The 72,089-nt window shown below is 47.6% G+C and overlaps 3 protein-coding genes across 3 annotated transcripts; all 3 read left to right on the top strand.

Moving 5' to 3' along the window:
- Positions 1–48,724: 48,724 nt before the first annotated feature.
- LOC109772487 (protein AUXIN RESPONSE 4) lies at positions 48,725–52,438 on the top strand. Its single transcript, XM_040389732.2, has 2 exons — positions 48,725–49,843; positions 51,881–52,438. The coding sequence occupies exons 1-2, from the start codon at positions 48,743–48,745 to the stop codon at positions 52,022–52,024; spliced, it is 1,245 nt and encodes a 414-aa protein (XP_040245666.2). The 5' UTR covers positions 48,725–48,742; the 3' UTR covers positions 52,025–52,438.
- A 5,581-nt stretch (positions 52,439–58,019) lies between these two features.
- Positions 58,020–63,607, top strand: LOC109772453 (glutamate receptor 2.9). The gene is made up of 4 exons (XM_020331137.4): positions 58,020–58,524; positions 59,250–60,547; positions 61,398–62,105; positions 62,748–63,607. The coding sequence occupies exons 1-4, from the start codon at positions 58,197–58,199 to the stop codon at positions 63,360–63,362; spliced, it is 2,949 nt and encodes a 982-aa protein (XP_020186726.1). The 5' UTR covers positions 58,020–58,196; the 3' UTR covers positions 63,363–63,607.
- Positions 63,608–63,922: 315 nt separating this feature from the next.
- On the top strand, positions 63,923–67,811 carry LOC109772452 (glutamate receptor 2.7). The gene is made up of 3 exons (XM_020331136.4): positions 63,923–64,275; positions 64,372–65,681; positions 66,376–67,811. Exons 1-3 carry the CDS (start codon positions 64,011–64,013, stop codon positions 67,600–67,602), a joined length of 2,802 nt encoding a protein of 933 aa, XP_020186725.1. The 5' UTR covers positions 63,923–64,010; the 3' UTR covers positions 67,603–67,811.
- The last annotated feature ends 4,278 nt before the right edge of the window (positions 67,812–72,089 follow it).

The raw sequence follows: 72,089 nt of genomic DNA, 5'->3' as shown, positions 1-72,089 counted from the left end.
TGAGCAAGATGATGAGACTGCGCTTGTTCAACACTTATATCTTCCTCACTCTGAAAGATAAACAAGCAGACAGATGACAGGTTTTGCACATAAAAGTATCAGTGCTGACAATTCATCACATTTCTTACTGACGAATAAAGTGACACAGTTTAAAATTGCATTAACACAATATGGTATTGTTCAGGTCAAGACATGGCAGGAAATGACATTGTGAAGGAGTTGGCAGCTTCACGACACCACTGGATTACAGATCAAGAACTCATAAGTATCAATGGTTAGTGTGCTGTCAATTTATACCATTTCAGATTGGCAAATAAAGAGACGGTTTAAATAATAGTAGAAGGATATGACATTGTTCATAGTTAAGACATTGCAGAATATGACATTGTGCTGTAGTGGGTAGGTTCACCACACCACTGGATTACGGATGAAGAACAGAAGCATACATGCAGTGCAAAAGAAGATCACTTGCTTTGTATAGTTTAATTTACATGGTATGAAGAAGGAACTTGGTTGTACAACTGAAAACTTAAATTGAGAAAGGACAAACTTTTGTTTATGAACTACATAATAAACTTTAAACAAGCAATTTGATGCAAACACCAAAAATAAACAGTTGTTGCAGTCATGCCTAACCAAATATATACAACAAAGTTTGAAGGCTTGAGATGTACAAACTTACATTATTGGTGAAGACATGCTCTATAAAGGCCTGGTCCATGCTGATGGGGGGGGCAATTCAAGAAGTTTACCACAGAATCTTCTTCAAAAGCATTGCCTTTATTCTACATTTTGTTAAGAGTAAATATAGATGTGATAATATACAAAAAATGGAGAATAATTAAGATAAGATGAAGAGTGATGCTACATAACCAAGTAGCTATAAATGTAAGTGCAGCGATACAGGCAAAAGGTACAGCCAAGAGCAATGCACAGCTAAACTTCTTCAGTACCAACCTTATGGTAAGAGCAAATATAGATCTGATGTGTAGAAAATGGAGGGCAAAGGAAAATAAGTTGCGGAGTGATGGTACATGAACAACTACCTGTCATTATAAGTACACTGATAAAGGACAGCATGTACTTACAAGAACAATGCAGAGCTAAAAAAACATTGGCATTGGATATATTCTACACTAATGTAACCATTCATACAGATCAGATAATTTGGAGCGAACAATTGATAAGCAAGCTATCATGCATACTGCTATCACATAATGAACCAGGTATGTATGCAAGTACAGTGATACAGGACAACAGGTACTAACAAGAACAAAGCAGCGGGCAGCATATTTGCGATATCCTGTCGTTCTTGTCAAACTGGAATTCTTCTTCGAGCAGATTTCCTGCAAAAAAGATCCGTAGGGCACATGCGGAAAAGTAGAAGTTCAAATTGTCATGTGATTTCATAGACAGTACCTCATCCTGGGAACGAGACCAGTGCATAACAAGGTTTTTCCATTCAATGTCTTCTAAATTTAGCATAGGAGACTTCACCGGAAATTCGTTTATAGACTTGCCATCAAAGTGTGATTTCCTCAGGTAACACCGATACTGCTGCAATGCTTCCTTGAAAAGCACAAGCAAGCTTTGCTCGTCATGACTATCCAGATTGACCCTCGCCTAGTTACGACAATATAATGTAAATCATTGATGTGTCCAATCAGCAGAAAAAAGGAAAATAATAACCATGAATAATAGCACTTACACGTAAGTTGGACGTGAAAATGGTGTTTGTCTTCACAATAATCTTCCCATGATGGGAATATATGCACGTAGTCCCTAACCATTGAAAGCATTGTCTTTTAAACTGGGAATAAATGGAATGGGGTTCCAATCTGCAGGAATTGGCCATCTCTGCAGTTGGGATAGGTCTTCGGCCGGTGGACTTGCTGTACTTTTTACTGGAGTGGGATTTTTCTGTGGTACAGCTGGTGCTATGGCAAATGAAATCGGTATACCTTTTGCTGGAGTGCAGGTCCTGTGTGGTGGGGCTAGTGGTGTGGCTAGTGAAGTATGGGTACAGTCTGCTGGAGTCGGTCCTATGTTTTGTGTCACTGGTTGTACAGCCAATATAAGTGGGGTGTTGTCTGATTTCTCCGGCACCACCACGTTTTTCAAGGACTTTGCTGGTGCTCCTTCAGGTTCGGCAATCACCCTCTTCCTTTTTGATGTCTGATGCACAAGAACAGCATTTGAGTGGAAATACATGGTATGATGACAGATGGAATATGTATTGATAATGGATGGGCATGGCATCTCGACATATATGATGAGTAAACTAAGCAGATGGCGGTGCAACAAAGTAGAAGAAATGCAAGACAACATATGCAAGATACCCGCAATCAATAAAACATTGCCAAATTAGAACATGCACCTTGATGGGTGAACAGGACAGGCCATCTGCCTTTGACTCCTCGAGGTTAGAATAGTCATTAGGATCATATTCTGAACAAGAATCAACAGGTGGGGAGCGTATGAGTTTCATTGCATCCAGAATGGCACTCAATGCCTTGGTGCCAATTTTGTAAGTCATTACAGTGTTTAGCTTCAAGAGTGGACTGCTGCTAGTGCGACACAAAGCAGCTACACAGATCATAGTGTAGATATAATGGGAAAACCTTAAGCATCAGAGTAAAATCAGCAAAGTGGAACTTGCTGGAATATATGTGCTAGTATTGCCGGTACGGCTAGAAAGGCTTCGGATACCAGCTCTCTTCAAGTGAAGGTGCGGTACTGTTAATATAAGTGTAACTCTCAAAGGCGACACAGCTCCCCGCATTTCCTTGCTATTCTTATAGGATTCAAGTGGGCAGGCCACTACAAATCCTATTCCTATGTTTACAAGATCCTACGAATCAAAGAGGCTCAAAGTGTCCATCACAACCGACCGTATAGACCTCTACACTGCAAATGTCCCTGCTCATCTTCAGTACAAGGAACATACTGTACTACTATCATACTCCCTCCGTTCCAAAATATAAGTCTTGGTAGAGATTTCCACTATGGATCACATACAGATGTATCTAGATACATTTTAGAGTGTAGATTCACTCATTTTGCTCCATATGTAGTCCATGGTGGAATCTATACAAAGACTTGTATTTAGGAACGGAGAGAGTACATATTAAAGAAGAACGGAAGAGGAACATGGTAAAGAAGAGCAAGCAGATTTTGGATAATAAAATGTTGGTTGCGCAGTGCCCACACATGATGAACCAGAGCGGATTAAGAATGCAACTCCCAGCTGTCTCTCGACCATTTCAGGCGGTTGGATGAAGATCCTACGTCTCCTAACCCTTCTTCTTCCTCATCTTTGATTCTTCCCATACAGAACACCGCACGGGCCGCCGGCCGGACCACCGCTTGTGTTCCTCCGCCACCCCCACCCCCACCCCCGCCCCAACCCCCACCCGCGTCGAGTTTTTTTCATTCGGCGAGGCCCCACAACCACCCGAGCCCCTTCGATCGCACCGGCGAACTCCGGCGAGCTCTGAAAAATCGACTGACCCAATTTTGAAATTTAGTCTACTGTGATTTAACTAGTGTGGAATATAAAAGGGGAAAACCATAAGCATTGGGAGTATAGTGTTGAGCGTGCCATGGCGGATCTGAAGGTGCAAACCGGACAAAGGCAACTTCGCAACCAAGACAAGAAATCAGAGTAAAGCAGTGGCGATCTATTTTCTTGCTGCGATAAATAAGTTGAGCAGATACGAAAGAGTACCGCCTCTGGTGCGGTGCCGTGTATGCATCTGCTGAGAATTTGACGGTTCTGCGGTAGCGATGGCTATCGGCGGTGTGGAAGCAGATCTAGGAGGGTAGACGGTGGCGGCGGGGCGCGGTGGATGAGACGGTCCTAGGAGCGGCGCCGGCAAGGTGGACGACGGCGGGGATGAAGCGAGAGGACGGGATGCAAGGATCCCGGCCGAAGCCGTGGATGAGAGAGGTCGATCTCTTGTAATGGACGGCGGCGTCGGGGTATCAGCTCCGGCATGGTGGAGGAGGACGGCGGTGGATGGGGTGGCAGACGGCGGCGGACGGAGGAGGGTGGGGTGGAGAGGGTGTTTTGGTGCCCACGGAGTACGAATGGGGAAAAGGGAGGTAGAGAGGAAGGGGGGAACCATGTACTCAGGGCGCGCTTGTCTCAAATGCGAGGAAATTTACAAATTTAGTCCCCGTTTCAAATTTCTACTACATCACAGCAACATTAGTCGGTTGGGGATAGGACGGTAATCTCGCATACACCGAATATTTGCCGACGAGAGTTTGTTTTTGGCGCCCACCGTGTATGAATATGAATCGGGGAGGGAGTCGATTTCGGCCGAGGACACACTGTGTTTTGGCGCCCACCGTGTATGAATCCGGGTGAGAGGCGGTTACGTCACGTTTGGGTGAAATTACAAACCTACCCCTATCGAAACCTATAGAAATCCAGCAGATAGGCTTTGCGTGGCAGGGATAGGCAGTAGTGATTTCCATCTCGCAGATTTTGGTTTCGAGCGGTTACTGCGACTTTACCCGCTTTGTTCAAATTTTGCAGAATGCACGTTTACCGTGCCAACTCAATTCGAATCCCGTTTGTATTCTATTTTTTCGGGCGGGATCCATTTTCAATTGGAATTACATTCTATATACATCATTTTTATACATACTTTCAAAAGCACAATAAAGAATTCTGCTCCTTTATATGTATAATATGATTTACAAATACAACGATCTCGAAATCTTAAGGTTGAATTCAAAAAAATTTTAACCAAATTATGTTCTACTAAAATGTATGGATCAGTAATATCTACATATTAAATAACATAGATGTGCGTGAATTCATATGAGTATGCATGTTTGATAGATCAATTTTGGTTCGAGTATGGATTACATGTATCATCATCTCGAATTCAAATATTTGAATCCCTTTTTTGTTCACTCATTTCACGCCCATCTCTCTCGCATGCATGCTCCTTCAGGTAGCTATCACTCTCTTTTCTCCAGCTCACCCGCACGCTCACTTCATGTTTCTCCTATCCTCGCAAACATGGTCTCTCGACGTCTCCCTTGAGAAGTGTCACACTCTCCCTATCATTATACATTACACGGTTATCATTATCTCTCACGTCTCTACTGTTCTCTGGTATCACTCGGTACCTAAGCTTTCTTTTTCACCGCCACACACACAGTCTCCACTCGTCTTTCACTTTGTCTTTATCTCTATGGGATTCTCTCACACACCCTATATGTCTCTACATATGACTCATACCACTAAAATTACTCTCTCTCTCTCTCCTGTAGACACAACATTTGTTGCGGTCTCCTTTTCGTCTCCATCCCAGACTAACATTATTCATTTGTTTACCGATCAGACAACCCCGACTACCGTCTCCTCTCTCTCTCACAGACACACACACACACACAACTCCTGCTTCCACTCCCCTTCTCGACTACCGTCTCTCTCTCTCACACACACAAAACTCTCGCTTTCGCACCCCGACTCGTATTTCTCTCACAAACATTTATCGACTAGCTAGCCTCTAGATAGGTTTATACACCCACACACTCGTGCTTCCACCATCGCATACATGTCTCTCTCCCGCTCCTTGTATCTATGTAGATTTTCCTTCCCTTCTTGAGACACGCCCTCTCGATCATGCACACACACACTATCGCCTCATTTTAAGCTGATACCTATCGCACACACACTCCTTGTGTCTTTGTCACACATGCACTCCGTCCTCCTCCACTCTCCCTCTCTCTCACACACACATGGGCTTTCTGCAACAACTAGCAAGATGCCCATGCGTTGCACGGAACATCAAGATGCATTGTATGAGTAGTTTATCTTGTGGGGGAAAAGGATGAACGAGGGAAGGCCTTATTTGCAAATGTGGAGAGGGGTGTGGGTATCTTTTTGCAAAATTGCCATAGTTTCCTTCCTATCCGTCAGATATAGATCGGACGGCCTATATTGCAGGATGGCAGGCACACGATCATCACCAACAATGCTTTTTATAAGAGTAGGGATAAAAATAGAGTTGGTGATGATGGTGGGCCTGCCATCCTGCAATGTAGGTTGTCCGATTTATATCTGACGGATAGGAAGGAAAATATGGCAATTTACCCGCACTCTTCACCACATTTGCAGATAAGGCCTTCCCTCGTTCATCCTTTTCTCCCACAAGATCTTGATGTTCCATGCAACGCACGGGCATCTTGCTAGTAAGAGTAGAAATTAGACATATACCACTTCTCGAATCTTGAAACCAACAACATTCCTCCCTTATCTCGTCAAAACCGCCAAAGGAATATATTTTGAGTGAAACATAACATATTTTTAGTGATATATGTATTTCAAAACTAGACTTTTTTTTCTATCAAATCGATGAATATGTATTAATCTACTTTGATCGTGTGGCAACGCATTGGCACAATTCTAGTAGTTATTATAATTTTTTGGACACCAAACAAACGGTGGAGTACATATACGAAGAGAAGAGGCGCACGCACGCAGTCGGCCTCTCGCTGTCTCGCACACATGAGTGTTACGTAAAGGCGACATTAACAAATAAACCCTAAAACCCTAGGTGCACGATTGCTGCATTCGCGGGTACCGGGTACGTGGTGGAGCACCTTTGTAGGAATAGTCAGCTCGCGTGATAATTTGATCCGTAGGAGTTGATGGTCGGGACCACAGGTGAACGACTTGGAGCGCGGTGGCTCGCCAGTTGCCACAGATCGAGTAGCCACGTTTAAAATATCGTTTTTAGCGGGGTTAAGAGTTCCGATTTTCAATGGCGCGTTATAAGTAGTAAGTAGTTTTTAGAACGATTGGTATGGAGCGAAAATGGAATTCATAGTACTACGTACCTCCTTGGTGTATGGTTGTATGGTTTTTTTTGCGATGGAGGTTGTATGGGTTTATGTTGCGAGATGTTGAACCTGGTAGTTCTAGGGCAAATACTATGGTTTAGATTTAGATGCTGGTTTTCAGTAATGAAAATCGGAAGGGGAAACCCTTCTTTGATTAAAAAAACTACTACCTCCATTCCGGTTTACTAGTCCCCATCGTACTTTGGGTCAAAGTTTGTCCACGAATTTTACTTGTAAAATGTGAATGGAAAACGAGATTTTGTTATACCCAAACAAAAAAGGACTGGAGGGAGTGATTGCTCTGACACGGACGCGACCTCTCATAGCGCAGGCACTGAACCGGTGCGCCGGCCAAGAGGGCCGCATTCGCTGCAGGCCCGGCTGAGCACGCCTCCTCGCCGCGTGCAACCAGCGTAAGACAGCCCCGCCTGCCTTCATTGAATCCGCGCGTGTGCCGGCAACACGTCCTTCCGCGAGCCGGCAGGCATTTTAGAACACAAAAAATGACTAAAATATAATTAATTTACGCATGGTCTTGACTTGTTGTGCTCACACTGGTAGCAGGAACTAGTAGAGGATTTTCTTTATTTATAACTCTCCTCACATTTTTTGGCTTTGAAGTGAATCATGGTTGTGGACATTATGTATGAATGTGCAGATATCTGTGAACATGAGTTTGATGTGGAAGTTGAACTTGGAATGTCGGGCTTGCGCGTGAACTATACCATGTCCAATGCTTCGTCTGTTATTGTTTGGAAAGTAATTGTTGTTATTACATGACCCGAAAAAAACATTTTGTGCCACATCAGTGGATGCACGGACATCACAACAGGCATGCTGACTGGATAAACATTTGAACCTAGCTATTATGAAGGAAAATTTGTATTGACAACAGTTTTAGATAGCAGGAGACGCCTAGCCTGCTCTGCCTCTGCTAGCTTATTTCTGGCTTCTTCCATCTCTTCTTTGGCTTGGGTGAAGCGAGCATCTGATTGCTCTTTTCGCTTCTTCAGGAACTCAGCTACATTCTCAAGGGCTGCTGCACGCTTTCTTTCAGCCTTTACTAATGCCACGAGGACACGCACAGCTGACGACTCCACCTGGCTTGTGTGTAATCCAGCATCATCTGGGAATTTGCACCTTGTGTCTAATCCAGCATCATTAGGGAACTGGCACCTTGTGTGTAATCCAGCCTCATTTTGGAAACATGATCTCGAGGTTGACCATACTTCCCTCCTCGCAGGAACTGCATCCTGACATGAAGTTACTTCTTTTTTAGATCAATACTCAGAGCAACCTAGATCCATTTAGTAGAAGCCAGATAACAGAACTCGGAGAAGTGAATTCAAAAGAAAAAAATAAAAACAGACTACAAGGTGAGAACACCCACTTCCTACATCAAGCTAAAAACGAAAGCATTAGGACGATTAAGACTCTTCTTATTACACATCGAAGAACACCACGCTTAAGAGAAACAGAAACTACAACATATACACATCGAAGAACACGAGGCTACACGAAAGTAATTGAAAGGGTGTTACTTACCAAAGCTCGTTTTACAGGTTCGATGCAGCTCCTCTTTAACTTGCCACGCTCCTTGAAGATGTCCCGAATATCCCGTGTTTGGTCTTCATTGCTCCTCTGCATGTCCGCACTCGTGGTTTTAAAATCTCAACATGGCAAGAAAAATATACTACTAGTAATACTCGCGCATCTTGTGGGCAACATTAAAGCACTCGTCTGCCATGTTAGAGCATCTCCAACAGAATCGCAATGCGCGGCGCTTTAAAAAAGCGTTTACAGTGCTGAGATCGAGAAGTAGATACTAGAGAGTAGAGGATAGTTCTCAGCATAGATAGATAAAAAAAGATAATTCAACTACTCCTCATCGTCCGACTCCTCCTCGGTGATGTCCTCCTCCGACGTCTGACTGTAGGCGTGAAGATATCGATCGTCGTCGGATTCCAAGGGCGACACTGCTCCTAGCCTCATGTTGAATTGAGCGTCCACTTTTCGCCTACGCTTGTCCTCGCAATAGGCGGCTCGCTCCGCCCTCCTCTTATCCCTCTCTGCCCTCCTTTGCGCGTAGAACTCGCGCTCGTTGATGATGTCCTGCGGGAAGTGTTGGCGCCACAGCGCCCTAAGCCGCGGCAGAGGCGCGAGCTCCTGCGCCCGCTCCCGCGTCGGCACGTTGGGGAAGTTCAATGTTCTATGAGGCCACCGGAGGCGCCACACCGCCGCGTCGTACGCGCGGGTGGCCTCGTTGGCGGTGTCGAAATTGCAGAGGCCGAGGCGCATCCCGCGGAACCGGATCTCGGCAGAGAAGCCGCCGGAGGGGCGCGCGCGGACGCCGCGGTATCCCCAAGTTTCCCGGCGACGCGGCGGCATGGTGGCGTGGCGGCTGCAAGGCGAAAAGAGCGGGGAGAGAGCGGTGGCGAGGCACAGAGCGGGGAGAGAGCGGTGGCAAGGCACAGAGCGGTGGGAGGGCGTTGGATTTTATAAAGCGCACCGGACGCCGCGCGCCAAAACTAGCGCACGCCCGGCCACTTTTTCCCGCACGTGCGCGATCCTTTCCCGACGTCTCTGCTATCTCTACTCTCTTCTCTACTAGCACGATACAGGAGCGACGCACAATTACAAGTTGATATTCTGTTGGACAATGGAGGCTATAACCAATTACTTTTACGGGAACAATAGCACCCAAGAAATTTGAAGGGTAGGTATGAACAAAATTGGAACTGCACATGTACTGCTAAGTGATTCAATACACACATTACCAATCGAGGAGGAGAACGATGGTCGCGCCGGCCTCTGTGAGTCATGGTCGGCAACGGGAGTCAGTTCATTGTCCACGACGGTGGTACTTCTGCGCTTGGCGTCGGCTTCCGGGAAGCAGATCCGAGACTGTGGAAGACGATGCCGGGGAAGAGGCTCCGTGTACGACGACGACGGTGGACCGGCTCCAGTGCGGCGTAAGAGGTCATCGATGAGGCAGATGCGCTGCAGTGGACGAGTGCGCCGATGTAAAGGGGAGGAGCACAAAGGCTGCGGTGCCGTGGAGAAGTCTATTTTGCAGTGGGGATAGAAAATGGGGAGTATTCAGGTGTACTACTCTGGGTGCCGGGGTGGGGTTGGCTGGGTAGGGTGAACCTGAAGTTACAAAAACAGCCCCCTACCAAGCGTCATCCGTAGGCCTGTTCCGAAGGCTATGATGGTAACTTCCCACTGCTCGAATCAGGGTCGCGGGAGATTTTCCCGCCGACCTCAATATTTTGTGACACTGGACTCCCCGTGTGGCGTGTTGAATGATTCGGCTAAGCAACTAGCGAGTAGTAGTAGTAAACTCTGCATATTAGGTTTGACCGAAGTCAAACTTCCTAAAGTTTGACCAAGTTTATAGAAAAATATAAAAATTTACCATAACAAATATGTATGATGTGAAAGTACATTCAATAATGAATCTAATGGTATTTATTTGTTATTGTATATGTTAATATTTTTTGTTATAAGCTTTCTGAGAGTTTACAAAACTTGACTTTGACCAATGCTAATGCGCGGACTTAAATAAAAACGGAGGCAGTACACATTTGTTTTCTTAGTTTGTAGTGAACTAATCATTTGTTGAAATTGTGAAATAAATATATTAGGCTATTGACTTCGAATGTAATGGTCTATACAATTCAATAATTACAATCATTGTCGAATCCCAAGATGTATACAAGGTCTATAGTACTTCACAACATGCTCAAACTCACATAATCCCAGTCAAATGAGAATCTAAATGCATTTCATAGTTATTACTTTGTAGGATGCAACAAAAACAACCATAACTCTACATCAGCCATTATAGAAGCAACATTTTGACATATCCCAATGTGTGAATGAAACGTGCAGAGAGAGCTTTTGAAAATGGAGCAGATAGGGCGGGAAAGATTGTATGTATGTGGACGAGAGAGTAGGAGACAAACCTAACGAGACAGAGAGAGAGAGATAGAGAGAGGAAGAAGTTAGGTCTGTGAGAAAGATGGATACATGTAATATACATGAGATGCGTGTGCATCTGGATTCTGTATACGTGGAAGGAGAAGAGACAGCATGTTTGATGAGAGAGCTGGAAAAACATGGATGAGATGGGAAGGATCTCGTGGGTTGAGGGATTGACAATTTTGTGCGGGGGAGAGAGGGATTGGTAATTTTGTGCAAGAGAGAGACAGAGGGTGGGGGGAGGAGTCAGTCAGCCGTCGTCACATCACCCTGCTTCCAAATGACCCCGCATTCTCTAGCGCGGTGTGGTCGCCGTCTTCGATCTGCTCGATGCCCTCTTTGAAGATTGAGGTGTTGTGCATGTTGGGGTGCAAAGAAGCACAAGCGAGAGTGGTCGCCGTATAACCTTGGATGGGGATGAATTGTGTGCTCGGGGGAGTGTGTGTGGGTGTGTTGTGCTGCGTGTGTCTCTGTGTGTGTGTGTGTGTCAGATATTGAGAGAAAACAAATCTAAGGAGAGAAATGGGTATTCACGAAGAGATTGTGCGGGCCTTGAGGTGGGCAGGGGCTGGGTGAGGGTGTCAAAATGTGCGCGTTGATGCATGTGTTGCATGCGACCGTGCGAGGGACGGACGAATCGAGAGAGATGGTTGTTGTGTTACGGATGCTCCTCTCTCTGTCTCTCTCTCTCACACACACACAGACACAAGTAAACTAGAAGACCGTTCTCTCATGTATACACAACGTATCGGCATCTATCTATGTCTCACTCATGCATGATCATTTGCACATTCACACCTCTCTATGTCTGTATCACACGCACACCGTCTCCACATTGCCCTTCCGCCACAACACACATATGGACACATACACACGTTCTCTCTCAGTCAGACACACAAAATCAGTATTAAAAAAACTAGGGCGCACATAAAACGTCCAAATCCAAATAAACACGAACTGGAGCTAAATTCAAATATATGGAAATATTGCAGCGTCAAGAACTTTCACAGGAAAAAAAAGTTGAGTAATATTCGAGGATTGTTTTCACACACACAAAAAGGTTCGGTGGATGTCCTTCGAGCGCGACACGGTGACGCACCGTTCGATCGACCGCGGCCGCGGTTCGCGCGCTTGCACAGGATTCCGTATCGTGGCTGTGGTACTAACTAATAAAAGTGCTGCCTAAGTCTAATGTTTACGTGTACTAGTACGGTTTTCTTTTAAGTTTGACCAACCTTATATATAAAACTAAAGTAAGCTCCCACACGCGCACTCATCAATATGTCGCCGCCGCCGTTGCGCATGCCGGCGCCCGCCTGCTCCGGCCAACAATTTCTCGCCCATCACCGCCGTGTCGCCGCCATCCCTGTGCCATGAAGCCGAAGGCTCGCCCGCTCACGTCGTCTGCAGTCCCTCCTCGCGATGCCACCGCGCTGCCAAGCACGCGAGCAGCTGGTGGAGCCGCGTCTATGCACGCAGCGTACGAAGAGAAGGACGAGCGCGTGCTCCAGCACGCCGGTGAGGAGGAACTAGCGTGTCATTGTCGTCTCCGCCCGCGCGGAGGAGGTGCGCATGGTGGCTGTTGCGGTGGAAGCCGGTCGCGCGCGCGTCGAGCCCGCAAACCGGGTGCGGACGCGGAATCTACCTTCGAGACCTTGAATGCCACGTGGATCCTGCAATCTGAAGGAGCAATTTGGGTCAGTCGACTCATGTGAGCTGTTTGATGCAACATGGATGGCTAGAAGGGCTTCTTCCACCTCTTCTACCGTCTTCTTCCTTCGCTCCGTCGAACTTCTTTCACAAATCGACTGACCCAAATTATACTACTAGTACGAACGTATTAAGTACAGTAGGAACACGAAGATACAAGCAGTAGTACCAACTGCAAGAAGAACAGTAGTAAGACATAGTACTAGTACTACTATATGTACTAAAGAGTTCAAATAACGAGAAAGAACATAAACATAGTTCTGTTGGGGCCTCAGCACAACACACCCTTGAAAATAAACTAAGCAACTAGTCTGCTTGACACTGCAGTAGAACTAGCATGAGCGACGGCACTGCCACCTACTCGGAGTCCGAGTCCACGTCCTTGACTTCGTCCTCGTCCCTCTTCCTCTTCCTGTTCGCCGACGCTTCTTTGCTTGAACTGGACATTGGGCTCTGCTTCTTCATCCAACCCTTGTAGATATTTAAACAAAGGTAGGCATCCATTGCTGCGTACAGGATGTGATCTTCATCTAATGTCTTCGACTCCCATGCATGATGAAACTCGTGATGAGGTTTCTTCAGTTTAGCGTACGAAGGATCAATCATGGCTACTGCCAGGGTCAGCATTGAAGGTTGAGAGGAGGACACCAGGCTTGCCTTCTGGAGATCAAAGGGCTGGCCTACAATGAGACCTATCCGACGCAGGACATCCCTGTCGTTCTTAAAGCCTACAGTAATGAATTTCACTCTTTTGTCCTTGAGGAAGTTCTTAAAATCCTGGCACTCAACGTCGGCATGGCAATTGTGGTAGACCAAGCAAACGTTATGTACGCAAAACTGGATCACGGCGGGCTTCTTCCTCTCTTCGTCCTTTAGATCCTTCTCTCGTCCCAGGACTGTGGTGTACTCAACATCTAGCCCAGCGACCCACTCATCCGTTGAACTGTTGAACATGCGTAGGAAGCGAGCAAGCCATGCTTTCACCGTCTCGGATCCACGTGTGTAGATGACGATGAACTGATCGCCGGTGATGGCTCTAACCTGGTACTCAGCGGCGACCATGGAGATTTGGGAGGCCATGGATTTTGGAGGAGGGTTAGGAGAAGTTGAACTGTTGTACCCCGCAAAAAAACTGGGAGCGAACTAATGTGAAAGGACGGGACGACTGGGAGCGAACTGTTGTAAGGTAGAAGACGGGGACGAGTAGGGCGTGCGAACGGCGTGGGGTTGCTGGCTTGCCCGGTGGATAAACGGCTGCAAGCCCCCAAAGAGTTCTCAAGAACTATGCGGGACCCACTACATGTCATGTCTACTAGACCCATATCGTAGGCCTGACGGTATAGCTTCTGCATGTTCGCACGCCATGCCGGCGCGTGGATGTAACTTCACATAATTCCATCAAACGTCGCGCCTCCCACGACCTTCGCCTCCCTCGCGCGGTCACGCCCTTTGAGACTTCGACCGGCTATAAATGAGCAATTTTTTTGCTTTTTTTTAGACAAGCAATTTTTTTGCCTACTCCACATGCATGATACTCCCTCTGGTCCTTTTTACTCCCGTCAACCGTTTGCAAAGTGTTTGACCAAATTTATACTTTTTTAACACCACTTATATTAATTAACCAGCCACACCAGTACACTCATTCGATACAATATTCACCACACAGGGCGGTATGTTATTTACAAGAATACCATCTAATCTATTGTCAAAGCTATACTTAGCGATTAAGTGTGCCACCTTATTGGCCGAACGGCTAATCTTTGACAATTGAAGATTGTTGATCAACTTCGAGATGCTCAACGCTTTCATCTTCAGGTCACGCATAGCAGACCTGTCATAGTCCCCCGATGCAAGAGACGCTACCACAAAAGCGCAATCAGTCTCTAAAATTACAGGATTATGAAGAGAAATACCTATGTAGAGACCGGCAATGCAAGCCCTAAGCTCCGCTTCCTCCACGCTTTGACAGGCATCAATGAAATCCCACGACCAAATTTATACTAAAAATATCAATATCTACAATACTGATTATAATGAGTATAAGAACTACATTTTATAATGAGTGTAAAAATATTGATTTGACATTGTGAATGTTGACACATTTTTCTATAAGTCTGGTGAAAGTAGAGGTACATTGACTTCAGACAAAACTTAAATGCACAATGCAGACTAGTTCCTCCGTCCAGGTGCGTGCCATGTCCTATCTTGTCATCATAACAAGGTTAGCTATTAGGCTGGCCATAGTGGGGGTAACATAAGTAGTATCATGCACTTGGGACTCGCAAACATACTAATGTGGTAGGCAATTAAAGAAGAGAGAGATGGTTCTAGTAACATAGGTAGATACCGTAACATAATAAATGTGATGCTACTATGTGTCATGCATGGCAATAAATGAGACCACCTATGATACTAATCTATGATACTATGCACTATAGAGGTAGTAACATAGACTAGTAACATATGCATGTTACTAGTCTAAGTTACTCCCCACTATGACCAGCCTTAGAGTACCACTACCTCCCTTCTAGTTTAAAGGGCTCGATTCAAAAAATTCATCTACTCTTAGCAAGATAGTAGAGGCGGTGGAATAGTTTTTGAAGTCTGCAAAAGTACTCAACTAGTGTTGTCGTTCTTCACAAAAAAATGTGTTTACCAATGCATGCATGAACACTAGTTACTCTAACCCCCCCCCCTCTCTTCTTTAATTCTTTGCCACATCAGCATGTTTGCTATTCTCGTGTGCATGATACCAGCTAAGATACCACCATTATGGTCGGCCTTAATCATCGCATGCAATAATTTAGTGCACCTTGAAATATGAACATGTGTGGGGCGTGTATGTTTTTAATGACTTGAGACTATACCTAGCCCGGCATGCAAGACGACTTATTATGCACCGTTCCCCATACCTGCAAGAAGCCCGTTCGTCTCCAAATCTTTTCCTCTCCATGTGTGGAAACAATATGCCTGCCAAACTCTCCTTCTCCCTCCGGCGGTCCCACCACTCCACCCCGTGTGAAAAATCTGCATGCATGACTCTCCTCCCCCCACGCTCGTCCAATCTGTTGTGACCAGCAATATTTCCACCCCTTCGCTCCCCCGTAATTTACTCCAACAAATATGCCCACGTAGTTGTTACTTAACTGCAGGTGCATTGGGTCACTGACATATGGGCCCAACAGGGGTCTGGCCCACATGTCAGTGACGCAACTGGACCTACAGTTAAGTCAGTGCAGCTCAGTCCATATCTTACGTAGGTGTGCCATTGCTCGCTATAAATATTGCGCCTCCCACGACATCGCTATCTCCTCCCCCTCACGTTCACATTCATCGCTATCTCCTCCCCCTCCCTCTCACGTCGACCACCATGGCATCGCCCCTCCCAAGCCCTAGGAGCCCCTCGCTGCACCGCACGGACGGTCACGCGTCGCCGTTCCGTTCCTCGCCGCCACTAATCGAGGAGGACGCGTCGGTGTTCCGCTCCTCGCCGCTACGCGACGCGTCGCTGTTCCGTTCCTCGCCGCCACTAGTCGAGGAGGACGCGTCGGCGTTCCGCTCCTCGCCGCGACGCGTCGCTGTTCTGTTCCTCGCCGCCACTAGTCAAGGAGGACGCGTCAATGTTCCGCTCCTCGCCGTGACGCGTCGGCGTTTCGCTCCTCGCCGCGGCGCGTCGAGGTGGACGCGTCGGCGTTCCCAATCTCGCCAGCACGCGCGTCGGAGGACGCGTCGGCTCCCCGCTACGAGGAGAATGCTGCGCCGCCCGCCGAGCCCCCCAGCCTTGAGGAGCTTTGGAAAGAAATGGATGTCGCCTTGTGGGAGGCTTTGCCTCCAGCAGAGCGCGCCAAAATAGAGGCGGTGAAGAAGGCCAAGGAAGAGAAGCGCACCGCAGAACAAGCTGCCTGGGAGGCCTATGTCGCGTCCGAGAGAGTCAGGCAATTGGCTCTTTGTCAGAAGGCTCGTGCGAGGGCCGTGAGGGTGGCGGAGGACGCCCGTGCCGACGCCCTGAGTGCAGTCAGGCCCAAGCGCCTCATCTACGCTTGGCGGTACGTGGACCGGGTGCACGCTTCTAGCAAGGAGGAGTACCTGTTGGCGCCGGATCACCACACCGGTGAGATCGCGCTCGCCCGCCGGCAAGCCGCCAATCAGCACCTCGCGAGTTGCGAGGCTGAGGAAGAGGCGTTGTGTCGGCGCGCTGGGAAACGTCCGCGCACCAGGGCACTCGTGGCGCGCCGCAAGCGCTCCTGCGAGCGTCGTGGCTTTTAGGAGGAGTATAATTTTTGTTTCGTAAGGCGATCTCATTAGTTTTGGGACGCAAATGATAAATCTCGAACGTTCAGGAATTTTTAGCGTCCTTAATTAAGTATGTAAAAGGGAAAGTTTGGAAACCTTGTGTATTCGTACGCATTTTGCAAGTACGTGCATATAGCACAAACTTTACTATATACTATCGCACTACACGTCTCTCTCGATATATGCTTGCAGACTGTGCTACTCCCTCCGTCCAGGTCAATAAGTCATCTTTGGTTGTGCACCGTGACCAAGAAGGAGGGAAGACTTATACACCTAGACGGAGGGAGTACTACTATTACTTATGTATGTGCAAATGCATGTTTTAACATTACGATGCGGTTTTTGTAAAAGTAGAAAAACAGCACTAGTCAAGCTTGTGAAACGATTCAATGCAAAACAAATGCAAAAATGCTCGTTTGATTGTTTACTTTTAGCTTCCTTCTCTGTGGTTATTTCTCTGTCATACTTTGTATGGAGTATCTCACTGGTTGGAAAGGCATGCAAATTCCCAAACCGCTTCCTACACCCTATATCGAATTTTTTGCCTAACAAGTTGTGCCGTGCAATTGGAATTCCAACTTGAGTACTACTAGTAGTAGGAGTACCAGGGGCCAGTTCTTTTAGGCTTCTAGATTAGTAATCCCATAACTACTACCTCCGTCCTGGTTTATTGGTCCCCATTGTAATCTGTGTCAAATTTTGATCATAAATTTAACTAATGAAATGTTAGTGCATGTCACATGCACTACTCCATCCGTCTAGGTGAGTAAGTCATCTTAGGCTGTGCACCGTGACCAAGGAGGAGGAGAAAACGAGAAACGTTAATGTTTATTTGCTAATTAATAATATTGCATGCAATGAACTAACCACTGCATGTCGTGTTTGATATCTCAAGTCATTAAAAGCTTGCACACTCTTTATCTCTTATTGGTTGATATGTCAAGAAACAAGAAACGAGGTACGGAGTAGAAGTCAATGCACCGCGCCTAAGTGTTTTGGGATTATTTGGTTTTCGTAAGATGACTTACACACCTAGACGGAGGGATTACAATGGTGAGGAATAAACCAGTTAAATCTTTGGTCAAAATTTAGCACAAATTACAATGGTGAGGAATAAACCAGGACGGAGTAGTAGTTTAGAAGCCCAAATAAATGAGTGAGGCGCCTTATTGTTACTCTTGTTGGGGAACGTAGTAATTTCAAAAAAAAATTCCTACGCACACGCAAGATCATGGTGATGCATAGCAACGGGAAGGGAGAGTGTTGTCCACGTACCCTCGTAGACCGACAGCGGAAGCGTTATCACAACGCGGTTGATGTAGTCGTACGTCTTCACGATCCGACCGATCAAGTACCGAACGCACGGCACCTCCGAAGTTCTACACACGTTCAGCTCGATGACGTCCCTCGAACTCCGATCCAGCCGAGTGTTGAGGGAGAGTTTCGTCAGCACGACGGCGTGGTGACGATGATGATGTTCCACCGACGCAGGGCTTCGCCTAAGCTCCGCGACGGTATTATCGAGGTGTAATCTGGTGGAGGGGGCACCGCACACGGCTAAAATATCGTATATCAAGTGTGTTTAGAGGTGCCCCCCTGCCCCCGTATATAAAGGAGCAAGGGGGAGGCCGGCTGCCTATGGGCGCACCAAGGAGAAGGGGGGAGTCCTCCTCCTAGTAGGAGTAGGACTCCCCTTTCCTAGTCCTACTAGGAAAAGAAGGGGGGAAGGAAAGAGAGGGAGAGGGAGAGGGAAAGGGGGCTGCGCCCCCCTCTCCTAGTCCAACTAGGACTCCTCCTGGGAGGGGGCGCACCACCTCCTGGTTGCTGCCCTCTCTCCCCCCTCAAGGCCCACTAAGGCCCAATACTTCCCCCGGGGGGTTCCGGTAACCCTCCGGCACTCCGGTTTAATCCGAAACTTCTCCGGAACATTTCCGGTGTCCGAATATAGTCGTCCAATATATCAATCTTTACGTCTCGACCATTTCGAGACTCCTCATCATGTCCGTGATCACATCCGGGACTCCGAACAACCTTCGGTACATCAATACATATAAACTCATAATAAAACTGTCATCGTAACCTTAAGCGTGCAGACCCTTTGGGTTCGAGAACTATGTAGACATGACCGAGACACCTCTCTGGTCAATAACCAATAGCGGAACCTGGATGCCCATATTGGCTCCCACATATTCTACGAAGATCTTTATCGGTCAGACCGCATAACAACATACGTTGTTCCCTTTGTCATCGGTATGTTACTTGCCCGAGATTCGATCGTCGGTATCTCGATACCTAGTTCAATCTCGTTACCGGCAAGTCTCTTTACTCGTTTCGTAATACATCATCCCGCAACTAACTCATTAGTCACAATGCTTGCAAGGCTTATAGTGATGTGCATTACCGAGTGGGCCCAGAGATACCTCTCCGACAATCGGAGTGAAAAATCCTAGTCTCGAAATACGCCAACCCAACAAGTACCTTTGGAGACACCTGTAGAGCACCTTTATAATCACCCAGTTACGTTGTGATGTTTGGTAGCACACAAAGTGTTCCTTCGGTAAACGGGAGTTGCATAATCTCATAGTCATAGGAACATGTATAAGTCATGAAGAAAGCAATAGCAACATACTAAACGATCGGGTGCTAAGCTAACGTAATGGGTCATGTCAATCACGTCATTCTCCTAATGAGGTGATCCCGTTAATCAAATGACAACTCATGTCTATGGCTAGGAAACATAACCATCTTTGATTAACGAGCTAGTTAAGCAGAGGCATACTAGTGACACTCTGTTTGTCTATGTATTCACACATGTATTATGTTTCCGGTTAATACAATTCTAGCATGAATAATAAACATTTATCATGATATAAGGAAATATATAATACTTTATTATTGCCTCTAGGGCATATTTCCTTCAGTCTCCCACTTGCACTAGAGTCAATAATCTAGATTACATAGTAATGATTCTTACACCCATGGAGTCTTGGTGCTGATCATGTTTTGCTCGTGGAAGAGGCTTAGTTAACGGATCTGCTACATTCAGATCCGTATGTATCTTGCAAATTTCTATGTCTCCCACCTGGACTAAATCCCGGATGGAATTGAAGCATCTTCTGATGTGCTTGGTTCTCTTGTGAAATCTGGATTCCTTTGCTAAGGCAATTGCACCAGTATTATCACAAAAGATTTTCATTGGTCCCGATGTACTAGGTATGACACCTAGATCGGATATGAACTCCTTCATCCAGACTCCTTCATTCGCTGCTTCCGAAGCAGCTATGTATTCCGCTTCACACGTAGATCCCGCCACGACACTTTGCTTGGAACTGCACCAACTAACAGCTCCACCGTTCAATGTAAATACGTATCCGGTTTGCGATTTCGAATCGTCCGGATCAGTGTCAAAGCTTGCATCAACGTAACCCCTTACGATGAGCTCTTTGTCACCTCCATATACGAGAAACATATCCTTAGTCCTTTTCAGGTATTTCAGGATGTTCTTGACCGCTGTCCAGTGATCCACTCCTGGATTACTTTGGTACCTCCCTGCTAAACTTATAGCTAGGGACACATCAGGTCTGGTACACAGCATTGCATACATGATAGAGCCTATGGCTGAAGCATAGGGAACATCTTTCATTTTCTCTCTATCTTCTGCAGTGGTCGGGCATTGAGTCTTACTCAATCTCACACCTTGTAGTACAGGCAAGAACCCTTTCTTTGCTTGATCCATTTTGAACTTCTTCAAAACTTTGTCAAGGTATGTGCTTTGTGAAAGTCCAATTAAGCGTTTTGATCTATCTCTATAGATCTTAATGCCTAATATATATGCAGCTTCACCGAGGTCTTTCATTGAAAAACTCTTATTCAAGTATCCCTTTATGCTATCCAGAAATTCTATATCATTTCCAATCAGTAATATGTCATCCACATATAATATCAGAAATGCTATCGAGCTCCCACTCACTTTCTTGTAAATACAGGCTTCTCCAAAAGTCTGTATAAAACCAAATGCTTTGATCACACTATCAAAGCGTTTATTCCAACTCCGAGAGGCTTGCACCAGTCCATAAATGGATCGCTGGAGCTTGCACACTTTGTTAGCTCCCTTTGGATCGACAAAACCTTCCGATTGCATCATATACAACTCTTCTTCCAGAAATCCATTCAGGAACGCAGTTTTGACATCCATTTGCCAAATTTCATAATCATAAAATGCGGCAATTGCTAACATGATTCAGACAGACTTAAGCATCGCTACGGGTGAGAAGGTCTCATCATAGTCAATTCCTTGAACTTGTCGAAAACCTTTCGCAACAAGTCGAGCTTTATAGACAGTAACATTACCATCAGCGTCAGTCTTCTTCTTGAAGATCCATTTATTTTCAATGGCTTGCCGACCATCGGGCAAGTCAACCAAAGTCCATACTTTGTTCTCATACATGGATCCCATCTCGGATTTCATGGCTTCAAGCCATTTTGCGGAATCTGGGCTCACCATCGCTTCTTCATAGTTCGTAGGTTCGCCATGGTCTAGTAACATGACCTCCAGAACAGGATTACCGTACCACTCTGGTGCGGATCTTGATCTAGTTGACCTACGAAGTTCAGTAATAACTTGATCTGAAGTTTCATGATCATTATCATTAACTTCCTCACTACTTGGTGTAGATGTCGCGGAAACTGATCTCTGCGATGATCTACTTTCCAATAAGGGAGCAGGTACGGTTACCTCATCAAGTTCTACTTTCCTCCCACTCACATCTTTTGAGAGAAACTCCTTCTCTAGAAAGGATCCATTTCTAGCAACAAATATCTTGCCTTCGGATCTGTGATAGAAGGTGTACCCAACGGTCTCCTTTGGGTATCCTATGAAGACACATTTCTCCGATTTAGGCTCGAGCTTATCAGGTTGAAGTTTCTTCACATAAGCATCGCAACCCCAAACTTTAAGATACGACAACTTTGGTTTCTTGCCAAACCATAGTTCAAAAGGCGTCGTCTCAACGGATTTCGATGGTGTCCTATTTAGAGTGAATGCAGCTGTCTCTAAAGCATAACCCCAAAATGATAGCGGTAATTCAGTAAGAGACATCATAGTTCGCACCATATCTAATAAAGTACGATTACGACGTTCAGACACACCATTACGCTGTGGTGTTCCGGGTGGCGTGAGTTGCGAAACTATTCCGCATTGTTTCAAATGTAGACCAAACTCGTAACTCAAATATTCCCCTCCACGATCAGATCGTAGGAATTTTATTTTCTTGTTACGATGATTTTCAACTTCACTCTGAAATTCTTTGAACTTTTCAAATGTTTCAGACTTATGTTTCATTAAGTAGATATACCCATATCTGCTCAAATCATCTGTGAAGGTGAGAAAATAACGATATCCGCCACGAGCTTCAATATTCATCGGGCCACATACATCTGTATGTATGATTTCCAACAAATCTGTTGCTCTCTCCATAGTTCCGGAGAACGGTGTTTTTGTCATCTTGCCCATAAGGCATGGTTCGCAAGTACCAAGTGATTCAAAATCAAGTGATTCCAAAATTCCATCAGTATGGAGTTTCTTCATGCGCTTTACACCGATATGACCCAAACGGCAGTGCCACAAATAAGTTGCACTGTCATTATTAACTCTGCATCTTTTGGCTTCAACATTATGAATATGTGTATCACTACTATCGAGATTCATTAAAAATAGACCACTCTTCAAGGGTGCATGACCATAAAAGATATTATTCATATAAATAGAACAACCATTATTCTCTGATTTAAATGAATAACCGTCTCGCATTAAACAAGATCCAGATATAATGTTCATGCTCAACGCTGGCACCAAATAACAATTATTTAGGTCTAAAACTAATCCCGAAGGTAGATGTAGAGGTAGCGTGCCGACGGCGATCACATCGACTTTGGAACCATTTCCCACGCGCATCGTCACCTCGTCCTTAGCCAAACTTCGCTTAATCCGTAGCCCCTATTTCGAGTTGCAAATATTAGCAACAGAACCAGTATCAAATACCCAGGTGCTACTGCGAGTATTAGTAAGGTACACATCAATAACATGTATATCACATATACCTTTGTTAACCTTGCCATCCTTCTTATCCGCCAAATACTTGGGGCAGTTCCGCTTCCAGTGGCCAGTCTGCTTACAGTAGAAGCACTCAGTTTCAGGCTTAGGTCCAGACTTGGGTTTCTTCTCCTGAACAGCAACTTGCTTGCTATTCTTCTTGAAGTTCCCTTTCTTCTTCCCTTTGCCCTTTTTCTTGAAACTAGTGGTTTTACTGACCATCAACACTTGATGCTCCTTTTTGATTTCTACCTCCGCTGCCTTTAGCATTGCGAAGAGCTCGGGAATCGTCTTATTCATCCCTTGCATGTTATAGTTCATCACGAAGCTCTTGTAGCTTGGTGGCAGTGATTGAAGAATTCTGTCAATGACGCAATCATCCGGAAGTTGAACTCCCAGTTGAATTAAGTGATTATTATACCCAGACATTCTGAGTATATGCTCACTGACAGAACTATTCTCTTCCATCTTGCAGCTATAGAACTTATTGGAGACTTCATATCTCTCAATCCGGGCATTTGCTTGAAATATTAACTTCAACTCCTGGAACATCTCATATGCTCCATGACGTTCAAAACGTCGTTGAAGTCCCGGTTCTAAGCCGTAAAGCATGGCACACTGAACTATTGAGTAGTCATCAGCTTTGCTTTGCCAGACGTTCATAACTTCTGGCGTAGCTCTTGCAGGAGGCCTGGCACCTAGCGGTGCTTCCAGGACGTAATTCTTCTGTGCAGCAATGAGGATAATCCTCAAGTTACGGACCCAGTCCGTGTAATTGCTACCATCATCTTTCAACTTAGCTTTCTCAAGGAACGCATTAAAATTCAACGGAACAACAGCACGGGCCATATATCTACAATTAACATAGACAAGCAAGATACTATCAGGTACTAAGTTCATGATAAATTTAAGTTCAATTAATCATATTACTTAAGAACTCCCACTTAGATAGACATCTCTCTAATCATCTAAGTGATTACGTGATCCAAAGCAACTAAACCATGTCCGATTAACACGTGAGATGGAGTAGTTTCAATGGTGAACATCACTATGTTGATCATATCTACTATATGATTCACGCTCGACCTTTCGGTCTCTGTGTTCCGAGGCCATATCTGTACATATGCTAGGCTCGTCAAGTTTAACCTGAGTATTCCGCGTGTGCAACTGTTTTGCACCCGCTGTATTTGAACGTAGAGCCTATCACACCCGATTAACACGTGGTGTCTCAGCACGAAGAACTTTTGCAACGGTGCATACTCAGGGAGAACACTTTTATCTTGAAATTTTTGTGAGAGATCATCTTATAATGCTACCGTCAATCAAAGCAAGATAAGATGCATAAAGGATTAACATCACATGCAATCAATATAAGTGATATGATATGGCCATCATCATCTTGTGCTTGTGATCTCCATCTCCAAAGCACCGTGCTTGTGATCTCCATCTCCGAAGCACCGTCATGATCACCATCGTCACCGGCTCGACACCTTGATCTCCATCGTAGTATCGTTGTCGTCTCGCCAACTTATTGCTTTTACGACTATCGCTACCGCTTAGTGATAAAGTAAAACTATTACATGGCAATTGCATCTCATACAATAAAGCGACAACCATATGGCTCCTGCCAGTTGCCGATAACTCGGTTACAAAACATGATCATCTCATACAACACATTATATCACATCATGTCTTAACCATATCACATCACAACATGCCCTGCAAAAACAAGTTAGACAACCTCTACTTTGTTGTTGCATATTTTACGTGGCTGCTACGGGCTTAGCAAGAACCGTTCTTACCTACGCATCAAAACCACAACGATAGTTTGTCAAGTTGGTGCTGTTTTAACCTTCGCAAGGACCAGGCGTAGCCACACTCGGTTCAACTAAAGTGAGAGAGACAGACACCCGCCAGTCACCTTTAAGCAACGAGTGCTCCGAACGGTGAAACCAGTCTCGCGTAAGCGTACGCGTAATGTCGGTCCGGGCCGCTTCATCTCACAATACCGCTGAACCAAAGTATGACATGCTAGTAAGCAGTATGACTTATATCGCCCACAACTCACTTGTGTTCTACTCGTGCATAGCATCAACGCATAAAACCAGGCTCTGATACCACTGTTGGGGAACGTAGTAATTTCAAAAAAAAATCCTACGCACACGCAAGATCATGGTGATGCATAGCAACGGGAGGGGAGAGTGTTGTCCACGTACCCTCGTAGACCGACAGCGGAAGCGTTATCACAACGTGGTTGATGTAGTCGTACGTCTTCACGATCCGACCGATCAAGTACCGAACGCACGGCACCTCCGAAGTTCTACACACGTTCAGCTCGATGACGTCCCTCGAACTCCGATCCAGCCGAGTGTTGAGGGAGAGTTTCGTCAGCACGACGGCGTGGTGACGATGATGATGTTCCACCGACGCAGGGCTTCGCCTAAGCTCCGCGACGGTATTATCGAGGTGTAATCTGGTGGAGGGGGGCACCGCACACGGCTAAAATATCGTATATCAAGTGTGTTTAGAGGTGCCCCCCTGCCCCCGTATATAAAGGAGCAAGGGGGAGGCCGGCTGCCTATGGGTGCGCCAAGGAGAAGGGGGGAGTCCTCCTCCTAGTAGGAGTAGGACTCCCCTTTCCTAGTCCTACTAGGAAAAGAAGGGGGGAAGGAAAGAGAGGGAGAGGGAGAGGGAAAGGGGGCTGCGCCCCCCTCTCCTAGTCCAACTAGGACTCCTCCTGGGAGGGGGCGCACCACCTCCTGGTTGCTGCCCTCTCTCTCCCCTCAAGGCCCACTAAGGCCCAATACTTCCCCCGGGGGGTTCCGGTAACCCTCCGGCACTCCGGTTTAATCCGAAACTTCTCCGGAACATTTCCGGTGTCCGAATATAGTCGTCCAATATATCAATCTTTACGTCTCGACCATTTCGAGACTCCTCATCATGTCCGTGATCACATCCGGGACTCCGAACAACCTTCGGTACATCAATACATATAAACTCATAATAAAACTGTCATCGTAACCTTAAGCGTGCGGACCCTTTGGGTTCGAGAACTATGTAGACATGACCGAGACACCTCTCTGGTCAATAACCAATAGCGGGACCTGGATGCCCATATTGGCTCCCACATATTCTACGAAGATCTTTATCGGTCAGACCGCATAACAACATACGTTGTTCCCTTTGTCATCGGTATGTTACTTGCCCGAGATTCGATCGTCGGTATCTCGATACCTAGTTCAATCTCGTTACCGGCAAGTCTCTTTACTCGTTTCGTAATACATCATCCCGCAACTAACTCATTAGTCACAATGCTTGCAAGGCTTATAGTGATGTGCATTACCGAGTGGGCCCAGAGATACCTCTCCGACAATCGGAGTGACAAATCCTAGTCTCGAAATACGCCAACCCAACAAGTACCTTTGGAGACACCTGTAGAGCACCTTTATAATCACCCAGTTACGTTGTGACGTTTGGTAGCACACAAAGTGTTCCTCCGGTAAACGGGAGTTGCATAATCTCATAGTCATAGGAACATGTATAAGTCATGAAGAAAGCAATAGCAACATACTAAACGATCGGGTGCTAAGCTAACGTAATGGGTCATGTCAATCACGTCATTCTCCTAATGAGGTGATCCCGTTAATCAAATGACAACTCATGTCTATGGCTAGGAAACATAACCATCTTTGATTAACGAGCTAGTTAAGCAGAGGCATACTAGTGACACTCTGTTTGTCTATGTATTCACACATGTATTATGTTTCCGGTTAATACAATTCTAGCATGAATAATAAACATTTATCATGATATAAGGAAATATATAATACTTTATTATTGCCTCTAGGGCATATTTCCTTCAACTCTCCACTGTGACTAGTCTTGTGGGAAAAGCTGGGAAGCCGCCAAAAGAACTGGCCCTAGGAGTAGTAGCTAGGGATCGAGTGTGCGAGATGAACCGGAGAAAGTAAATGCAGAGAGATGAAATGCAAAAAAGACGGAGGGATGTGATGGTTGCTTATCCGTTTATTTTACCAGGCCACTTATTACTGGGAGTGGTTGGGTTTTGTGATATGACGGCTTTACTGCCGCGCCACGAGCGGGGTGAGAGGTGAGACTCCCGTGCAGCGCCGCCCTCTACACTTGTACTACATCGGTCGTGGTTTATTAGTCCCCCATTGAATTTGACTGAAGATTTAACTGACAAAATGTTAGTGCATGTCAACAAAAACTATATCGTTGGATTCGTATTTGAACATAGTTTTGAATGATATAATTTTAGGTGACATGCATCAGCATTTATCGTACTATATATAATGTTAGTTCAATTTTTGGTCGTACTAATCTATAGTAGTAAGGTGCCCGTGCGTTGCACCGAAGAGTTAAATGCATTGATCGGGGAGTTGTTTATTTTGACAAAGGATGTGGGGGTCATCTCATGTGCAACGGGTATCGATAGGTTTCTTCGGATATTATTTCATCTCTAGAGCTCACAAACATCTGGGTGAAATAGATAAAAAGGTATCTTTTGCAAACAAAAGCGTTCAACTGTTCAACCTGCATCCAAAACTTGTGAAGAAATAACACTTATTGTGCTTTGCAAGAAATGATCTTTAAGAATTAGTTTTTGAGTATCGATTGTTATACATGTTGGCTACAGATGACATGGCACTTTCTTATAGTCAACAGTTGGCTATACTATTAAGTAATATTAACCATGCCCTTATACACCTAGACGGAGGGATTAAATCAGGATGACTTGCAAGCGGGCAGAGGAGATGTAAGAAATGGTTCATCGTAAGTCTTTCACCAGTACTGTAGTAAAAATTCATACATGGAAGATTCTAGACTAAACCATAAACGGATACACTTTTATTCATGCGCGATACTCCAATAGAGCAAGATCCTGCATGGAAGTCTCCACATGCTTAGACAGCGGATTACATTGAGCGAAGACTAATGATCAACATTTAACTTGATAATGCGTATGTCCAGGTGAACCTCCTTGGAGTCCCCGTGCACCGCGTCGGCGGGTAAAGGATGCCATGGGTTTTCCAAGTCCACATTGGCGGGATAGTCCCAGCTCCCCAGAGTCCAAGTCCGTTCGATGAGGCCGGTGTCGCTGCCCACGCGACCCGGAGGGGTAGTAACACTGACCACGCACCCGTACATCGGCCTCGTGTCAGTGTCAGCGTCAGCGGCGTCGCCCCTGACGCACATTATAGAGACGGGGCGGCGGCCTGCGCGGGCCTCGCCAGTACCCACGATCAAGAGGAAGACGCTGCCATCCTCCTCCGAGACTAGCAGGCGGCGGTGATCCTCCAGCGACTCTGGCATGGTGAACGGGTAGCATGTCTCGTACTTGATGTTCTCCGCCAAGGGCCAGCAGTGACCGCTGCACGCATCCGTGAGGTGATGCACCATGTCCGCCGGCGAGCCACAAAACGGCATCGGGCACTCATAGCAGTGGACGAAGGGCTCCTTGGAGGCATCGACCAGGCCGTCCATGAAACGGGAGTGGCTGTAGGGGACGTTGCGCCAGTTGAATATATGAGCAAGTTACTACGAGATTCAATCCGAATAAGCACAAAATAAATCATGACGGCTATAACAGAGATGAAACTAATCATGTGGACTAGCATAGTAGTAGGATACAGAGTAGAAACATGAATTCTACCACGATTTCGAACAGGAAGGACAGAAACACATACGGTGCAACGGGAGCAGCACCGTTGGCGTTGAGGTTGTCGCCCATGTCCAAACACCACGTAGACATGGTCTTTGAGCATGGTTCGTAGTCTTTCCACGCTCGGGCATTGACGTTTGTAACTATTTTAGATTAGAATATACTACTCCTCCGGTGCTAGTAGTAGAGCAGAGTCCTACTCTACTACTCTACTCAAGCAAGTTAGGGCATAGCACTGTAGGGAGTACCAGTACTGTGATCACTCAAGCAAGTTGTCTGGCATCGACATGACCATACGCTGCTGGTATGTGTCTCGTAAGTCAAGCGGCGTGCTGTAGTCATCATCACCTGTCCACTTCCCGCAGCACATATTCGCTTCTCCATCTTTGTCTGCACATAATCTCGTCCAATCTTCTATCCCCGCTAAGACGCCTCCCCCCCTCGTCCGAAACCCAAGCACTAACAATGGCAGAACCGACCAGCGTCCGCCGAAAGAGTGGCTGGAATTCGCTCCCCACAGAGGTAATCAAGCTCATTGTTTCGGGTGTGGACAATCTCAGTACCATGCCGCTCGCCGCGTGCTCATCGGGGCTGTACCGTTTACTCAAAGCCCTCAGGCCGGAGCTTTTTAAGCCAGCTCCTTGCTGGCTGATGCCGCCTGATCTTCAGAAACGGCGTGTCACGCAGCATAACGATCGTAGGGTGGCGAGCATCAACCCCCTTGACTGCGATCCGATCCCCGTCAGCCTCAACTACATTAACGGTATGTACTGGGTCGGCATGAACACGTCTTGGATGGTGCTCATCGACGGTCGCGGCAGCTGGATGCTCGTGGAGGTCTACACCCGGCGATTGATCCCCCTTCCTTCGATTAACACTGCACTGCTTTGGCACCGCGACCCAGAATACTCGGAATCTTACAGTAGCCAACATGATACCAAGTTTGATTTGCTCAAGGTTGTAATCTACCAAGTGCCCACAAGATCTGCGAATTATAAAGACTTCAGGCTAATTGTGTTCTTCAACCGCGGTCTCGCCTATCTGACAGGTCACTGCGGTAAGTGGATAAATCTGCACGTCCATCGCAGGATCATACATCCTCCATGGTTCTCTGATGCCATTGAACACAAGGGCTTCATTTACGCTGTCGACTCCTTCTATTGCTGGACGTATTGCTGGCCTACTCCAATCATCACTACAAAGGGCTGTTACAGCAGTATGTTACTTTCCTATGATATCATGATGGCTTGCTTATATTACTATCAACATTTGCTGAAAAAATATTCATGCTCATAACATGTTGTTCTTAAGATTGACTAAATCAAGAGCCCTTTTTTATTTGACTCCAACTTGATATGATGTTGTAGGCCGCCTGGTGTCCCTACCCTTCCTAATCCTAGAACCTTTCAAAGAAAAGCAGCATGGCAGTTGCAGGTGGTTCCTGGCTCGATCAGACGATGGCGAAAGATTGATGACCGTTCACACGTACCGGATGTGTTGTTTCGCGGAATACAATCACAGTCACTGCAAGGTCTTTGAGCAGGATCCCAGCTTCTCTGGGCCTTCAGGAATTTTTGACTGGAGGCTGGTAAGTAGCCTTGTACACGCTCTCTGTTTGTCGGATTGAATTATCCGATTAACCAGGGGATAACCGACGGCAAGGATCATGATGGCAACGCGGTTTCGTTCATCAGGCAAAACTGTGTGTACACAGCGTACCATGCGTCTCTGCATGCACCATACCCTGATATGTGCCGCCACGCTCTGCAGCCCAAAGTAGGAGAGAGGGTCGCAAGTATCAGACTTCGACCTGCTGGCTGGAGTTTCCCCCGTCAGGCACCCATCTGGTTCAAGTCGTCAGCCAATCTCCACAGCTTAATAAATAGTAATGTCTAACTGAGCCAGTTAGTTAGATGCGTACACTTGGTGTAGTAGGATCTTTATTTAGTTTGATGCATACACTTGTTCTTTTTTGGTAGCCCTTTTGTAATGATGGCTGATGTTTGGTTTGGAAGAGAGAGCTGCGTCTTCACTCTTCTGGCCTGCTTACTGCTTCTGTTGCACCCCCAGCCCTAGTTGCTGCTGCTGCTGTTTTGAATGTACAATCAGTAGTATATTTCGTCTGTTGGTTGAATAAATGTGTTGTTAGAACGACAAACACAATGTTTTGGAAGTCGTTGCACGGTTCGATCCTTTAGTGCCCCGTACCGTACGTAGCGCATACTATTTTTCGTACGGAACACATTTTGCACTTGTTGATAACATGCAGCCCACTGATGAAGGCCCAATAGAGAAGCCCATAATTAACTGGAAGGGAGGCTCTCACATGAATCCGGCCCAGGTACATGCTCATGGTCCCCTAAACATAAATAAATAAATAAATAAATAAAGCTAAATGCTCATGCACCAGTTCTTTGGGAAAATAGGTAGCCCAGTATTTCTTTTTGAAGAATACCCAAGCTAGGCCTATTTGTTTTCTCCGAATTACTGGGCTGCAAATCTTTCAAGACGAGGAGGGATGCATTCCGGCTTGGCTTAAGAGTATGGTCAATGTCTATTAAAAGTAATATCAAAAGGGGTTGAAAATTCCAAAAAAATTATAGCAAATGGGATATAAGTTTCTTTTTTTGTTTTTGTTCTTCACTGATATCTTATACGTATTTCATTGGATTTAACATGACATAGTACTAATTTATTTATAAATTTGTTTTAGTATGGCTATTAATTTTTGGATTAAGAATATTTCGTTCCCCAGCAAAAATTTGCGAATTTTCAAAATTTCCCACATATTTAGTTAATTTTTTGACCCTGGTACTGACCAGAAAATGGCCAACAAATCTAAAAATGGAAAACGGGCTGAAATAAATTCCATATGAATTAGAAAATGAGTTAAAATTATAAAAATAATAGCAAATGGGCTATACACGCCACAGATTTCGAGGCTGACTTGTTTACGCAAGGCTTTGTCAGTGAACACACGATTCTAGCAGCAGTGACTGTTGGATGTCCATCCAACGGCCGACGTGCTTCTTCAATCTCTGATCTTCCTGCTCCAGCCGCCTAAACTAGCGCCGGCGGGACTGCCTGCTCCCTCCTCTTGTGGCTCGCTGTGATGCCACGCAGGCTTCCCCGGCCCACCCTACTCCCTCCGCTGGCCTGGCCGCACGCAATCAACTTCCTCCTTATTACGCGAAAAAAATGATTCCTCCCACTGACATCTGGGGCGCACCGGTTGGGAGGCTGACCTGTGGGCCTACTAAGTTGACGCGTACGCAGGGCTTGTCAACTTAGTCAACAAACGATTCTAGCAGCAGTAACCATTGGATTTGAATCGGACGGTCCTGCTGCTTCTTCAATCGCGGCTCTTCTTGCACCAGCCGCCCAAACCAGTGCCGGGGAGACCGCCTGCTCCTGCCTCCAGTGGTCGGCTGTGCTGCCGTTGAGGCCTCATCGCCCCCTAATACTCCCACCGCTAGCCAGGCCCTGCGGCGACGGCAGCCTCACACCGTAGCCGAACCAGTAAACCCTCGTACTCCTCTCCGTGTGGGCATCCACTTCCGCGTATTCGCCGGCTCCGCGTCGTCCCCTTCCTAGGCCTCGCCGTCGTCCACCGCCTTGGTGCTCTCGGCGCGGCGTGGTCAACGACATTCCATCGGAAGAGTACTGTACGTGGAGAGGCTGACAGCTGGGTCCATGGCCACAGCCCAATTTTTTTGTGATTTGCCAAGTAAGTCGCTTTGTCAGGCCTGTTGGGCTGCAAATCTTTCAAGACGAGGAGAGCTTTCATTCGGCTGGCCGAGAAAATGGCCCATCAGTAATGAGAACTGGGTTGTACATTTTTAAAACACATCAAACCGGCAATTAGTTTCAAATGTCTTTTTTTCATTTTGAGATTTTAAATTACATTAATTTTTATGCGTGGAGAATTTGTTGGATTTTATATTGATATACATTTATTTTTTAAATCAGTTTGAATGTGAGTCAAAATTTTGGGATTAAAAACAGTTCGGACCGCACCGAAATATGCAAAATTTCATATAATTTTTTAACCGTGGCCACAATATGGGCTGTAATGCTAACAAAAAGAATATGGGCTCCAAAAAAACCTTAATAATTAGCAAATGGGCTGTAAATTATTAGAAATAATGGCAGATGGGTTGTATGCTGTTTTCCACAGATTTGAGGCTTTCCTAAAAAAGGTTGACGCACAAGCAGTGACTGTTGGATGGCCATCCAACGGCCGTCGTGCTTCTTCAATCTCTGCTCTTCCTGCCCCAGCCGCTCAAACAAGCGCCGGCGGGACTGCCTGCTCCCTCCTCCCCGCGGCCAGCTCTGCTGCCGCGCAGGCCTCACCGCCCCACCGTACTCCCATCGCTGGCCTAGCCATCCCTCTACTCACCACACCTGCTGTTATTCTCCGGCGACGGTAGACGAACCAGTAAACCCTCGTACAGTCATACTCCCCTCCGCGTGGGAAACAACTGTCGAGTCTTCCCTGCCTCCGTGTCGTTCCCTTCCTAGGCCTCGCCGTCGTCCACCGCCCTGGTGCTCTCGGCGCGGCCTGGACAACATGGTCAACGACCGACATGCATCTGAAGTGGACTGTACGTGGAGAGGCCGACAGCTGGGTCCACGGCCGCACACAAGGAAATGCCTCCTTATTACGCGCAAAATAATGATTCCTCCACCTGACATCAGGGACCCACCGAAAGGGCCTCTGTATTTCGCGAAAAAAACGTTACCGCCGCTGACAGCTCAGCCCCACCAGCTATGTCTTCGCACGCAAGGAAGTGCCTCCTTATTACACAAAAAAAATGAATACTCCCCCTGTTAGCTAGGACCCAGTATAGTGGTAGGCTGACTTGTGGGCCTACTAAGTTGACGGGGACGGAGGGCTTTGTCAACTTAGTCAATATGCACGATTCTAGCTCCAGTGACCGTACGATGTCCATCCAACAGCCGTAGTGCTTCTTCAACCTCTAGTCTTCTTGCTCCAGCCGCCCAAACCAGCGCCGGTCGTGCCTCGTGCTCCTGCCTCCCGTGGCCGGCTGCGATGCGGCGAAGGCCTCACCGCCCCCTACTACTCCCACCACTGGCCAGGCCATCCCTCTACTCACCCACACCCCCTGTTATTCTGCGGCGACGACAGCCTCACACCGCAGCGAACCAGTGAACCCTCGTACTCCTCTACGCGTGGGCATCCACTGCCGCGTCTTCCCCGGCTCCGCGTCGTCCCCTTCCTAGGCCTCGCCGTCGTCCACCGCCCTGGTGCTCTCGGCGCGGCGTGGTCAATGTGGTCAAGGAATGGCTTCCATCGGACGTGGACTGTACGTGGAGAGGCTGACAACTGGGTCCACGGCCGCAGCAAGGAAGTGCCTCTTTATTACGTGCAAAATAATTATTCCTCCACCTGACAGTGGGGACCCACCGGACAGGCCACCGTATTTCGCGAAAAAAACATTTCCCCCTGACTGCTGGGACCCACCAGCTACATCTTCGCATGCAAGGAAGTGTCTGACAGTCGGGACCCACCTAGTCGAAGCGTATGTAGCGTTGTCATTCTGGTCGCAAACGTGTACGTACATATATACTGGTGGATGTAGAGGCGTGCACGTGTCGTAGTAGAGGCGCGCACGTAGCATGTACACGTACGTACAGCGGCCAGGGTGCAAGAAAGAAAATACGGCCACGTATGTGTACATATGAGCGGGGTCTCGAACGCCTACTTGCGCATACGTACGGCCAGGGCTCGTGTACATGGCTGGGTCGGAACGGAGAAACAGCGTCGTCGTCGTGTTCATGGGGAGGCAACGAAATACGTCGTGTTCATGGGGAGGCAACGAAATGTGTCGTGTTCATCGGGAGGCAACAGAACGCGTGGGAGCCAACCGGCTGGGTCGGAACGGAATGCGTGGTCGTGTTCATCGGGAGGGCTTGGACGGAACAGGCGATGGAAACGAGGCCTGGCATACTGCAAAATGGAGGAAATGGACCTCCTACGTTCGGAACAGGGTCCTGTTGATCGGGAGGGGTGTGGCGTACCGCAAAACGGAGGAAACGGACCTCCTACGGTCCAAACGGGGGTCCTGTTGATCGGGAGGGGTGTGGCGTACCGCAAAATGGACGAAACGGACCTCCTACGGTCGAAACGGGGGTCCTGTTGATCGGGAGGGGTGTGGCGTACCGCAAAACGGACGAAACGGACCTCCTACGGTCGAAATGGGGGTCCTGTTCATCGGGAGAGGTGTGGCGTACCGCAAAACAGGAATCCACGGGATACTGTTCATCTCCACCGTCGACCTCCTCCAGCCTCCACGGGCTACCGTCGACCTCCTCCAGCCTCCACGGGCTCCTGTTCATCCAGCCTCCACCGCGCGCTACTCCACCGGCTACTGTTCAACCATCCCTCCACGGGCACCCCTCCACCGTCTACTGTTCATCCAGCCCTCCACACCACGGGGTCCTATTCAACTACCCCTCCACGGGCACCCCTCCACCGTCTACTGTTCATCCAGCCCTCCACACCACGGGGTCCTGTTCATCCAGAGGCAACGCCACCGCTCACTGTTCATCCAACCCCCCTCCCCCCGCAACGCTCACTGTTCATCCAATCGATCGGCTTCAGTTAGCAGCAGTAGCGAAGGAATCGCTCGATCGGGTTCAGTTAACAGCCATCGATCGATCGCTCGGGTTCAGTAACGCGTAGCCTGCAGTGCAATCGCTCGGGTTTAGTTAGAGCCCAACGCCTCGCTCGGGTTCAGTTAGAGCCAACGCCTCACACACACGCGCGTACGTGTACGAGAGAAACGCGCATCGCTCGGCCCCCGACCTCCCACCGTAACCGGGAACTCCCCGAAATTTTCCTCCCCCTCGCTTCTACCACGGTTTTTTCCGTCATGGACGGCCCAAAGAATGTCATGCAGCTGCGTCTCCGGCCGCCCAGGACGAAAAGCCCATTTTCTGTCATGATTTTTTGTCATAGAAGTAGGAGCCCACCACATCTATGATGATACCGGGTTTTGTCACAATTATCGTCATAGAAGTGTCATATGTATGACAGAAAAAAAATTCGTTCGGCCCAAAATGTCACGGGTGTGTCTTTTTTTTGTAGTGTTGTTATCCTCGATGGCAACAACACAATACGTGCCTTGCTGCCCCTACTGTCACTGGGAAAGGACACCGCAAGATTGAACCCAAAGCTAAGCACTTCTCCCATTGCAAGAAAGATCAATCTAGTAGGCCAAACCAAACTGATAATTCGAAGAGACTTGCAAAGATAACCGATCATACATACAAGAATTCAGAAGATTCAAATATTGTTCATAGATAAACTTGATCATAAACCCACAATTCATCGATCTCAACAAACACACCGCAAAAGAAGATTACATCGAATAGATCTCCATAAGAGAGGGGAGAACATTGTATAGAGATCCAAAAAGAGAGAGGAAGCCATCTAGCTATAACTATGGACCCGAAGGTCTGAGGTAAACTACTCACACTTCATCGGAGGGGCTATGGTGTTGATGTAGAAGCCCTCCGTGGTCGATGCCCCCTCCGGCGGAGCTCCGGAACAGGCGCCAAGATGGGATCTCGTGGGTACAGAAGGTTGCGGTGGTGGAATTAGGTTTTTGGCTCCGTATCTGATCGTTTGGGGGTACGTAGGAATATATAGGAGGAAGGAGTACGTCGGTGGAGCAACATGGGGCCCACGAGGGTGGAGGGCGCGCCCATGGGGGTAGGCGCGCCCCCCTACCTCTTGGCTTCCTGCTTTGTTTCTTGACATAGGGTCCAAGTCTCCTGGATCATGTTCGTTCCGAAAATCACGTTCCCGAAGGTTTCATTCCGTTTGGACTCCGTTTGATATTCTTTTTCTGCGAAACTCTGAAATAGGCAAAAAACAGCAATTTTGGGTTGGGCCTCCGGTTAATAGGCTAGTCCCAAAAATAATATAAAAGTGAATAATAAAGCCCAATAATGTCCAAAACAGAAGATAATATAGCATGGAGCAATCAAAAATTATAGATACATTGGAGACATATCAAGCATCCCCAAGCTTAATTCCTGCTCGTCCTCGAGTAGGTAAATGATAAAAACAGAATTTTTGATGCGGAGTGCTACTTGGCATAATTTCAATATAATTCTTCTTCATTGTGGTATGAATATTCAGATCCGAAAGATTCAAGATAAAAGTTCATATTGACATAAAAATAATAATACTTCAAGCATACTAACTAAGCAATTATGTCCTCTCAAAATAACATGGCCAAAGAAAGTTCATCCCTACAAAATCATATAGTTTATTCATGCTCCATTTTCGTCACACAAGAATGCTCTCATCATGCACAACCCCGATGACAAGCCAAGCAATTGTTTCATACTTTAGTAATCTCAAACTTTTTCAACCTTCACGCAATACATGAGCGTGAGCCATGGACATAGCACTATGGGTGGAATAGAATATGATGATGGGGGTTATGTGGAGAAGACAAAAAAAGGAGAAAGTCTCACATCAACGAGGCTAATCAATGAGCTATGGAGATGCCCATCGATTGATGTTAATGCAAGGAGTAGGGATTGCCATGCAACGGATGCACTAGAGCTATAAATATATGAAAGCTCAACAAAAGAAACTAAGTGGGTGTGCATCCAACTTGCTTGCTCACGAAGACCTAGGGCACTTGAGGAGGCCCATTGTTGGAATATACAAGCCAAGTTCTATAATGAAAAATTCCTACTAGTATATGAAAGTGACAAAACAAGAGACTCTCTATCATGAAGATTATGGTGCTACTTTGAAGCACAAATGTGGTAAAAGGATAGTAACATTGTCCGTTCTCTCTTTTTCTCTCATTTTTTTTGGGCCTTCTCTTTTTTTTATGGCCTTTCTCTCCCTTTTTTTATTCCTCACTTGGGACAATGCTCTAGAAAATGATGATCATCACACTTCTATTTATTTACAACTCAATGATTACAACTCGATACTAGAACAAAGTATGACTCTATATGAATGCCTCCGGCGGTGTACCGGGATATGCAATGAACCAAGAGTGACATGTATGAAAGAATTATGAATGGTGGCTTTGCCACAAATACTATGTCAACTACATGATCATGCAAAGCAATATGACAATGATGAATGTGTCATGATAAACGGAATGGTGGAAAGTTGCATGGCAATATATCTCGGAATGGCTATGGAAATGCCATAATAGGCAGGTATGGTGGCTGTTTTGAGGAAGATATAAGGAGGTTTATGTGTGAAAGAGCGTATCATATCACGGGGTTTGGATGCACCGGCGAAGTTTGCACCAACTCTCAATGTGAGAAAGAGCAATGCACGGTACCGAAGAGGCTAGCAATGATGGAAAGGTGAGGGTGCGTATAATCCATGGAATCAACATTAGTCATAAAGAACTCACATACTTATTGCAAAAATCTACAAGTCATCAAAAACCAGGCACTACGCGCATGCTCCTAGGGGGATAGATTGGTAGGAAAAGACCATCACTCGTCCCCGACCGCCACGCATAAGGAGGACACTCAAAGAACACCTCATGTTTCAAATTTGTTACATAACATTTACCATACGTGCATGCTACGGGACTTGCAAACTTCAACACAAGTATTTCTCAAATTCATAACTACTCAACTAGCACAACTTTGATATCACTACCTCCATGTCTCAAAACAATCATCAAGCATCAAACTTCTCTTAGTATTCAACACACTCATAAGAAAGTTTTTACTATTCTTGAATACCTAGCATATTAGGATTTTTTAAGCAAATTACCATGCTATTTAATACTCTCAAAATAATCTAAGTGAAGCATGAGAGATCAATAGTTTCTATAAAACAAATCCAGCACCGTGCTCTAAAAGATATAAGTGAAGTACTAGAGCAAAAACTATATAACTCAAAAGATATAAGTGAAGCACATAGAGTATTCTAATAATTTCTGAATCATGTGTGTCTCTCTCAAAAGGTGTGTACAGCAAGGATGATTGTGGTAAACTAAAAAGCAAAGACTCAAATCATACAAGACGCTCCAAGCAAAACACATATCATGTGGTGAATAAAAATATAGCTCCAAGTAAAGTTACTGATGGAAGTAGATGAAAGAGGGGACGCCTTCCGGGGCATCCCAAGCTTTGGCTTTTTGGTGTCCTTAAATTATCTTGGGGGTGCCATGGGCATCCCCAAGCTTAGGCTCTTGCCACTCCTTGTTCCATAATCCATCAAATCTTTCACCCAAAACTTGAAAACTTCACAACACAAAACTTAGCAGAAAATCTCGTGAGCTCCGTTAGCGAAAGAAAACAAAAGACCACTTCAAGGTACTCTAATGAACTCATTATTTATTTATATTGGTGTTAAACCTACTGTATTCCAACTTCTCTATGGTTTATAAACTATTTTACTAGCCATAGATTCATCAAAATAAGCAAACAACACACGAAAAACAGAATCTGTCAAAAACAGAACAGTCTGTAGTAATCTGTAACTAACGCAAACTTCTGGAACTCCAAAAAATCATCCAAAATAGGACGATCTAGACAATTTTTTTATTGATCAGCAGCAATTGGAATCAATATTTTATCACGTTCTGGTGATTTTTAACAATTATTTTCGTGAACAGAAAGTTTCTGGAATTTCTGCAAGATCAAATAACTATCATCCAAGAAGATCCTATAGGTTTAACTTGGCACAAACACTAATTAAAACATAAAAACACATCTAACCAGAGGCTAGAACAAATATTTATTCCTAAACAGAAGCAAAAAGCAAAAAACTAAAAAATAAAATTGGGTTGCCTCCCAACAAGCGCTATCGTTTAACGCCCCTAGCTAGGCATAAAAGCAAGGATAGATCTAGGTATTGCCATCTTTGGCTTTCAACTTTTTAGCGGAATCAAGCTCGAATCCGGGAGGTTCTTTACGTTTCCCTTCATATTCTGAAATTTTTAGATATAAAGAATCCAACCGCTTATTGCAAAGAGTAATCAACATATTCATGTGGTGAATATTTCCGCTAATGTTCTTAAGAGGTTCAAGAGACTTCTGTAAAATCTTAGTTACTTCGCATTTTTTTTCAAAAACTTGAGTCTCTTCCTGGGTATAATGAGGCCCCTTTTGTTGAGGTAGTGTTCCCACTATACCTTCTATAACTTCATGCGCAATATGGGGATCAATTTCAATAAAATTGCCTTTGGCAACGCAATCCAAGAGTTGTCTATGAGACATATTTAATCCAACATAAAAACGGTGAAGCAAAATTCTCAGGTTCACTTCAAAGGTACAATTACGGTAAGAATCCATTATTCTCACCCAGGCATCTTTAAAGTTTTCTCCTTGTCTTTGTTTGAAGTGAAAGACTTCAAACTCAGGGGACAAAGGAGTCGATAAGGGACTAGCCATAACGACAAACAAGCGGAAAAGAGGCGAACGAAAAAAGAGAGGGCGAATAAAACGACAAGGGTGAAGTGGGGGAGAGGAAAACGGGAGGCAAATGGCAAATAATGTAATGCGGGAGATAAGGGTTTGTGATGGGTACTTGGTATGTTGACTTTTGCGTAGACCTCCCCGGCAACGGCGCCAGAAATCCTTCTTGCTACCTCTTGAGCACTGCATTGGTTTTCCCTTGAAGAGGAAAGGGTGATGCAGTAAAGTAGCGTAAGTATTTCCCTCAGTTTTTGAGAACCAAGGTATCAATCCAGTAGGAGGCTACGCGCGAGTCCCTCGCACCTACACAAAACAAATAAATCCTCGCAACCAACGCGATAAGGGGTTGTCAATCCCTACACGGTCACTTACGAGAGTGAGATCTAATAGATATGATAAGATAATATTTTTGGTATTTTTATGATAAAGATGCAAAGTAAAATAAAAGCAAAGTAAATAACAAAGTGTTGGAAGATTAATATGATGAAGATAGACCCGAGGGCCATAGGTTTCACTAGTGGCTTCTCTCATGAGCATAAGTATTTTACGGTGGGTGAACAAATTACTGTTGAGCAACTGACAGAATTGAGCATAGTTATGAGAATATCTAGGTATGATCATGTATATAGGCATCACGTCCGAGACAAGTAGACCGACTCCTGCCTGCATCTACTACTATTACTCCACACATCGACCGCTATCCAGCATGCATCTAGAGTATTGAGTTCATAAGAACAGAGTAATGCCTTAAGCAAGATGACATGATGTAGAGGGATAAATTCATGCAATATGATAAAAACCCCATCTTGTTATCCTCGATGGCAACAATACAATACGTGCCTTGCTGCCCCTACTGTCACTGGGAAAGGACACCGCAAGATTGAACCCAAAGCTAAGCACTTCTCCCATTTCAAGAAAGATCAATCTAGTAGGCCAAACCAAACTGATAATTCGAAGAGACTTGCAAAGATAACCAATCATACATACAAGAATTCAGAAGATTCAAATATTGTTCATAGATAAACTTGATCATCAACCCACAATTCATCGGTCTCAACAAACACACCGCAAAACAAGATTACATCGAATAGATCTCCACAAGAGAGGGGGAGAACATTGTATTGAGATCCAAAAAGAGAGAGGAAGCCATCTAGCTAATAACTATGGACCCGAAGGTCTGAGGTAAACTACTCACACTTCATCGGAGGGGCTATGGTGTTGATGTAGAAGCCCTCCGTGGTCGATGCCCCCTCTGGCGGAGCTCCGGAACAGGCCCCAAGATGGGATCTCGTGGGTACAGAAGGTTGCGGCGGTGGAATTAGGTTTTTGGCTCCGTATCTGATCATTTGGGGGTACGTAGGTATATATAGAAGAAAGGAGTACGTCGGTGGAGCAACATGGGGCCCACGAGGGTGGAGGGCGCGCCCAGGGGGGTAGGCGCGCCCCCTACCTCGTGGCTTCCTGCTTTGTTTCTTGATGTAGGGTCCAAGTCTCCTGGATCATGTTCATTCCGAAAATCACGTTCCCGAAGGTTTCATTCCGTTTGGACTCTGTTTGATATTCTTTTTCTGCGAAACTCTGAAATAGGAAAAAAACAACAATTCTGGGTTGGGCCTCCGGTTAATAGGCTAGTCCCAAAAATAATATAAAAGTGAATAATAAAGCCCAATAATGTCCAAAACAGAAGATAATATAGCATGGAGCAATCAAAAATTATAGATACGTTGGAGACGTATCATGTACCAGACCTATTGTATACCCTGCCCTGAGTTTGGCAAGGGAGTAAAATTTTGATCTAGGAGTAGATCACTGGACAGCCGTCAAAATTATCCTAAGAGGACTAAGGAAATATTTCTCGGTTATGGAGGTGATAAAGAGCTCGTCATAAAGAGTTACGTCAATGCAAGCTTTGGCACCGATCTGGATGACTCTAAGACACAATCCGGATACATATTAAAAGTGGGAGCAATTAGCTAAAGTAGCTCCGTGCAGAGCATTGTAGACATAGAAATTTGCAAAATACATATGGATCTGAATTTTGCAGACCGGTTGACTAAACTTCTCTCACAAGCAAAACATGATCATACCTTAGTACTCTTTGGGAGTTAATCACATGGCGATGTGAACTAGATTACTGACTCTAGTAAACCCTTTGAGTGTTGGCCACATGGTGATGTGAACTATGGATATTAATCACGTGGTGATGTGAACTATTGGTGTTAAATCACATGGCGATGTGAACTAGATTATTGACTCTAGTGCAAGTGGGAGACTGAAGGAAATATGCCCTAGAGGCAATAATAAAGTTGTTATTTGTATTTCCTTATATCATGATAAATGTTTATTATTCATGCTAGAATTGTATTAACCGGAAACTTAGTACATGTGTGAATACATAGACAAACAGAGTGTCACTAGTATGCCTCTACTTGACTAGCTCGTTGAATCAAAGATGGTTAAGTTTCCTAGCCATAGACATGAGTTGTCATTTGATTAACGGGATCACATCATTAGAGAATGATGTGATTGACTTGACCCATTCCGTTAGCTTAGCACTTGATCGTTTAGTATGTTGCTATTGCTTTCTTCATGACTTATACATGTTCCTATGACTATGAGATTATGCAACTCCCGAATACCGAAGGAACACCTTGTGTGCTATCAAACGTCACAACATAACTGGGTGATTATAAAGATGTTCTACAGGTGTCCCCGAAGGTGTTTATTGGGTTGGCATAGATCGAGATTAGGATTTGTCACTCCGAGCATCGGAGAGGTATCTCTGGGCCCTCTCGGTAGTACACATCATAAGAAGCCTTGCAAGCAATTTAACTAATGAGTTAGTTGCGGGATGATGCATTACGGAACGAGTAAAGAGATTTGCCGGTAACGAGATTGAACTAGGTATTGAGATACCGACGATCGAATCTTGGGCAAGTAACATACCGATGACAAAAGGAACAACGTATGTTGTTATGCGGTTTGACCGGTAAAGATCTTCGTAGAATATGTAGGAGCCAATATGAACATCCAGGTTCCGCTATTGGTTATTGACCGAAGATGAGTCTCGGTCATGTCTACATAGTTCTCGAACCCGTAGGGTCCGCACGCTTAACGTTCGGTGACGATTGGTATTATGAGTTTATGTGTTTTGATGTACCGAAGGTTGTTCGGAGTCCCGGATGAGACCAAGGACATGACGAGGAGTCTCAAAATGTTCGAGACGTAAAGATCGATATATTGGAAGGCTATATTCGGACATCGGAAAGGTTCTGAGTGGTTCGGGTATTTATCGGAGTACCGGAGAGTTACGGGAATTCGCCGGGGAGTATATGGGCCTTATTGGGCTTTAGGGGAGAGAGAGAGGGGCTGCCTAGGGCAAGCCGCGCGCCCCCCAAGGCCTAGTCCGAATTGGACTAGGGGGAGGGCGGCGCCCCCTCCTTCCTTCTCTTCTCTCTTCCCCTTCCTTCTCTTCTCTCTTCCCCTTCCTTCTCTCCTACTCCTACTACTTGGAAGGGGGGAAATCCTACTCCCGGTGGGAGTAGGACTCCCCAGGGCGCGCCATAGTAGAGGGCTGGCCCTCCCCCTCCTCCACTCCTTTATATACGGGGGAGGGGGCACCCCATAGACACACAAGTTGATCATTGATCTCTTAGCCGTGTGCGGTGCCACCCTCCACCATAATCCACCTCGGTCATATCGTTGCAGTGCTTAGGCGAAGCCCTGTGCCGGTAGGTTCATCATCACCGTCATCACGCCGTCGTGCTGACGAAACTCTCCCTCAACACTCTGCTGGATCGTGAGTTCGTGGGACGTCATCGAGCTGAACGTGTGCTGAACTCGGAGGTGCCGTGCGTTCGGTGCTTGGATCGATCGGATCGTGAAGACGTACGACTACATCAACCGCGTTGTCATAACGCTTCCGCTTTCGGTCTACGAGGGTACGTAGACATACTCTCCCCTCTCGTTGCTATGCATCACCATGATCTTGCGTGTACGTAGGAAATTTTTGAAATTACTACGTTCCCCAACACTTGTGCCTGCCACGGACGTGGTGCTGGGCACGCCGTTGCTGTTGGGCGCGGCAACCACTGTGCAGGCTAATGTGGCTGCGATGTGCGATGAGTTACGGGTCTTGCTCTCGCCAATTCTTCCGAGGCCAGACAACCGTGCCCCGACGGGCAAGGGAGATAACCCAAGAAAGAAAAGGAAGGTTGAGGCAACGCCAGCAAGACGAAGCGCCAGGATTGCCAACCACAAGGCAGCAGCAGGTGCTCATCCGGAGGCTTTGCCTGGCGCATGAGGGCGAGGTGATTTCGGAGGAGGCCCTTTGCATGTACGTGGACTTGTTCTCTCGGCCACTTTCGGACACACATATTGCCGCCGTGCTGGCTCTGTTTGGCTGGGAGTCACCACCATTGCCGTTGGCGGAGGAGGTCGCGGTGGCATAGCTATGTCCCGGTGCATTGGTGGTCATCAGTAGGTTTTCACAATGAATTCACAACCTCTGAAAGTTGTTGTGTGGAATGTGCGCGGTCTAAACGCTCCGGCTAGGAGGAGTGCTGTCTATCAGGTAGTGGTGGCGGTGAAACTGGCCATAGTATGCTTGCAGGAAACCAAACTGCGGGACGTGTCTCTGGCACTTGTGCATCAATGCTTGGGCAATAAATTTGGGAAGTTCTTTTACTTACCGGCTGATGGGACTACTGGTGGCATTTTGGTGGCTTGGGATGACACGGTCACCCAACTTTCCAACCCCCACTATACGGCTAACTCACTCACGGCAATTGTAAAATCACCGGGTGAGCAGGAATGGTGGCTGACCTGTGTCTATGGACCACAGGATGAGCGGGATAAGGTAGCTTTCTTGCAAGAGTTGGTGGATATTCGGGACTTGCACGCTGGACCTTGGCTCGTGGCTGGGGACTTTAATCTCCTGGTGAACGAGGAGGACAAGAGCAACGCGTTGATTAATCAGAGAATGATGGGCAGGTTTCGTGCGAAGCTAAATGCTCTAGAACTAAAGGAGTTATATCTTAATGGGCGGAGGTACACGTGGTCGAATGAGAGGCAACATGCAACACTTGAAAACATTGATCATGTCTTTGTCTCAAATGAGTGGGATGAGGCGTACCCTACTTGCTTCCTCTCTGCCCTAGGGACAGCCATTTCGGACCATTGTCCTCTGATTCTTGACTTGAATATGGAAGTGTCCACGCGGAAGAGGTTCAATTTTGAGTCCTTTTGGGTCAAGGCGGAGGGCTTTATGGAGATTGTACAAACGACATGGAACTCAACTCCGCTAGCTTCCAATGTCTATCTTACACTACACAACAAGCTCAAGGCAACGACTAAAGCCCTGTAGAAATGGAGTGCTCGGTGGATAGGCAACGTTAAGCTACAAATTTGCATTGCTCTCGAGGTGATCAATAGGCTGGATATCACCATGGACTCCCGACAATTATCGGCTGCGGAGGTAGAGCTTCGTAAATGTTTGAAGAGAAAGCTTTTGGGGCTATGCTCTCTGGAGTGGACTATTGCGAGGCAGCGGTCGTGTTTACTGCAGCTGAAAGAAGGGGATGGGAGCACACGCTTGTTCCACCAGCAGGCAAGCCATCGGCAAAGGAAGAACACGCTAAGAACTGTGAGGCATAACGGAAACCTATTTACAGGACAAGAGGATGTAGCGTCGGCCGTGGATGATTACTACTCCATGGCTTTTGGGTCGTGTGAGGTGCGGACCCACGCGCTCAACCTGGAGGCACTTATGCTGCCGCGTCGGGACCTGGCTCATTTGGAGGAGCCGTTCTTGCCAGAGGAGGTGGAGAAGGTGATCAAATCTATGCCTCCGGACAAGGCGCCGGGGCTGGACGGATTCACGGGTCGTTTCTATGCGGTTTGCTGGCACATCATATGGGATGATTTCATGGCTGCAATGAGCTGCTTCTATGATGGAGATGTTAGAGGCATGGCAGCGATTAACAAGTCTCTTGTGACCCTCCTGCCGAAGAAAGATGGGGCGCTGGATGTGGGCGACTTCAGACCTATCAACCTAGTGCACGGGGCTGTGAAGATCTTTGAAAAAGTGCTTGCCTCGAGGCTTGTGGTGGAACTGCCAAATCTAGTGGGGAATCATCAAAGCGCATTTGTCAAAGGTAGATCACTCCATGACAATTTCATGCTAGTCCAGAGTATGGCAAGGCGGTTGCACGCGCTCAAAAACCCTATAGTCCTTCTGAAGCTAGATATTTCTAAAGTGTTTGACTCAGTTCAGTGGCCGTTCCTCCTCGAGGTCATGGAGCAGCTTGGTTTTGGACCACGGTGGAGAGCTTGGGTATGTGGGATTCTAGCCACATCGACCACTAGGGTCATGGTGAATGGAGACCCGTGAAGCACAATCTACAATTGCAAAGGCCTGCGGCAGGGCAACCCCGTTTCACCGATGTTGTTTATACTTACTATGGAGCCACTTCAACGGCTGTTTGATTGGGCAGTCGATAGAGGGCTCTTGCACCCCCTGGCAACAAATGGAATGAGGAAAAGGATCTCTATTTTCGCCGATGATGTGGTTCTGTTTGTCAAACCGGAGCCCATGGACCTTGCGGTTTGCAAGTGCATTTTTTATCTGTTTGGAGAAGCGCCGGGCCTGCATATAAACATGAGCAAATCGGTGGCCTTCCCAATACGTTGCTCTGAACAATGTATCAACATGGCTAGTGCGGAGCTGGGGTGTCCAGTGGGCTCATTTCCAGCTCGGTATCTTGGACTTCCATTGTCTTTGAGGAAACTTTCTACTACGCAACTCCAGTATCTCGTGGATCAGATGGCAAACCGACTGCCAAAATGGAAGGCCGCTCTCATGCCAAAGAGCGGTAGACTGACTCTGGTGCATTCTGTTTTGTGTGCCATGCCCATTCACGCCATGATGGTTTTGGATCTGCTGATCAAAACGATTGCCGCAATGAATAAGGTGTGCCGGGGATTTCTGTGGTGTCGTAAGGCCGAAGCAAATGGTGGTGTGTGCTCCGAAGTGGGCAGGAGGGTTAGGGCTCCCTAATTTGAGGTGGCTCAACTTAGCTATGCAGGCGAGGTGGCCATGGCTTCAACGGACAGATAGCAGCAGACCATGGAGCGAGTTCTCAATCAAGGTGCCCGATGAGTCAATGAAGCTTTTTCAAGCAGCTACAAGATGCACTGCTCGGGATGGAACGAACACCCTCTTCTGGGAGGATGGGTGGCTTGACGGCATGATGATACATGAGCTTGCACCGGCCATCTATGATCTAGTGCCAAGCCGCGTGAGAAGAACATGCATGCTTGGGCAAGTGCGGGAAACGTGGGCTACAAGTGTTGGCCCAAACTTGGGGGAGGAAGCCATGCACCAATTCCTACAACTATGGCAAAGGATTCAAGATTGGGAACCAATGGAGAATACCCTGGACAGCATCTCTTGGTCGTGGGAGACAAGCGGAAAGTTCACAGTCAGGTCGGCATATGCCGCCAGGTTTTGGGGCAGAGAGATCATACCCACCGTGAACCTCACTTGGAAATCGAGAGCCCCGACAACGTGCAAGTTCTTTACCTGGCTAGCCCTACACAATAGATGTTGGACATCGGATAGGCTGGCCAGAAGGGGACTACCACACTAAGACAAGTGTCCACTCTGTGACCAGGAGGAAGAAACAATAGAGCACGTGCTCTTAACATGCGCCTTTGCTAGGACGGTTTGGGCGGGGCTATGCCAGGCCTTGGGGAAGTTGGACTGGACACCCACTTCGGATGAGTGCCTCCGGACTTGGTTATGCAACAAACAAGGACTCCCCACCATTTTCAAGAAGGATCTGCACACACTACTATTGCTGACGTTGTGGGAAATATGGAAACATAGGAATGCTGTCGTGTTTGATGGGGCAATGCCATCGGTTGCTAAGCTTCTACACAAAATCTCCTCGGAAGGTAGAACATGGTTGATGGCTGGGCTCATTAAAGGAAATGTGGATCATGTGTTTGCAGGTCTAATACGGTGGAGCATTGGGGAGGAGTAGACTATGTTAGGGTGGAGTGGAGTTGTATGTGTTCTTGTGAGATGTAACACAATATGCTGTAAATAACTGGTGGAGGCGTTCTTCGCCTTTCTTCTATCAATATATGCTATGCACACTCGTGCATATTCGAGAAAAAAAAACTTATAATGAACTTTGAGGATAGTTTCAACTAAGAACTAAAGCAACAAAATTAGCATAAACATCATGCAAAATAAGACGAGATTCAACCTCCCCGACATATTTAATTTCTTCTCTTCTTATATACAAAAACTAGGTTGTCCAGGAAATAGCAAAGCGTCGCCGATTGGCATCGATAGTACTCCCTCCGTCCGAAAAAACTTATCTTAAGTTTGTCTCTCAAATGAATGTATCTAGCACTAACTTGATGCTAGATATATTCATACGAAGGAGAAGCTTTTTCAGACGGAGGGAGCACCGGCAAAGTTGCTTTGCTGTCCATGTGAAGTGGCTGCTATCCTGGCTTCGATGGCAAACCGGCGACATCATCGCGCGCACCAAAAAGCAGGGGACAAAACTCTGCTTTCCCAAGCAAACCCAACAGCTTTCCCCACTCCCACTCCCCAACCCCCCCCCCCCCCCCCCCCCCCCTCCTCACTCCAGCCAGCAATGACAGACGATCCCGCCGCCGCGGGGCCCGGCCGAGAAGCGCCGCCGCCGCCGCCGCTGGCCCGGCCGCCAAGGCCGCTCTCCGTCGTCTCCGCCCTCCCCTTCTGGTTCTACCTCACCGCCGCGGTCTCCCTCCTCGCGCTCCTCCTCCCGCACCTCCTCTCCCCCCACGCCCCCCCTCCCCTCCCGCCTCTCCTCCGCCGCCACCTCTCCGACGGCCGCCTCCTCAAGCTCCACCCAGGCCCCGACCTCTTCGCCGCCACCTCCCGCCCCGCCGCCCACTCCGCCGCGCACCACCACCCCGTGCTCGTCCTCCCGGGACTCGCCGCCGGATCCTTCTCCTTCCGCCGCCTCCTCTCCTCCCTCTCGTCCCATGGCCTCGTCGCCGCAGCCGTCGACCTCCCTGGCCAGGGCCTCTCGCCGCCTCCGTCCGCCCCTCCTCCCCGCACGAACCCGCTCCGGGAGATCATGGACCGCGGCATCTTCCACGCGTTCGAGCACCTCGTCGAGACCGGCGAGGTCCCGTTCCAGGAGACGGCCCCCGAGCCGTCCCGCTCCTTTTACGCGGCCAGCGAGGCGGCCGCGGCTGTGGCCCGTGCGGTGGACGCGCTCGGCCTCGCGCCTGTCCACCTCGTGCTCCACGACTCCGCCCTCGCCGCCGGCGCCGCCTTCGTGTCGGCCAACCCGGCGGCCGTGCAGAGTGTCACTCTGATCGACGCCACCGCCACCTTGCCGGCCTTCCCGGCGGCGGTTCTCGGCGTGCCGGTGCTGGGGAGGCTGGTGCTGCGGGTGCCGGCATTGTTCAAGGGGCTGATGCGTCTGTCCTGCGCCAGGGGGATGGATGCAGAGGAGGCCGACGCGCACAGGGCGGCGATGCGGGGGCAAGGGAAGGGCGATGCAGTGTTTGAGGCCTGGAAGGCCATGAATCACAGCTTTGACCTGACAGAGTGGAGGAGTTCTTCAGAGGAGGTGAAGAGGCTGCCGATGATGGTTCTGTGGTCGGGTTCTTGGTCGGATATGTGGATCGATGAGGGGAAGAAGGTGAGCAAGGCGTTGCCGGACGCCAAATTCGTCTACCATTATGGCGGCCGATGGCCTCAGGTCAGTCTGTTTGTCAGTGTCTGCACATGTTTACCAATTTCATTTTTGGGGAGTATGCGTTGTAGTCATGGATGGACTTGTTGTCTTTTGTGTTACTCCCATAGTAGCTTAGTTGCTGCAGAGGTACAGACATAGTCATGGTTGATCTTCTGCCTCCATTTAGCTCACTGCCACCCTGCATCATTGTTGCAAAGAGTTGGTTTAGAATTGAACCAAATTAGTACTTGGTGAAAGTGAGACTTCTAGAGATTTGGGTACGAGATGATGTCCATCAAACTGCCACATAGTAGGACGATACCCATTTGGCAGTAAGGACACCTGGATGGACTGGTTGGACTAGTTGTTTTTTGTGTTAGCTTAGATGATGCAGAGAAGGTCATGGTTAGTCTTCTGCCTCTATGTGGATCACTGCCACTTTGCATCATTGTTACAAAGAGTTGATATAGAACTGAATCAAATTAGTACTTGCTCAAAGTGAGACATGGAGATTTCAGAATGAGATGGTGTCGGTCAAACTTTCAAATAGTAGGACGATACCCATTTGGCAGTATAGCACACTGCACACTCTTTTTTTCGAAAAGGAGGAGGACCCCCGGCCTCTGCATCTGGACGATGCATGCAGCCACTTTATTAATTATTCACATAAGACCTTACAAAGTCATACAACAGTAAGGCTAAAGCCACCGTCTAGGCAACATCTCTCGCTACTCCTATCCAGTTGATGAAGGGATGCTGATAGTCTGGGCCTAATACCAAACAGACCTCGCAGCCAAACCAAACATCTAAGACCTGAGATCCCAACCAGGACGCCTGCCGGGTATGGGGCACCCACCAGTCCGGCGCACTCCTCAACCAGGACGTCTGCCGGGTATGAGGCCGCTGCAGCCACCTGCCACCAATCCATCTTTAGTGTTGTACTGCTGCATCAACCTTGCCGGGTCTAGCTGCCGTCGACGCCACCACGACGCCAGACAGCGCCACCATCCTGCGCTCGTCCATCACCACACGCCCAACGACGAGACCCCGCTGCTCCATGCCACTGGGACCCGCCGTAGTCGACGTGTCAGATGCCACGCCGCTGCCGCCTCAAGGGGATCCTGCTGCAGATCTGGACCGGCAGAGATCCTCCATACCCTCACCTGTCCCTCCACGCATTGCCGGCCGGCCAAGACCACGCCGCGGCGGATCTGGACGGGACGCCAGATCCGCGGCCGCCGCGACCCATCTTCAGGCAGAGCCATCCACCAGTTCATCCATGGAGTGCTGCCACCATCCATGCACGAAGGGAAGCCCATCGCCGTCCTGGACCGCTGGCCACCGCCGCACAGGCTAGGGGCGCCGCCCTGCCTGCTGCCCACGGGCGCACCACAAGAGACGCCCCTGCCGCCTCAAGGGGATCCTGCTGCAGATCCGCCCGCCCTAGCGCCTTGGCACCGGGCCCGCCGCCACCGCGGACCTCGCCGGCGGCAGCGGCGGCAGGAGGATGGCCGAGGGAGGCTGGCGGCGCTGGATTTTTTGGCCCCCTGGCGTCGCCCAGGGAGGCACACTCTGTAACATGCTAATATACCAATCTGATGCAGCTCGACATGAATTGACCATGAAATTGCTTGACGAAATAGTTCTACTAGCATTGTTATCATGTTCTCAATTGGCAAAGGATACACACATGTCGAGAAACGAGTTGGTGGTCACAATCTCATCCCTGTATTTTATAGGGAGCCAACTAAAGAACTCCTCTTATAACTGACTGATATATGACCATCTGTAGTCTTCTCTTTTTCCTTGCAAAAGTGTCTGCTTAACTAGAGTCATCTTGCCGTCAATGTGGTCCTATTTTTAGTAAGGCTTTGGTTTGCAACGTTCTACTATATAGTACTTCTTCCGTCCGGAATTACTTGACGCCCAAATGGATGTACTAGACGTATTTTAGTGCTAGATACATCCGTTTGAGTGTCAAGTAATTCTGGACGGAGGGAGTATATAGCAAAGAAGCAAGCTGAGATTATGATTGGTTTTTCCCTTAATTTGCAATTTCAGGTGGATGCATATGAGGAAATCTCAAAGTTGATAGCAGAGTTTGTGACCATGTTACCAACAACTGCGACAGAACACGGGTCGGAGAATATGGACCAATCATCCGACGAATCAGCAGATGCTCACAGCGATCATCCAGTTTCATGAAAACCAGAACTATCTGATTCATGGTTAAGAAATGCCTTGCAAGCATCCATATGGCTCGACCAATCGATGTTCTTCTGCCTTGGACAAGTCTTAGCTTGTTCTGCTAGAAGGGGATGATGGTCTCTTCTTTACAATCGCCCCGTTGCTATCCGTTTCCCGCTTCATGTAAATGGATATCTCCCGGTGAAAGTTTGAAAAAACTTCACCTGTAGCGCCTCTTCTATTCATCTTTCAGGTGATGCTGTCAAAATGTAACTTGAGACTGTTTTGCCTCAGGGAAGTAGGGTATTCTGTAATGAGGTTGCGCGCATAACCTGATTTAGTGTAACTTTTTTTTGTTGCCATGGATAGGTAAATGTACTCCTGTACTAACCAGTGCATTGTACACCCAGATAAGTTTACTTGCACTTGAAATCAGTGCTGCGATGCAATGCAGAGTACACTGTATTCTCTAGCTGACCACCACCAGGCAGTTGGAAATTGTAGCTGAGCATCAAAATAGTTCATTTTGTTAAATTGGAGAAAATTACCGTGTCCCAAACATGTTTGAATCCACATTCTTCTCCTATCTTTTAAGTTCGTTTATGCCAAACATGTCCAAGCTATTTTCTTGCTGCTGTATATCCATCAGTATCTCTGCAGCTCTTCAGATTAGTAGTCTGATCAAACTGGCACCAATGTTCATAGAATGTTGAGGCCTCCTTTGGTTCATATGAATTTGGTAGGAATTGTAAAGGATAGGAACTTTGTAGGAAAAATTCTTTTGAAGCCCTTTGGTTTGCAGGAATGGGTTCCTATTCCTATGTAGGATAGGATTCAATCCTTCACGTTTCAAAGGAAAAAAAATATTAGCCTAGACACAATGAAAAAATTCCTATCATATGCATCAAATAACCTGTCTTTCTATATAGGAATTGAGATGCATGACATATCACTTTCTATGATTTTTCTATTCCTATCCTATGAACCAAAGGAAGCCTGAGAATTTGTATACATAAGGGGTTTTACCATATTATTCAGTTTTGCCACAAAACGAAATAAAAAACTAGCATGCTTACGTGCCACTTCTTTTTTCTTAAGCTGATTTGGGCTAAATATGTTAGGCGTTTGGCATTTGCCGATATTTTCACAAATTCGTCGGTGAAAACCTGGAAGTCTTGGCGTAGCCGGTGTTGGACTTGATGATCGAACAAGGTGTCACACATCAGCATCTAGATTCGATTTATCCACCATTCTCTCCATCCTCTACAGCCGACCCCGATTGAGGTGAAGGTCTTCAAGGAGTGCGGTGAAGTCACGCTAATGAGTTGGTGTTGGTACATGTGTATTGGGTGGCCTAGCTAGTGGCGGGCAGAGGAGGCAGTAACAACACTCTTAACAATGAATCATGACAGATGGCTGGTTTTTGTGACACTCCCCTGCTATATGAAAAGAAGTTATTTTGTACACCTCCACGATGTAGACTTTTCTCTCCCGTTATAACGCACGGGCATATTTTGCTAGTCCTACCAAAGAAGGCCTGAGAATCTTTATACATAAGGGGTTTTACCATACATAAGAAAGGGACTTCTCTTTACCCTCGCGATGAAAACTAGTAAATGCCGCCGGAGGTCGTTCCTTTGCAGCAAGTCGTCGGGAGCACCAGCCGGCCGGGCTTGCAGCAGAGTGTGGCGGGCGGCTTACAAGTTACAACACTGGGGTTCTCACCTTGCAGCAGCAGCGCCGGGTTGCCGCCCATCCCGTCCCAACTGCCTCAGCGACGGCCTCGGCTCACCTGCAGGGCTCTCGCCCTGCAGGAATAATTGTGCACGGCCAGTAAAACAGCGCCACGTACACCCTTGTGGGCCTGCTCCAGTTAATTACATCTACCTTTTTTACAGGATCAAAAATTATTCTTTGAGATGCTTTGTTCTTCTTCCTCACCTCGCCTACGACAAAGAACGAGATTTATCTCTCCCCTCCGTCAGTTATCTTATAGAGAAAGAAACATGGGCATGAGACTGGTTGCTAGCTAGCTCCTGCTACGCCACAGGGCCGTCTACGGCCACTGGAGGATGGTTTGGATGCCAGCGCCAGGCGGCAACCCAGAAATAAGCGCACAGGCGCATGACGATGCCATTGAGGAACTTGTCATTGCAGATCTTCTGTTCCTTGGCTTACTAGTAGTTGTCTTGATCTACAGTTGGCTAGGTGTATTGCACTATTGCTACAGAAGGACTTCACGATGTCACTTAATCTGAAGAAGATAACCGCATCTCGCCGAAATCAGTAAGGCGGCACTCCACCGGACTTGAAAAAGATGCCTTCCAATCTCTCAATTTGGAGTGCTTCGGCTCAATTCATGCGACAGTGAAGCAAACTGGGAGACTGGAACACCGACGGCATGGGGCAGGAGATAACGGTGGCAGCATACTAGGACATCAGAAGTCGACGGCGATGGGCGGTTCGTAGTGGCGGTTAAAAGAGATGAACTGCAGGCGTTAATCAACCGCACAGCGGCATAACATCGCACTCGACTGCTTCTCGAAAAAGGATTGTGCTCAACTAGTGGTAGATGACCAAGCGGCGCCGCCGCCGGCCGGCGAGCACTCGTCTACGCTAGAACTACAATTTAATTAACCAGATCTGCTGGCCCACAAGGGTGCACGTGGCGCTGTTTTACTCGCCCTGCACAGTAATTCATGCAGGTGAGACTTCAATTAACCTCCCTCTCGCGTCGCCTCCCCCGCTGGCGGCTCGGGAGGGCTCAGCCGCCGCTGCCGCCTAGTAACTCTCCAAAGCCCGTGTGTGCGATGTCGGCGGCGGAGGGTCTCTCCTCCCTCTCCCGGATCCGCAGCGACGCGGGCGTCCTGATCCGCGGGGTGCGGCCCTCCCGATAGTGTGGCGGATCCTGGAGGCGGCGGGTTCGCGACGGTGCACGAGCGCCCAGATCCATGGGTGTGGGATTCCCGGCAGCGTATGGGCTCCCGGCGGCGGCGGGATCGGTCGACGGCGGGCTTGGGCGATGGCGTCGGCCGCGCGGTGCCGGATCTCGTCGCTCGTGGCGGATCTCGCCACTTCGGCCATCGTGGAGGAACCTGGACCTGGGGCGGCGGCCCCGTTAGGCATGGCGATGGCGTCCTCGGCTGGCGACGTTCGCGAGGGGTGGATGGACGGCGTCTTGACCGCGTGGGCGGTGAGTTGCCGGTGGATCTCCTCCGCGCTGCAGGCTCTCTCCCGCTGCACTTGGTGGCTTATGATCGCGGTCGTCGGCCTCGGTGCGTTCGCGGGGGCTGGTAGAGGTGACATCGGACCGGAGGAAACTTTGGATGACTCGTTCATCCCGACGGTGGCGACGACCAGGGTCGCCGTTCTCCTCCTTGCAGGCGCCGTCGAGGTCCCTGCCCTCCACCCCGACCCCATGCCCGGGTGAAAACCCAAAATCTCCTTAGATTGGGCGGCGGCGGCACTGCATGTGTCGTACCCTTCTTGGAGGCGTCGCCTGGGGCGTTTGGGTCCTCGGTTAGAGGAACTGCAGGCCAAGGGGATGGGACCAGTGGCAACAGGTGGTGGCCACGACGGAGGAGCGGCATGGCATCTGGCACGTCGACAACAACGGGTCTCAGCGGCATGGAGCAGCGGGTTCTCGCCGGTGGGCGTGTGATGATGGACGAGCGCAGGATGGTGGTGTTGTCTGGCGTCGTGGTGGCGTCGACGGTAGCTAGACCGGGTAAGGTAGATGCAGCAGTACAACACTGGAGATGGATTGGTGGCAGGTGGCTGCGGCGGCCTCATACCCGGCAGGCGTCCTGGTTGAGAGCACGCCGGACTGGTGGGCACCCCATACCCGGCAGGCGTCCTGGTTGGGATCTCAGGTCTTAGATGTTAGGTTTGACTGCGAGATCTGTTTGGTATTAGGCCCCGACTATCAGCATCCCTTTATCAATTGGATAGGAGTAGCGACAGATGTTGTCTAAACGGTGGCTTTAGTCTTAGTGTTGTATGACTTTGTAAGGTCTTGTGTGAATAATTAATAAAGTGACTGCATGTATCGTCCAGATGCAGAGGCCGGGGTCCTCCTCCTTTTCTAAAAAAAAGTATTTAACAAAACACTATCACAATTCGTGAAACCGTGCCTACAAGCTACCACTTTACAAATTTGTGCGGAAAACTGCCATTTTTTCACTAATTCTTAAAAAAACACTAACGACTGATTTGGACGAAATTAAACTCGATTATGACCGCGCCACCGGAGTACTTCATCTTCTCCGCCTCCGGTGAAGGCCGCCGCCGCCTCGATCTCTTTCTCCGGCTTCAGGTCCGTGCAGTGCCGGAACGAGGGTCACGGCTGCCGGGCTGAGGTCTCCGGCTGCCGTGCCGAGGAGCACGACGAGGCATCACATTCAAGCTCCTCCCCAGCGAGCAGTGCTGCAGCCTCGCCGTCGCCCGCCGGCCGCACGGAAGCATGCCTGCCCCTTGCATGGAGACGAGCTGCCAGCCGGAGTCGACGCCGGCTATGCCTCCTCTCTCCTCCGTAGGTGCGCGCTCTCTGGGCGGTCGCCTGCTGTGCGCTCTGGTGGGAGAGGTTCCGCGTTGCGCACCGCTACCCGACGACCGGCGGCTCCCCAATCTGCTTCGTCGCGCGGCAGGTTCCGGCTACGCAGCATCTTCCGGCGGCCTGCTAGCCAAGGCGGAGGCGGGAATGAGCTCGCCGGCAACAGGACCTGATTGCTTTTTTTCATATTTTTGCAGGGACCTGATTGCGTTTTTATTTTTTCATAATCGAGTTTAAACGAGTCGAATCAGGCACTTTTCATACATGGTAGTTTTTAGTGAAAAATGGTAGTTTTTCGCACAAATTTGTAAAGTGTTAGTTTATAGACACGGTTTCACGAATTGTGGTAGTTTTTTGTTAAATACTGAAAAAAAAACCATGCAGGTGAGCCGAACCCGTTTATGGCAGTTTGCTGGTAGGGAGTTAAGTTGTGAGGTGTTGCAGGCTCCAAAGCCGACCTGCGTGATCGCAGTGGCTCTTATGTTTCTTAGGCCTTTTTTATAGTATATATAATTATAAATGGTCTTCTCTTTAGCCTCTGGACGAAAACCAAGCAAACGTTTGACCGTTCGTCCAGACGACCGGGAAGAAGCAGGACCAGAAAATCCCATGTCCGACCCACCGCGTGATAGGATACTAGCTTCCTTCGCATCCACACATCCCCTGCTATGAGGTTCTCTTTAAGTGACCATTAATTCCCCGTCGTTCGACCTCGAGCTTGTTCCCTTGAAAAAGAAAGTCGAGCTTATCTCTGGCTCGTTACCCGCTGACTTTGATTTATCGCGTAAACGGGCTTGAATTCTCATCAGCAAATTAATTGCTAGTACTGTAGAAAACTCCAGCGGTAGGAACAATATATGTAGTACTCCATTCGGGAACCGAGCATAGCTTAGTTGGCAACGCGCGGGAGTTTGCAGCCAGCCTATCAATGCTCAAGTCTCAGCTTAAACATTTGGTGTTCACGGTGTTTTCTTTTATAAAAAAATGCCAACAGGGTAGTCTAGTCTGGATTGGTCTCTTTTTTTATACTACTGTGAGCTGAATACTTCAACGGCCAACCACGGCGATTTGGCAATCTTGGGGTGGTCCTTGATGTTGAGGGGCAGACCCGGATCGTCAGTATGACCAGGAACTTGATTTGACCCAACACGCTCCACACGCAGCTCCCACGTCGCGGTAGCCACGCACCCCTGGTCCTGGTCCTGGAAACGCCATGGATTGCATTTGTTTATGGTCGCACCTTTGGGGTAACATGCAATGCATGGAATCTGTTCTGAAGTTCTTTTTTCTTGTTCATTAGGGGGCACTCTCGAAATTACGTACCAGCACAAGAACTTGTTAGTTAACTTGACCACGCCATCGATCTCAACTTCTCAGCCAATCAAAAGCACCTACGTACGACAAGTATGATTGGAGAATTCCATGGCCGGCAGCAACGGTATCACCATTAATCTATCCGTATCTATCTATCAACCTGTCACTCACACGCAGCCAATTGAGTGTGAGCTTGGGAGACAGGCGCGTAGCCGGTCAATGGCCGATCGAGGAAACGACTTGGCTGGCGTGGGCATGTAAAGGAAAAAAGGGAGCCACGGAAGACACCGTTCCACCAAAAGTACGTACTACGTGCTAGCATCCATGACGACGGCGCCGGCGCTTCTCCGTCTCCGGGCCTCCATGCCGGCCCTCCGGCGCCACGGCCGCCTCCTCGTCCTCTTGCTTCTGCTCATCGGCGCTTACGGTGCCGCGGCGCAGGGGGGTGGTGTGGCTCCTCGGCGGCGGCGGCAGGTGGTGGACGTGGGGGTGATCTTGGACACGAAGACGTGGGTGGGGAACATCAGCTGGACGTTCATGGAGCTGGCCCTCGACGACTTCTACGCCGACGATAGCCACGCCCGCTTCCGCACCAGGCTGAAGCTCCACCTCCGGGACACCGGCCCCGGCGTCGTCGACGCCGCGTCCGCAGGTACGTGCGCCGTGCACGGCTCCCCATCTCAGACGGGGCAGTAAGCTTTTTTTTTTTTTCTTTTTGAGGGAAAAACGGAGCAGTAAGCTAGGAGCCTAGGAGGAAGACGGAGTGGCGTGGGCTGAGAAATGGGCCGAATCTTCTGCCGTGGGCCGAGCATGGTTTTTTTTTTCTAGAATCCTCTTTCTCTATATCTCCCGAGCCCTCCGTATGTCGTTTGGCCCATCGGCGTGGTTGCCATTTCCCCCGTCGGCGGCCGGGGCAGCTCTACTAGCCTCGCCCTCGGCTAGTCGGCTCCTTGTCTTGCTTCTCGCGACGCCGTCACGCCGCCCTATCTGGCATAGAGATAAGGTACCCCTTCTTCCCCGTGCGCCCCCAGCTCGTCGCGCCAAGTAATTTGGTAGCCCCGACCTCGAGCCCCAACCAAGAATGTTCCATGCAGAGTTTATAGTTGTGCTGTTAGATTTGGAGTTGGAGCATAATACGAGTTTGACGGTTTCCTGATTTTATGGGCACTTGAAAAACTAGGGCCGTCAACGGATAATGCACCCGTGAATTTGTTATTAGTTGTGCTGTTAGTTAGGGTGGATCTGACATTGCTATTCAGAGAGTTTTTCTTATCCAATTTATCATGTCTTATGAATGAGTACGTTTTCCTTGCAGTTGTTTGATAGAAAGTCTTAATTTGATCTGAAATCTCTTTCTAAGATGCATAAGGATTACAGGTGTTGATCTACTGCAAAATGTCCGAGTGCAAGCGATTGTTGGGCCACAGACGTCAACTCAGGCTAAATTTCTTGCGGAGCTTGGCAACAAATCAACGGTTCCAATCATTTCATTCTCCGCAGATTGCCCGTCACGATCCGGACTAACTCCATACTTCATCCGGACTGCATGGAATGACTCCTCACAAGCAGAAGCTATCGCCTCACTTGTTCAGAAATACAATTGGAGGGAAGTCGTCCCTGTCTATGAGGATGATGATGATACCAATATCAAATTCATTCCCGACCTTGTTGATGCCCTCAAACAAGTCGACACTCGTGTTTCATACAGGTGCAAGATCCATCCTTCAGCTACAGAGGATGATATGAAGACAGCTATCTCAAACTTGAAACAGAATTGGACAAGCGTATTTGTTGTGCGTATGTCGCATGCTTTGGCTCAAAAGTTTTTCCAGCTTGCCAAAGATGAAGGGATGATGGCCCAAGGCTTTGTCTGGATTACCGCGTATGGCTTGACAGATATCTTTGATGTGGTTGGTTCACCGGCACTTGATGTGATGCAAGGAGTTCTTGGGGTGAAACCTCATGTTCAAGATACCGTGGAACTTCAAAACTTTAGACAGAGATGGCGCAAGAAGTACCGATTAGAAAATCCAGGCACCTCATTAAGTGAGCCCACAGTATCTGGCCTCTATGCTTATGATACCATATGGGCATTAGCATTAGCAGCAGAGAAGGCTGGATTTGTGAATTCAGACTTTAGGCCGTCTTTAACAAAGAATGTTTCCACTGACTTTGACAGAATAGATACTTCAAAAGCTGCTGAAAAACTGCGAGGTGCACTCTTAAAGGTCCTTTTTTTTGGCATCAGCGGGAAATTTCACATTAAAGACATGCAGTTAGTATCATCAAACTACACAATAATCAACGTTGTTGGTCAGGAGAGAAGAGAAGTTGGTTTTTGGACTCCAGGATCTGGCATCTCTGGTAGTCCAAAAATGAAGTCTGATCTTAACACCATCGTATGGCCAGGATATAATGAAACTGCACCCACTGCACCCAGAGGCTGGCTATTTCCAACGAATAAAAATCTCACAATAGGCATGCCTGTGAAACCTGGGTTTGAAGAATTTGTAAGATTTGAAAATGGTAAAGCCACGGGGTTCTGCGTTGATGTATTTGAGGCAGTAGTTAAAGAATTATCCTATGATGTACCCCGTCACTATGAGCAGTTTGGAGACGGGGAAGGATCGAGTAACGGAACTTATGATGAGCTTGTCTACGAAGTTTATCTTAAGGTATGCATGGTCCTTTTTCTGTTCCATTCTGCTCCATTGATCATTGGTCTTTAGTATGCAGACATATAAGACTATATCTCTGCACCCGTTCGCCCTTAAACAAAATCAAAGGCATGATCGTCTCGTGTTCCCCTATTTTTCTTTTATTCACTGTTTGGCCCACCTAATGAAAATTGATAGGCCTATTGATTCGAAGTAAGTACAAGAGGGTCAGTCAATAGCACATCTTATTTTCACCACTCCCAAAACTAAACAAGCAGCATTGTTGTTGCTATCGAGCCGTCTTCCAATTCAATGGAACCCGTCTCCCCAGTCAACCAGAAAGATCAAGACAAATGGACCTGTAGGATATCATTGTCCCTCCATTCCCTTCCCACTAGATATGATGTATAGGCCATACTTCTTAAATAGGTACCACCATAAGCTGAGGTTAGGGGTGGGGGGACGGGGGTGATGAAGCTTCACTGTGTATGGTCTTATCAATACATGTATGTATAACTTTCTAGGAATTTCAATTGCGCTTCTATTCGTCACTGTAGGACCTGGGTTCAAGCAGCTTTCTTTATTATGAGCTTGTTTAAGCCATGTACAATAGAAAACAGTGTACCTTGATAAGCTTAACTCTCAAGTACTAACTTACCAGTGCCGCAGCAAAAGCTACAATTGCCCCTTGTATTGTGTTCTAAAAAATTGTTACCCCCTCTGAATCTGTAGTATACTTCTGTATGACTTGCATTCTCAGGTGATTAATAGTTTAGCCTGTCTGTAAAATTGTATTATATACTCTTGTAAAGCCTTATAGCCTGTACTCCAAAGTTTCCCAACTCACTTTTATATGTGTTGCTGGCAGAGATATGATGCAGTTGTAGGTGATATAACAATCTTGGCGAACCGTTCTTCCTATGTAGACTTTACTCTTCCTTACACAGAGTCAGGGGTACGCATGCTGGTTCCAGTTCAGGACCGGAGACAGAAGACTGCATGGACATTCTTAAGGCCTTTGACAGCCGACCTATGGTTAGGAACTGGGGCCTTCTTTATCTTCACAGGTTTTGTAGTCTGGAGTATTGAGCATAGAATAAATCAAGACTTTCGAGGTTCCCCAGCCAGTCAAATTGGATCAGTCTTCTACTTCTCCTTCTCAACACTAGTATTTGCTCACAGGGAGCAGATCCTGAACAACTTATCAAGAATTGCAATAGTTGTTTGGCTTTTCGTTGTGCTAATAGTGCAGCAGAGTTATACTGCAAGCTTAAGCTCGATCCTTACAGTGGAGCAACTTCAGCCAACAGTCACAAATTTAGAAGAAGTTGTCAGAAATGGGGGCAATGTTGGCTACCTCAATGATTCTTTCTTGCCTGGGCTTTTGAAAAGGTTGAAAATTGATGAATCAAAGATGATTGCCTTTGACTCCCCTGTGGAATACGATGAAGCGTTATCAAGTGGAAAAGTTGCCGTCATTGTTGATGAGATACCATACCTTAAGGTGTTCCTCTCAAAGTATTGCCAGAAGTACACTATGGTTGGACCAACCTACAAGTTTGATGGATTTGGTTATGTGAGTGCCATTTTTCCAGTTGTTGAGCAGTAGCCCATTTATAATACGGTTAAATCCTATATGCTGAATCAATTTTCGATGCTAAGTTGTTGCAGGATCCTGCTAGTAACTCAAATTTGCATATTAATATACCATCAGTTTAAACTTTTGATTAAGATTACAGTTTCAGCTCATGTTTGAGTTGTACTTCGAGATTCCTAAATTTGTCGTATGTGAACATGCTAAAGCCTAAAGGACAACTGCAAGATTATACTTGTTTTGTCAAGAATCTAAAATGCACGATCATGTTCTGGGGGAAGTAGTGCCGATTTTATGGTTATCTATTGGGAACTACAAGACTTGCTTGCTTATTCAAGTATCCAGTAACGTGATAAATCTATCTACTTGATCAGGTTTTCATCTAGTTTACTTAAACCTTATCTTTATATTAGACTTTCTGAAGTTCATTCAGAACGATGGAATATTATGATCAATATGACTGCCTTACCTTACCAAGGGCTTGCATGAGTGATTAATATTACTGCCTCAGTGTTGTTTTGGGCTGGTATAAATTAATGATAATATAACTCTCTCAGCACTATGACAGACTTGTATATCACCACTAAAGCCTTTTCTGATCCTCATCATGTGCTAACTCTGCAGGCATTCCCTCGAGGCTCTCCACTCACACCTGATATTTCGAGGGGAATACTGAAATTCGCATCGGATGACAGAATGGTTAAGATGCAGAAAGACTTGTATGGCGAGACTTCATGCCCCGACAAAGATGACTCCCAAACTTCAAGCAGCCTGACATTGCACAGCTTTAAGGGGCTGTTCATCATCAGCGGAGCATCTTCAGTCCTGGCATTAATCCTGCACGCTGCCATAACCATTTATAACAACCGACATGAATTCAACAGTGACAACAGTCAGAGTCCATGGCGCAGATGGCCTGCCATTCTCTCCAAGCTCTTCCACGGGGACGACAGTCCTTCTAACACTCCAGATAAAGATGAAGCCGCAGCGGAAAATGTTGGTAGTGCAGTTGAGACCCCGCTGAGCATACGCATACCTAGTCACATCGTCGAGCACCTGTCAGACACGGACACAGGAAGCCCACCAGAAGGGGAAGGAACACCAGGCAGGGAGCTCTCAGTGCAGGACACGGAACCGCTGTCGTTTGCTTACATGCATTCTGAGAGGGAGCAAAATAGAGCAGCTTCCTTATCTCGGAGTGGGAGCTCAATCCGCAGGAGACAGATAAGCATGGAATGAACTAATGCTTGACGAGCGCATAGCTTACTGATCGCTGGGATTTAGTTATTCATTTTTAGCTGTCTGTACATGTTTACAGTTTATCCCTTTTGAATCGCAATGCTTGATGTGCATTGCCACATTGGCAATTGTTGGTAGCTGCGAGGAGCATGCGATTCTGATGCTTGTGGTTTCTGAAAAACCTGTGAAGTGCTAGCCTGTATGCTGGTTTTCTCACCCCCTCAAAATTCGAAGAAATTATCAAATGACGTCGTCTTGTAAGGTGCCACCTGATGCTGTTTTTCAGTAGTACTGGTTTTCCTTGTTTTTTTTTATCAAATGCAAAGAATACAAAAATATGCAACGAGCATTCTGGCACTGTCACTGCTTGCTTTCGCTGACAGTAACTGATGAGATGCCTGGGATACGATCCAAATGAGACGTCACATTTGTCTCTGATCCCCACACACATACTCCGTATGTATCTTCAGAAAAGAAACTACTGAAACGAATGCAAAACCCGCACATTGTCGCATGCGCGCGATATTCTACAAAAGGAGGTCAAACCCGCACGCGCAACCAATCAAATTCTTTGAAAAACTCTGGTAGGAGTTGTCTCGCCCAAGCAATTGACTGCCCTGCTCTCTCCCGCCCCTCCTCCATCTCGCCATGGCCGGGGACGCGCGCGCTCGTCCCTACCTTCCATTCATCCTGGTCGCCTTGGCCGCCTTCTTGACCGTGACCTCGCGGGCGCAGCCGACGGAGGTCAAGGTGGGGCTCATCGTCGACGCCGCCTCGCCGGTCGGCAAGGTCGCCACGACCACCATCCCCATGGCCCTCGAGGACTTCTACGCCGCCTTCCCCAACTCCTCCGCTCGGGTTCGCATCCTGCAGCACGACTCCGGTGGGGACGTCGTCGCCGCCGCGTCCGCCGGTACGTATGACCGGCAGCCGCTTCTGCTCCTTTCCGCGGCTCGTTTCGTTTGACATCTCACGCGTGCGCGCATGGTCGTGATTGCGTTGCATGCAGCGTTGCAGCTGATGACTAGCCAGGGAGCGCGCGCCATCCTCGGCCCGCAGTCGTCCGTCGAGGCGGCCTTCGTCGCCGACCTCGCCACGCGGGCCGAGGTCCCCGTCGTCTCCTTCTCGGCCACCAGCCCGTCGGTCTCGCCCGCCTCGGCGAGCTTCTTCGTCCGCGCCGCGCTGAGCGACGCGGCGCAGGCCGGCGCCGTCGCCGCGCTCGCCACGCACTTCGGGTGGCGCCGCGTCGTGCCCATCTACCAGGACGACGACTACGGCGCCGCCTTCGTGCCCTTCCTCGTGGACGCCCTCGCCGACGCGCGCGCCGAGGTCCCATACCGCTGCGCGCTCCCGGAAGGGGCGACCCACGTCGCCATCGCCGCGGAGCTGTACCGCATGGAGTCCGAGCAGACGCGCGTCTTTGTGCTGCACACGCGCGCCGGGCTCGCGAAGAAGGTGTTCGCCGCCGCCGCGGAGGCGGGCATCACGGGCGCCGGCTACGCGTGGATCATCACGGACGGGCTCACGGGCCTCATCGGCTTCGTCGACCCGCCGCAGGGCGTCATCGGGCTCGCGCCCTACGTGCCGACCACGCCGCGGCTGCGCGACGTCAAGAAGCGGTGGGCGCACCGGTACATGCGTGACCACCCGGACGACGAGCCGGCGCACGCCGTGGTGGGCTGCTACGCCGTGTGGGCGTACGACGCCGCATGGGCCGTCGCGTCCGCGGCAGAGCGACTCAGCTCCGGCGACCTATCATCGCCGCCGGGGCTGGTGGGCGGCAAGGGCGGCCCCACCGACATCTCCGGGCTCGGCAAGTCAAGATCGGGCGAGAAGCTCCTCCGAGCTATCAACGACACGACATTCGAGGGCCTCGGCGGCCGGTTCGAGCTCATCGACGGCGAGCTCGCGGTGCCGGCGTTCCGCGTGTTAAACATCGACGATGGGAAAGCGAAGGGCATCGGGTTCTGGACGCCGCGGCACGGGCTGAGCCGACATGTCGGTCGCGGTTCCAGCAAAGCGGGCGGCGAGCTCTCGCCGTTCATCTGGCCGGGAGAGTCGACGGTCCGGCCAAGTGGGTGGGCGCAGCCGACGAGCGCCGCGAAGCTGCGGGTGGCGGTGCCGGGGAGGATCCCGCCCAGCTACCCGGCGATCATGCACATTGACGTGGACCCGGTGACGAACCGGACGACGGCCGGCGGGTTCGTGATCGAGGCGTTCGAGGCGGCGGTGCGGCTGCTTCCCTACGCTCTGCCCTTCGAATACGTGAAGGCGGACCCCATGCCCTACGACCAGTTGGCCGAGGCGGTTAACAATGGGGTAAGTCATTTCTTTCTTCGATCGCAAACCATGCATGCCTCCTCATCATTCATCAAACCATGCATGTCTTTTTTCTCCAAGTCATGCATGCATTCATTTACATTTTTGCATTAATCTATCAACTCAAACCAAGCCACCTCATCAAGTCTAATAATGTCTTTTTTTTAAAGCTTTCCCCTTTTATACAACTCCTTCCATACAAATTTAATACAAAGTTGAGTCGTTTATTTTGAGACAGAGGGAGTACATCATTTTGTCACATACTTCTTTCTTTTCTTGAGCCGTTTGATCATATTGCCTACTGTATGTCTTCCTCCGCTACATCGCTAGCCGTGTACGCTAGCCTTTGGATTTCTGGAAATTCGGCCGATCCTATTTTTTTAGGTGTATAATGTATAATCGGCCCCTTAATTCTCACTCATGTGCGGAATACTCCCGCTGTAAAGAAGTGATATAAAACTTTTATATTACTTTACAAAAGGGGTATATAGCAAAGGTCATAGAGATAGATGATCTAGCTTTGGGCTTCTTTTCTTGTTCTTCTACTGCTTATACCTTATTCATGTGTTTTGGGCATCTATTTATACATCACATACTTGTTTGCACGATTATTCATGTGTTTATGCATACCAAAGGATTTCCGTTGAGCAAAAGTTGGATGAATAAACCATTGTGGTCTTGCCCTTTGCTGCAGACATACGACGCGCTGGTGGCGGACATGACCATCACGGCGAAGCGGTCGGAGCACGTGGACTTCACGATGCCTTTCATCACCACGTCTATCACCATGATTGTACCGCTACGCGACCAACGGAGCAGCAACAAGTGGACGTGGGTCTTCCTCAAGCCGCTCCGCTATGACCTCTGGCTCGTCAGCGCCGCCTTCTTCATCTTCACCGGTTTCGTGGTCTGGGCCATCGAGCGCCGCGACAATGAGAGGTTCGAAGGGACGCCATCGAACCAAGTAGGCACCATGCTCTACTTTGGCTTCTCCACCCTCGTCTTCACCCACAACGAGAAGCTCAAAAGCAACTTGTCGAGGGTGGTGGTGGTGGTGTGGGTCTTCGTGGTGCTCATCCTGCAGTCCAGCTACACCGCCAGCCTCACCTCCCTGCTCACGGTGCCGCAGATCGGGCCGACCATCGTGGACTACCGCACGCTGCTGCTGGGCACGGAGAAGGTGGGGATCCTCAACAACTCCTTCACGCCGCAGGTCATAAACCAGTCTGGGCTCCCGCAGGACAGGGTGGTGCGGTACCCGAACGCGTCGAGCTTCCAGGAGGCGTTGTTGAACGGTAGCATCGGTGCCGTTATTGACGAGACGCCTTACCTCAACATCTTCCTCCAGACCTACCGGGACAACTTCACCGTGACTGGCCAGCCCAACATGACCGATGGCTTCGCGTTCGCGTTCCCCAGGGGGTCGCCATACGTGACGGATCTGTCGCAGGCGATCCTGAACCTCACGGAGAGCAGCGAGATGAGTAGGATCGAGCGCAAGTGGCTCGGCAACCCGGATGACCACAGGTCACAAGGCGCCGGGCCGTTCACGACGAACCATCTCAGCTTCAGCAGCTTCCGAAGCCTGTTTGTCATCACCGGCGCCACCTCGCTCATTTGCCTCACCATCCACCTCGCTTTCTTCCATAAGGAGGGCTACTGGCTGCCCCTCCCGTGGGTCATGTCACGCCCATCGTGGAAGGTCAGGCTCTGGATGTTGGCCAAGCTCTTTGACAGAAAGGTTTATAGCGAAACTATGCCCGGCCGGAACCAGAATGATGTGGGAGCGGTTGCCTCCCCTCATACATCGGACCATGTGAGCATCGTTGGCAGACTGCCCAGCATGCCACACACCAGCGAGGGGTCGGTTGAGATGGCAACCCGGACAACTAGTGAGATCGAGCCGGTCGCCGGCGGCTAGGTGGCGGAGAAGGTACCTTGTGCTCGTTAGGCTAACCGGCTAAAAGCTATGGAAAGAATGCCAAGAGACCAGGCCAATGACTGATCAACTACTCCAAACTGCCATGCTCGGCAGTCGGCCCCTTGTTATAAACGACAAACGACAACAATTGTTGATGCTCTGTATCATGAGGGGATTGACGTGACAATGTACACATATTAAAGACTTTGTATGAAGATTTTCTTTGTTGCTAACTTGTAAATTGTAATAAGAAGAAATTAGTAGGTGGATTTGTATTGTACTATGATCGTACACACCCCCTTTGTTTCAAATTACCCCCCTCACCAGGGACGATTCCAAGGGGGGACGGGGCGAGACCCCCCCAACGATCACGTCGCCCCTGTAGAAGCTTTTTTTGTGTACGCGCACAATTTTGGCCTGTTTCGCCCCCCCTGTGCCTCACATAGGCCATGGTCAAAGCCCATGTAAGTAATAATTGCAGGCAGCTGGTCAAAGGCCCAGTATCAGGAGAGGAAAAAGGAAAAACAGCCCAGCGTGGAAGAGACGGACCCGCGATCAATCAGGACGCACGTATACGGTAGTTTTTCTATCTCCCCCTAGTCGCTTTCCTTTCTAATCTGCGACTCCCTCCGTTCGGAATTACTCGTTTAAGAAATAAATGTATCTAGATGTATTTTAGTTATAGATACATCCATTTTTGTGACAAGTAATTCCGAACGAAGGGAGTACTTGCGATCTGAAAAACCTGCTCGCTGCCGCCGGCCACCAAGATTGTCTATCGTCGAGAAGGAAAGGCGACAGGCAAGCACCATCGCGCCGATCCACGGGCGCATTCCAGCCGGGCGGCCGGCCGCACGGACGAGCGACCAAACGAGAAAAAGAAAGGTTAGATTATATTTTGAGGATTAGTTACTTTGTGTCTTAGAATGTACTTCCTCCTTTTTAAATTACTCGTCGCAGAAATGAATGTATCTAGAACTAAAATACATCTAGATACATCCATACATACGACAAGTAATTTGGAACAGAGGAAGTAATTGTATATATTAAAAACTAGGACCGGGCGCACGAGCGCCCGTTCGGGCCAGCGAGTGCCCTCTCCAAAAGGAAAGTTTTACCGAACGCCGCGTCAGGACAGTCTAGAAAAGGAAAAACCTCCCGCGCCAGCTCCCACCTGCATTTATTAGGGGATCAAAAACTTTAAAAACTTGTAACTTTTGATTAGAATGTCAAAATTCAAATCCGTTTTCACCGGTGGGTTTCTCGTGACGAGTTCTTCAAAACTAGATCTCATATGAGTAGGTTTCGAAGAAATTTTCTTTCCGAGCAACTTTGTGTGCTACATAGGCAACTTTAGTGTTATAAAAAAGCAACTCTTTTTTCCTAGTATGACTACCTATCAATGGAGAATCCTTTTAAGTCGGTTACCATGACTATCAATTGACTAGTTTCACCTCTAAATCGCCTAACATAAAGACAACTCCAACGTGGATCACCAAAACTCCCCAAATATCGGAATCGACCTCTCTAGACACTTTTAGCCATCCAATGAGTACAACTACTATCAGGCATGTAAAAAAGGTCTGCTGCCCCATATGAGTTCCTTGCAGTAAAAAATAGCATGCATCCCCTATGCAAAAGTAAAAAACATGCAACAACTTTGCTATGATTTCAGACAACTCTTACAAAATTTGAAGCAACTAGTGTCATGCATTAAAAGAGGGGTTGCTGTCCCATAAGCTCCTTGCAGTAACATCATGCAACCCTTGTGCAAAAAAAAGAACCACAAAAACAACTAGTAGAGACAACATATACAGGTATGTTCCACCCGCTCCCCTCTACGGTCGCACCAAGGGATCCTACCCGAGGAGGGGAAAATCTTGACTCCCCCTCTATGACCCAAACTTAATTACAGGTATCTAAAATATTTAGATATTTATCAAAAAATGGTCTTGATAAAATATTTCTGTTCGTGAGGATTGGGCAACTGGATACATGGTTTTAGGCAAACTATTTGTTGATTGTGGGCAACTGGATACTTTGTTTTAGGCAATTGTATGGTTGACTGTGGGCAACTGGATACTTTTTGAAGGCAACTTTGGGTGTGAAGGAGGCAACTATCGTGCTATAGAGAAGCAACTTCTTCTCTTTGGCCTAGTAGGACTTTCTATTAGGTTTGTTGGCGTAAAAACAAGAAAAATCAGACAAAACATAACGCCCCTTTAGTGCTACATACAAAACAACTTCACTACACTATGTGTACCTGTGAATTTTACTAACATTATCCCAACTTGCCTATCATGCATGGTTGGTCATTTGCCTATTGTTTGATAGTTAGTTGCCTACAATTGATGTGCAGTTGCCTATAAATATTGTAAATTGCCTACCAATTGATGCCTAGTTTCCTACTATTGGTAATTAGTTGTCTATCATTGCTTCTCGGTTGCCTAACTTTGCAAAAATAGTTGCCTACAATATTGTGAAGTGGTTTACCATTGTTTTTCTAAGTTGCATGCAAACACTCTAAAAGTTGCCAAAATTGAGCACCAAGTTGCCTATCGTAGTTAGCAATAGCAGATACAAGAGTATCAATGGTAGATGACTTCATAGTATTATAGGCAGTTTAGAATCAACAATATGCAACTTAGAAGTACCAGTGAGGAAGCTAGGAGAATATGCAACTTAGAAGTACCTGTGAGGAAGTTAGGAGAATGTTAGAGAAAATTAATTAGGAGAAAGTGTAGTGAAGTTGCCTATTTTTTGCACTAAAGTTGTCTCTCGTAAAAAGAAAGTTGCTTATAAAGGTGATATGATGTTGTCTACCTCTGTTCAAGGTTATTCTCTATTACTAGTTAGTTGCTCATTGTTGGTACTTGGTTACTTTAAATTGGAGTGGAGTTGCTTCTGTTTAGCACTAAAGTTGTCTCATCTAGCGTCCAAGTTGCTTTCTGAAAGAAAGAAAAATTATCAAAACGTATTCATGTGGGTATAGTTTTGAAGAGCTCGTCAGGACCTGGCTAGCCAACATCCGTGTGCTTAATAGCGTTGGCGAGCAGACTCCCCTAGAAAAGGAAAACACACAGATCTCATACCACCCATCCCCACATAGTTCAAAATTTGAAATATGATAGATGACTTAAATCCCACAAAAACTTTTCGATATTGTAGGCAACTTAGGTCCCTTGATGGACAACTTTCATAGTATTGTAAGAAATTGAGGATCACTCGTAGGCAACTTCATAGTGAAAGGGCAACCTGGTTTCTGCGGTAGACAACTTATAAGCCATGTTAGAGTTTCCACTCTACGGTAAGAAATTTTCACAGTATGATAGGCAACTAAACAATCCACAACTTATTTTCCAATGTATGCAACTTAGAAATCATGGTGACCCCCTATTACACTGTTGCACACAACTAACTAGGTGGATACTAGGCGAAGTTAGTCATACACACGGTGCAATTCATCTAGCAGCAGAGTTGCTCATGTTTAACACTAATGTTGCTTCATCTAGCATCAAAGTTGCTTTCGAAAAAAATCATCAAAACATATTCATATGGGATCTAGTTTTGAAGAGCTCGTCGCAAGGAACCCTGCAGTGAAAACGGTTCTGCGTTCTGACACTCGGTTCAAAAGTTGTAGCTTTTTAAAAATTTGAAACAGAATAAATAGATGACGTTGGCACATGCATGCGCTTTACACTACCCAGTGGATAACGCGTTTATTACAGACAGCAAACTAGTTTTGTCATCTAGCGCGTGCGCTCGCCGCGTCCATCCGGCGCAGCTGCACTGTGAAGTATTTAGGTAAAAACTAATTAGAAAATTTCCAATTGTCCAATTGTGTTTGTGCAGACATGAAGAGAAAGAAAGGGATCAGGGGAAGCGCCATCACCATGAGCGACCATGGACGACCTAGGGATGAATGAGTCCTCTATGCCAGCATGGTACGGCCACTCTCATGAACTTCAAATCTTTCTTTTTTGTCTAACATGAATGATCATTTATTGATGGACATGAAAATTGGATTGGAATCAATTATTTATAATACAATTTACCAAATTTTGCTATTTAAATAAAAGAACTTATTATGTCTAGTCAAAGATGGACAATTTGATAGTCTTCTTCTAATGTCTAGATCGACGAAAACATGATTTCAGTTTAGGCCTTTTTCACGGTCTAAATGTTTTATGGCTTGGGTCGATGCTCATTAATCCGTAAGACCACAGGTGTGGAATTCGCCCCCCCTATACCAAATTCCTGGCTCCGTCCCTGCCCCTCACTACACACACGCCCGCTATGTGCCTATGAATGACAAGCACATAATCATCCGTGTGGCTCGTAGACATGTGAGATACTCCCTCCGTTCGGAATTACTCGTCCAAGAAATAAATGTATTTAGATGTATTTTAGTTGTAGATACATCCATTTTTGTGACAAGTAATTCCGAACGGAAGAAGTAAAAATACCCTAAGCAACCCCAACCATCA

The sequence above is a fragment of the Aegilops tauschii genome, chromosome 5, assembly GCF_002575655.3.
Source record: "Aegilops tauschii subsp. strangulata cultivar AL8/78 chromosome 5, Aet v6.0, whole genome shotgun sequence".
NCBI lineage: Eukaryota > Viridiplantae > Streptophyta > Magnoliopsida > Poales > Poaceae > Aegilops > Aegilops tauschii.
The sequence above is the reverse complement of the archived record's forward strand: the minus strand, read 5'-3'. Positions and strand labels throughout refer to the sequence as shown.

Excerpts from the sequence above, each read along its gene's own strand:
- LOC109772453 (XM_020331137.4), top strand. The coding sequence starts at position 58,197 with ATGACGACGGCGCCGGCGCTTCTCCGTCTCCGGGCCTCCATGCCGGCC. Across the intron at positions 58,525-59,249 it reads CGTCGACGCCGCGTCCGCAG|GTGTTGATCTACTGCAAAAT; the intron begins GTACGTGCGCCG and ends TAAGGATTACAG. Across the intron at positions 62,106-62,747 it reads AGTTTGATGGATTTGGTTAT|GCATTCCCTCGAGGCTCTCC; the intron begins GTGAGTGCCATT and ends CTAACTCTGCAG.
- LOC109772487 (XM_040389732.2), top strand. The coding sequence starts at position 48,743 with ATGACAGACGATCCCGCCGCCGCGGGGCCCGGCCGAGAAGCGCCGCCG. Across the intron at positions 49,844-51,880 it reads ATGGCGGCCGATGGCCTCAG|GTGGATGCATATGAGGAAAT; the intron begins GTCAGTCTGTTT and ends TTGCAATTTCAG.
- LOC109772452 (XM_020331136.4), top strand. The coding sequence starts at position 64,011 with ATGGCCGGGGACGCGCGCGCTCGTCCCTACCTTCCATTCATCCTGGTC. Across the intron at positions 64,276-64,371 it reads CGTCGCCGCCGCGTCCGCCG|CGTTGCAGCTGATGACTAGC; the intron begins GTACGTATGACC and ends CGTTGCATGCAG. Across the intron at positions 65,682-66,375 it reads CCGAGGCGGTTAACAATGGG|ACATACGACGCGCTGGTGGC; the intron begins GTAAGTCATTTC and ends CCTTTGCTGCAG.